General features: G+C 41.3%; 1 protein-coding gene and 4 pseudogenes across 1 annotated transcript; 1 reads left to right on the plus strand and 4 right to left on the minus strand.

The window, feature by feature from the left end:
• Positions 1-3,887: 3,887 nt before the first annotated feature.
• Positions 3,888-4,824, minus strand: LOC102267907 (olfactory receptor 5L2-like; annotated as a pseudogene).
• Positions 4,825-5,921: 1,097 nt separating this feature from the next.
• Positions 5,922-11,403, plus strand: LOC102268744 (olfactory receptor 5D18-like; annotated as a pseudogene).
• A 7,933-nt stretch (positions 11,404-19,336) lies between these two features.
• On the minus strand, positions 19,337-21,575 carry LOC102269027 (olfactory receptor 5L1-like; annotated as a pseudogene).
• A 5,305-nt stretch (positions 21,576-26,880) lies between these two features.
• On the minus strand, positions 26,881-39,328 carry LOC102269304 (olfactory receptor 5D14). Its single transcript, XM_014481395.2, has 2 exons — positions 39,227-39,328; positions 26,881-27,864 (listed from the first exon to the last, which is right to left on the minus strand). Exons 1-2 carry the CDS (start codon positions 39,326-39,328, stop codon positions 26,881-26,883), a joined length of 1,086 nt encoding a protein of 361 aa, XP_014336881.2.
• A 415-nt stretch (positions 39,329-39,743) lies between these two features.
• LOC102269586 (olfactory receptor 5D13-like) lies at positions 39,744-40,685 on the minus strand (annotated as a pseudogene).
• Between the last annotated feature and the right edge of the window lie 31,404 nt (positions 40,686-72,089).

The following is a 72,089-nucleotide window of genomic DNA, read 5'->3' on the forward strand; positions in this document are numbered from 1 at the left end:
TTTGTCTCTCTTTTTGTCTTTATATTTTTTCCTACCTCCTGTCGAAGACAATGGGCTGCTTTTTTGAGTGCCTGATGTCCTCTGATGACATTCAGAAGTTGTTTTGTGGAATTTACTCAGCGTCTAAATGTTCTTTTGATGAATTTGTGGGGGAGAAAGTGGTCTCTCTGTCCTATTCCTCCGCCACCTTCAGGTTGGCTTCAAGGGCATTTCATATGAAAATTTATTTGTTTAACTTACTCCTCACAGATTCTTCATCACTCCAATGCTATTTTTCACTTATCAAAAGTATGTAATTATAGAAGTCAGCATTATCAAATATTAATTGAATGACTACAATATGCCATGCATAACCCTTTTCTTCCAGACTTTCACTTTAATCAAATGGCATTAGAATGAAGATTTCTTCATGATATTGACTTAAAGCAGAAATATTTACAAGCTTAAATATTAAGTTAGGAAAATGATCTAGTCCCTTTTAAACATCTTTTATTACATCACCACGTCCACTCCATTAATTACTTTTAGATATTGAATTATTGAAATAACACTTATTTCTTGAAGAAAACATGAATTATATAATTTAAAAAGGAAAAACACTCTAGAAATAATTGTTATCAACTCAACTACATTGTAAAGCTTGCATTGTAAAACTTTAGAGAAATGTGACTGATATTACCTGACTACCTAAAGTAAAAGAAAAAGGTGACCATCACCATAGTGGTATAATGTGGCTCTCATTTATCCCCTGGTATGATGTGATGAGAGAAGCTTTACTTCTGTGATATTCCTTCCCTCAAACCAATGTGAAAAAATCATTAGAAAAGTCCACATTTGAAAGTATTCTACAGGATACCTCACCAGTATCCCTTAGAATTGTAAGACCCAAGAAAAAGAAAATTGAAGAAGCATCACAGACCGAGGAGATTTGGAAGACATGATGACTTAATGCAATATGGTACCTAGACTGGATTCTAGACAAGAAAGTTGGCATTAGTGGTGAGGGGAGCAAGAAACTGATAAAATGCAATAAAATTTACTTTATCAAAATAATAGTTTACCTATATTTATTTTTTTTATTTTATTGTGGTAAAAACACAACATGAAAAACCCTCTTAGATTTTAAGTGTACCCACACAGCGTTAAGGCTTGTAAGAGAAGACAATGAAGAGATGTTTGTCAAGGGGACAAAGTTTCAGTTATGAAAGATGAATAAATTTTTAAAATGTGCAACAATATAATTGCAATTAACAGTACATTTTATACTTGAAATGTGATAAGAGAGTAGAATTTAACTGTTTTCAACATGAAGAAAAAAATAAAAGAAAAAATATAAGACATTAATTGCTAATTGCTAATTTACTAATTATCTCGACTGTGATTATTTCACTATATATATATATATATAAACATCAATTATACTCCTTAGATCTGTACAATTTGTTTTTGTCAATTATACCTCAATAAATCTAAAAAAAAAAATTAGAAGTATACTTTAAAAAGATAAATATTTATTAAATAACAAAGATAAATTTTGATGTGACTTTTTATTATCCAACATTTTTGGAGTCTATGGGAATGATTATGGAGCATGGGAGAAGACACTTAAGCTTTTAACTTTCATACATAAATGTTTCTAAAGCCGCTGTTAATGTTTCTTCAGCTTTTCCAAGAAAATAGAATTACATGAGGAAGCAATAATTAATTATAATTGCATGCTTTGAGGCCTCTGAAGAATAAGGCAAGTGATTTTCTCCAGGCTCTTGTGCCACAAGGAGTGGAGAGACATGTCTCAACCTCTTCCCCAAACTACTGAGACCTCCAGAGGCTGGAAGGTGGGATGCCTTTTCCACCAGCAGGTCCATCTGTAGGTCTGAGAAGATATGGATATTCTTTACCATGTAGTGTATCTAAAAGATACCTTGCTGCTGCTGCTGCTAAGTCACGTCGGTCGTGTCCAACTCTGTGTGACCCCATAGACAGTACCCAACAGGCTCCTCTGTCCCTGGGATTCTCCATGCAAGAATACTAGAGTGGGTTGCCATTTCCTTCTCCAGTGCATGAAAGTGAAAAATGAAAGTTAAGTCGCCCAGTCATGTCCGACTCTTAGCGACCCCATGGACTGCAGCCTACCATGCTCCTCCATCCATGGGATTCTCCAGGTAAGAGTACTGAAGTGGGTTGCCACTGCCTTCTCCAAAGATACCTTAGGTTCTCTCATTCTTTCATGAGAAAAAGTCTTTTGGGGGAAATTTAGAGTCACTGCCAACATTAAGTATCAGGAACAGGAAGTGCATATTTTCTAGCAAGCTTTGTAGAGGGGGCCTGGCTTAGCTGAGCTCCTTTGTAGTAGTGTCCTGAACAAGTGTTTCCTGGGAGTGGGGAAGCAGAGGGTCTCTTAGAGTTTTCAGGTACATGTCTCTCTAATTCTGTGAGTTTTTGGAAGAATTTTTCAAGGGAACAGAGGTAGGTATTTAAACAAAACTAAATTAAGGATAAAATGAACCTCTGGAGACAAAGAATCAAAAGGTTCAGCTCCAAATCAGATTTTAGAGCATGGGAAAAACAAATGCTTACTCACAAGAGAAAAAAGAAAAAAAAAAGGAAGAAATTACAAGGATAAAGATTTTAGATACCAGTGCATTCCAGATTCAAAAATAATACAGATTGTTTAAACTATACAATAGCATCATTTGGGAGATAAGAAACTAAATGTTTAATTTGGACATAATTCAGACAGAAGAACCTGAAAATCTACAAGGAAATAAGGCAATATTTCTCAACTACAGATGATTATGAACCTCCCCTCCCCCCACATGGACATTTGACAATATCTAGAGGTGTTTTTGATTGTCATAGTGAATGTACTAGAGTGATTGGACAGAGGTCAGAGATGCTGCTATACATGGTAGCATGCACAGGGTAGCTCCCTATAAAAATAAAAATCCAACACAAAATATCAATAGTACCAAGCCTGAGAAACTCTGAAAATTATAATCAATAAATAATTTATAACAATAAGAATTGACTTGGGAAGATTTCCTTCTGATTAATCCTTAAATCCTTGGATATCTGAACACACAGAGCCATCAAGAGTTCTCACTGTTATGTGGGACCTCTTGCCTTTAATGCTGAAACATCTAGAACCAGTTGGTTCTAGGTTTGAGAAGTAGAGATGATCTTACCAGAAATGTTAGTCTAAGGAAGAAGTCTTGTTCATAAGGAAAGATAACTAAAAGAAATTAATTATCTGGTGTGTATGACTCACAGCTCTAAAGCAAGGATAGCTCCAGGTGAGCTGAGATGTGCCACATTGTTAACACCTCACACCATTGCCACCACGTGTTTGTCAAAACCTCTGCACAACAAAATAAATGATCAACAGAGAGAAGAGGCAGCAGAGTGGGAGGAAATATTTGCAATGCATGCATCTGATAAAGCAAGGGTCCTCAAATTCCAGGATTTAATGCCTGACAATCTGAGGTGGGTCTGATAATAAAAGTTTTACAGCAAACTAAATATGTGTGTCTTAACAGCCCATTACCCAAACCCATTTAAAACATTGTAGGTTGATCAAAGCAAAGAAGTAGGTTGCAAATTTTGAAATAAGTTCAATTCTATTCTTATAAGTTGACAAGGTACAAAGATTGTTGTTCAGTCACTAAGTCATGTTCAATACTTGTGATCCCACGGGTTGCAGCTCATCAGGCTTTCCTGTCCTTCCCTATCTCTTGCAGTTTGCTCAGACTTATGTCCATTGAATCAGGGATAAGTGAGTCAAAAAGACTCACTCCAAGGTACCCTCTTCTTGACTGATCTTCCACTTCAAACACTGAGTCCACCATTTCACCCTTCTGCCAGCCTCTGATTTGGGACTTAGAGTCCCACTAGGAAAATATTTTGGAGCTCACCACTTTTCTGAGAGCTTCTTTCACATCTTTGTTCCTCAGACTATAGATCAGGGGGTTCAGTATGGGGATCACTACAGTGTAGAACACTGTGGCCACTCTGTCAATGTCCATGCTGTTTCCAGAGTGGGGCCAGCAATAAATGATAAGGATTGTTCCCTGTAAGACAGCAATGGCAGCGAGGTGGGAGGCACAGGTGTAAAAGGCTTTGCACCTTTCCTCTGCTGAGTGTATCCTCAGGATGGTGATGAGAAAAAACAGGTAAGAGATAAGGATGATCACGCTTGTAATGATCTCACTGAAAGTGGCCACAGTGTATAGCACCAATTGATTCACAGTGACATCAGAGCAAGCAAGAGACAACAGAAGGGGAATATCACAAAAGAAATGGTTGATCACATTTGATCTGTAGAATGGGATCTGAAGATCTAAACACAAGTGAATCACAGAACATACAGTACCATTGAGATAGTAACAAGACACCAACTCCATGCAGAGATTTCAGGACATGGTGACCATGTAGAGCAGTGGGTCACAAATGGCCACAAAGCGGTCATAGGCCATCACTGCCAGCAGAATGACTTCAGTTACCACAGATGTGCAAAACAGGTAGAATTGCACAGTGAGTTCCAGGAAGGAAATAACTTTGTCTTCTTTTAAGATGTTAGCTATCATCTTTGGTGTGCTGATCATGGAGTAACAGAAATCCACAAAGGACAAGTGGCTAAGGAAAAAGTACATGGGGGGTGTGGAGTCTAGAGCTGACCTGAATCAGGGCAATCATGCCCAGGTTTCCCCAAACTGTGACTCCATAGATGGAAAGAAACAGCAGGAAAAGGAAGAGTCTGAGCTCAGGGGCATCTGAGAATCCAAGGAGGATGAAGTCTGTCACAGCAGTGCAGTTTTCCTCATCCATGTCCTCACTTTACCATGGTTGCAGAAAAATATTAATAGTTATTCTTCATTGGATCACTCCCAATTAGCTACTAAAAAGGACATGAGAATAAATAAGATAGTCAACTTTTTTCAGTAAAGAAATAAAACATTGATATTTTGAAGCTTAGGAAAAGTTCAGATATAGTAGCCCACAAATGCATAGAGCAGAGCTCACATTTATATTCACAGATCACATGAAATAATTCACATCCATGAAAACCTATGTGTTTATTTAAACTAGATCTACACAATTTTTAGCTTGGAACCGAATCATTAGAAAGACATCAAATGTTATTTAGTTAGCCATATTTGAAATTTAAATATCTTTTTTTTTATTTGCAGACTTTTTAATCAGTTATTGAAATACTGGGATCTCTGGGGATTTTTTTTTTTTAACACTACACAGGAAATGTCTTTCTTTCTTTTGATGAAATGATGAGAAGTATGCTTATTTAAGATTATTAACACACAAGCATCATGTTTTTATTATCACCCTTTAAATAGAAAAGTGAATTTTATACTCTCTTTTAGCATGCTTTTTCTATACAATTAGCCTAATGATTTTTAAATTATGGTATACAATGTTAGTCATTGTTCAAGGAATTGTTACTTAGGTCTAAACTTTCTGAACTGTGACTGAAGCCTTCTAATACCTATTTTCCAAATGAATTCACTAATATATTCAAGATATAAAATTTGTGAATATTAAATTAACACAAGTTCTTATTGCCACATTGCACTATTATTTATGATAGGAACTTAGAAACAAAATGTCAAAGAGCAGGGTAAAAGTGGTGCTACATGTATGTTATGGGAAATTATGCAGGTTTCAAAAGAGCTTTCAATGACCTGAAAAGTGACTAAGAAAATGGCAAGTTAAAAATAGAAAACCAGATCACAAAGATATAATACAGTATATCTATACATGTCATAGTCATATTTAATTCTCAAACCATCCAAGAAACATAAATATTTTTACCAATATTTTACTCCAATTGCTTTAAAAGTGCATTCAGAAATTTGCCTACTTTTTTTTAATAAAGGAGAGATATATTCAAACCCTTTGATATGTAGAAAATGCCAACAAAGGGTAAGACCATGCTTATTTATTCTCTCTCCTGATCCTAAGTAACAATAAAATGACTTAGTAGCACCTACTACTTATTCCTGGAGGAAAGGGAATCTGGACTAAAAGTCAGCACAGCCAGATTTTTCCTTATTCTTCAAATAACTTGAAAGAGGTAAACGATATGTGAATTAAGGAATCCTGGTTTGAATACAAATAATAATTCTGATGACATGCATTGTTCTCTTAAATGGCCAGTAATAAGTGAGTTGTCTTTTCTGATTTTGAAGTAGTAAACAATTTTGAAAACCTTTTCCTGCTTTTTTAAGTTTTAAAGATAAAAATTTGGCTGCTGATTACTTATAGAGCAGGAGTGATGTTGATCCCTGTTGTACATTTGTCAATGTCTGGAGTTACAGTTGGCTGTCACAACAGGAAGGGGTGCTCCTGACATCTAGAGGGCAGACTACAGATGCTGCTAAACAGTTTGCAGGCACAGGGCGGCATCTCCTTCCCCATTCCCAACCTCCTCACACACCCACAACATAAGCAAAACCCAAAATATAATCTGGCCCCAAATGTTAACAGTATCACATTTGAGAAAACTGTTGTAGCGATACATGGCCTTGGCACAAGATCAAACTACTGGCTCTCCTGTCTGCTTCAGAGGTGGTTCACATGCCTCTGCTCCTCCATCCGCAGTCCTGAGGACCCCTCACCACCACTCTCAGCATCAGGGTGACTCTCAGGAGAATCTCCCTGCTATCTTTCCCAGGTTCTGTGGATGGAGTTAATGTGAGAGAAGAAGAGGGAAGGGGAGAGGAATCAAGCATGTTCCCCAACTGGCTCACACTCTTTCCTCTGTTACACTAATAGCCATTACAAGATATTTCATTCTACAGATCGAATTGCTCCCATTTCCTGTCGAGATCATTTTTCAGTAGGTAAAGGGAAAACACTTTCATAGAGTTCTCCAAAATTGGCATTTGTTAAAACACTCTCCAAATACAGACTTTTAAAAATTAATTCTGATGTAATTTCCCTCTTCTACAATTCCTCCTTCTCTGACACATGGCTAATAATAAATCAGCCTCATTCGAAAATAAACAGAGAAGTTTCCAGACATCAGGAAATATCATTCAGTCCACTCCTACCCAAAACATAGTCCAACCAACCTGTTGATAAGTATTGCTCCCCATGTTTCTGAGGATGCGATGAGGGAAAGTGTCACAGGCTTTATGTTTTCATGCCTGTGTATCCAGGGGGCCCACGTCCCTTGAGATGCCAGAACCAGTCATTTATCTCTGTGGGATCTCAAACAGATATCAGGAAAACAACATCGTCTTGGGACTCAAACAATGAATGGCTTTCATAAGATGTAAAAAGAGGGGGGAAACTCTCCTGAGTTGGTAAATGTTATTGTAAGACAACATGACTCCTTTCAGAGTTTATGATAAATTAGAGTGTTGTATGCCTCATCCAAACATTGCACTATGAACCAGATAATGTTGCCATTATGACATATGTGAATGAGTCTTATAAACTCTGCCAGTCTTACACTCAAAGCTCCTTTCTGGAGGACATAGGGTCTAAAGACACAACAGCATCCTACCAAATACCAGAAAGGGGTGGGAACAATGAATCTCCTTTGTTGAGAATAATAGCAACTGCTCACACTTACTCACCACTTTCTATGTGTTAGGTACTGTTCTGAACATAACTATTAACACATTTCTTTTTAAGTACAGTTATGCAGCTTTGTTAACGTGGCGTTGAGAGACAGGCAGTTGTCACTTGCACAAAGTCATAATGGAATCACTGATAGAATGAGCATATGTGTTGCATTTTGGTTTCTGCAACCATATGGCTCTGTGAGGAAGAGCAGAGCTGATGGACAGTGCTGGATGCAGACCCTACTCACTGCAGAGTCTGTTTATGTGTCTGCCTGCAGGGTCTCTCCCAGGTCTGCTGCTTCTCTGCCCATGTAATCTTTTCCTAAACCAACAGGGTTAGAACGATTCGATGTGGTTTGTGCTCCTGGATATAACAAACATTCACAAACTCCATGACTCTAAATAGTACCAAGTAAATTGATTTCCAAATTCTCAACAGCTTTCATGTGTTTCCCTAAAATTGATTCATCTGACAATTTCCTGAGATTGTGGAGTGTTTCTGCCTCTCCATTCCACCCAGTACTTTCACTATTCCTTTTGTTTCACTTTTCAAAAGTAAAGATTCCTGTTATCCATTCACATATTATTGTGAGAATTACCCTAATTAAAAAACTAATAGCAAACTTCCAAAATCTAAAACATAAGAACACTGTGAAATGCTGTGTTCCATGAAGCCTGAAATTTGTTTGAATTAAGACATTTCAAAAGCAGAGACATTACTTTGCCAACACAGGTCTGTCTAGTCAAGGCTATGGTTTTTCCAGTGGTCATGTATGGATGTGAGAGTTGGACTGTGAAGAAAGCTGAGTGCCGAAGAATTGATGCTTTTGAACTGTGGTGTTGGAGAAGACTCTTGAGAGTCCCTTGGACTGCAAGGAGATCCAGTCCATTCTAAAGGAGATCGGTCCTGAGTGTTCTTTGGAAGGAATGATGCTAAAGCTGAAACTTCAGTACTTTGGCCACCTCATGCAAAGAGTTGACTCATTGGAAAACACTCTGATGCTGGGAGGGATTGGGGGCAGGAGGAGAGGGGGACGACAGAGGGTGAGATGGCTGGATGGCATCACTGACTTGATGGCCATGAGTTTGAGTGAACTCTGGGAGTTGGTGATGGACAGGGAGGCCTGGCGTGCTGCAATTCATGGGGTCGCAAAGAGTCGGACACGACTGAGTGACTGAACTGGACTGAGCTGAAGACATTTCAAGCCCATGGTATGACTTCTTGTTTCCTTCTAGATTATATAACTTTCTTTTCTCAGAAAATACGGGTATTGGACATGTATTTTAGCCAGTACAGTGATGTTTTGGTATTATATATAAAACTCATTACTATTATATATAGTAAATTCATGATGATATCTCATTAGCATCATTTTTTTGTCATTGTTCTTATTATACTCTGAAAGCGTTGCCACAAAATGCATCTCCCTGGAGAGAGTCTCATGGCAGAAAGACTAAAAAGACAACATTATTTGCAGTGATGTTTATATTGTCTATGCAACCCACTCATAGAAAACTGCTTTGCATATCTATCTTAAAGACAAAGCAGAAACTTTTCTTAAAATTGATTTAAATACAAATATTTAACTGAAATTTATTTTATAGGTATTGATAAGTTAAGTACTACAAATAACAAGATCTAAGTTTTTGATAACCTGTATTTATATAACATAAGATCATATTGTTTGAGTGAATCATTTCATCAAAAGATTCAATGACACCAACAATATGTCAAATTTTCTAAATTTTTTAATTGTACATTTTAACTGAGCTGCTTCCAAGCAGAAGGAAAGCAGAAATGTTGAATTTCTATATGATAAGACTTGGGAAGGTGATTGTGGCTGCATCATGAATTAAAATCAGTTGTATTTTAAGACAGCACAACAAACTACTCCAAAACATAGGAGTTAAAAAGAGCTGTTTATTGTTACACAGCTGTTTATAGTTACTTATGTAACTGAATCACAGTTACATAAGTCACTCAGGCAATTCTGATGATCTGATCCAGAGGTGACTGCTCTTCACTAGTATGTTTGTGAAAGTCTCTCAGTCATGCCCAACTCTGCGATCCCATGGACTTCTCCATGTTTGCCATCTTATGGAGTTCTCCAGGCCAGAATACTGGAGAGGGTAGCCTTTCCCTCCTCCAGGGGATCTTCCCAACCCAGGGATCGAACACAGGTCTCCCACACTGCAGTGGATTCTTTACGAGCTTAGGCACAAGGGAAGCCCAAGAATACTGAAGTGGGTAGCCTGTCCCTTCTCCAGCGAATCTTCACGACCCAGGAATCAAACCAGGGTCTCCTGCATTGCAAGAAGATTCTTTACCAACTGATCTATCAGGGAAGCTGGTATGTTTATGTGTGTTATTAGCTTGTTAGGCTTGGTGATCTAAGAGAGCTCATACATCAGTCTGGAGGTTGGCTAGATGCTGTTTCATGGGATAGTGTTGTGACCTATATTGCTTATTTACCAATATGCTAATCTGTGCTTGTTCACATAACTTCTATTCTAAGAGTTTGTGCAAATTCCAAGGGATTTTGACATCGCTACAGGACTTTCTTGTAACTGACACAATATTTCACTTCAAGAACCTTATGTTAGCCAAAATCACTAACAAAAGTAGCCTAATTTTTTTTAATGGAGGAATTGATTTGACCATTTGATCAGAAGAAAAGGAAAATGTGGGCATGCCTAGTTAAGTGGAGAATTGGGATCATGCTTGAAATATATCACACAGGGTAAAAAAAAAAAAAAGTCCTTTTGAAAGACAGAATCTCCAAAAATTTAGCCTTAAGCAAACTGGAAGACAATCTAATTTTGTTTAAAGTGTTACTTTGAAAAATTTGGTGAAAGATCATTTTAAAAAATTGAATGAAAGATCGACATGTCAGTACTATTCCAGCACAATTTCTGACAGAGTTTCTATTCCCATTTACTGTTAATACTCCCAAATATTCTCAGTATTTTCATCTATTAAAAAGTGGGCATTGAGAAATTTGTTTAGACATATTGAGCAGAGAAGAAGGGTGTTTAAGTTATTCAGGCAAAAGTGAGATATTGACTTTTCTTATTCCCCCATCATTGCTCCCAAGACCATGGTGAACCTCATGGTAGAAGACAGAACCATTTCATTTGTAGGTTGTGTAATACAATTCTTTTTCTTCTGTACCATTGTGGTGACTGAGTCCTTGTTATTAGTTGTGATGGCCAATGACCGCTTTCGTGGCCATCTGCAACCCTCTGCTCTACATGGTGGCCCTGTCCCCGAGACTCTGTGTGATGTTAGTGGGTTGGATCTTATGCCTGGGGTGTAGCTTACTCCTTGACATTCACATGTTCTGTTACCAAATTATCATTTTGAGGTTTCAACACAATCAATCACTTCTGTGAGTTCTCCTCCCTGCTTTCCCTCTCTTGCTCTGATACTTATTTCAACAAGTCACGGCTTTTTATTTTCTCCACCTTTAATGAGGTCAGCTCACTCTTCGTCATTCTCCTGTCTTATGTGTTTATTGTTGTTACCATCCTCAAAATGCCTTCAGCCTGTGGTCACCGCAAAGCCTTCTCCACCTGTGCCTCCTGCCTGACCACCATCAGCATCTTCCCCAGCACCATCCTCTTCCTCTACTCTGAGCCCAACTTCGCGACCTCCAGGCACACAGTCAAAGTGGCGTCTGTGTTTTACACAGTGGTTAGCCCCATGTTGAATCCCCTGATCTACAGTCTGAGAAATAAGGATGTCAAGGACACAGTCTCCAAGATCATGAAATCTAAAATATTTCTTATTGAGCATTATTATAATAGTAGAGTTATATAGTGTGCCTGCAGAGATTGGATTTTAAAGATACATTTAGATTAATGAAGAGTGAATGCTGTAAAATTTGTGAATGCTGGGCTTGGAGAAGGATTGGGGGAAGGATAGTTAGAGTGGTTGGGATGGATATGTACATTCTGTTACATTTAAAATGTATAGCCAACAAGGATATAGCACATGGAACTCTTCTCACTGTTATGTGGCAGCCTTGATAGGAGAAGTGTCTGGGTGAAAGGACACATGTGTGTGTGTATATATATATATATATATATATATATATATATATATATATATATCTGAGTCCCTTCACTTTTCACCTGAAAGTATCACAACATTGTTTGTTAAAAGGCTATATCTGAGTATAAAATAAAATGTTAAAAAAATGTTAAATGCTGTAAATTTGAAGAACATGAATTTTGGGTCAAAGACACTAAACTTGACTCTGTTTCTCTTGGTATAAAAAACAAAGATGAAATTAAATTTATTAAGATTACACTAGGTATGCCACATGACACCTATACTGTATTTTCATCTGTGTAATACAATTGTTTTGCCTGAAATTTTAGATGAAAAATTTAAAAATTGAGAGACTGTTATATTTTCCCTAGTAAGAGACAGAGTCAAGACATGAGTTGGACATGACTGAGCGACTGAACTGAACTGATGCAGTTACAGGAGAAGGCAATGGCAACCCACTCCAGTGTTATCCTGCCTGGATTATCCTGCCTGGATAATCCCAGAGATGGGGGAGCCTGGTGGGCTGCAGTCTGTGGGGTCGCACAGAGTTGGACATGACTGAAGTGACTTAGCAGCACTCTATTTCTTTACCAAAGACATAACAAGGCAGAAGACAGAAATCCTTGACTTTACCTGTGACATGAAAATAAGGATCAATCTACACATCTGTGACTGGAATCTTAATCCAGACTCCCAGACATTTTCCACTTGTCTAAAAGAGAATCTATGTTCAATGTCTTAGTACTAAGATGCTCCATTTATTCATAATCATGTTCCAAATTATGACAAACTAGTTAACTTATATGCAGAGTACATCATGAGAAAGGCTGAGATGGAAGAAGCACAAGCTGAAATCAAGATTGCCGGAAAAAAAAGTCAATAACCTCAGATATGCAGATGACACCACCCTTATGGCAGAAAGTGAAGAGGAACTAAAAAGCCTCCTGAAGAAAATGAAAAAGGAGAGTGAAAAAGTTGGATTAAAGCTCAACACTCAGAAAATGAAAATCATGGCATCTGGTCCCATCACTTCATGGGAAATAGATGGGGAAACAGTAGAAAAAGTGTCAGACTTTATTTTTTGGGGCCTCCAAAATAGCTGCAGATGGTGACTGCAGTCATGAAATTAAAAGACGCTAACTCCTTAGAAGGAAAATTATGACCAACCTAGATAGCATATTCAAAAGCAGTGAATTATTTTGCAAACAAAGGTTCGTCTAGTCAAGGCTATGGTTTTTCCTGTGGTCATGTATGGATATGAGAGTTGGACTTTGAAGAAGGCTGAATGCTGAAGAATTGATGCTTTTGAACTGTGGTGTTGGAGAAGACTCTTGAGAGTCCCTTGGACTGCAAGGAGATCCAACCAGTCCATTCTGAAGGAGATCAGCCCTGAGTGTTCTTTGGAAGGAATGATGCTAAAGCTGAAACTCCAGTACTTTGGCCACCTCATGTGAAGAGTTGACTCATTGGAAAACACTCTGATGCTGGGAGGGATTGGGGGCAGGAGGAAAAGGGGATGACAGAGGATGAGATGGCTGGATGGCATCACCAACTCAATGGATGTGAGTTTGAGTGAACTCAGGGAGTTGGTGATGGACAGGGAGGCCTGGTGTGCTGCAATTCATGGGATCATGGAGTCAGACATGAATGAGTGACTGAACTGAACTGAACTGAGTGATCTTAAATCTATGGGAAATTGTCCAATGAAAATGTACATATCAGAGAGCTATACTAGAAGGCATAAGCAGGTGAGATGAGAAAGGAAGTTGAGAAAAATGTAACTAACACTACTAAAGATTCTAACATAGAAATGTCCATAAATAAAGACATTTATTCTGTCCCTATATTACCTGTAAAAGAGAAATATCAAACATTTAAGGTAGTACTGCAGTGTGATGATATTTCATGAGAAAATGCTAACAGAAAATATTTGTATTTCTCTAATTGGCGACCAATGACTTCTCAAGTGATAGTGGTAAAGAATCCACCTGCCAATGTAAGAGACAAAAGAGATGCAGGTTCAATCCCTGGGTTAGGAAGATCCTCTGGTGGAGGAAATGGCAACCCACTCCAGTATCCTTGAGTGGAAAATTATGTGGACAGAGTCGGGTTGGCTATATAGTCCATGGAGTCACAAAGAATAGTACACAACGGCATGCACAATTGGTGACCTACACCTTGTAGACCCTACCATACCAGGACTTTTCTCTATCATTTCTGATAAGGTTGTCTCTAGTCCCATAACTGAAGAAATAGATTTTATATGGCTCAGCAGTGATGCCAGATCACAGGCAAAACTGAGACACTCAAGATCCCTATGTCTTCCTATACTCATAAATTTGAGTATAAATTTTAAAAAAGACAACCTCAAAAGACAATCTATCACAAAGCTAGACATTCTAAATATAGCTGATTTGTCTAAGCCACTTGAAAATTAATATTAAACTAATGTTTTATTTCATGCAATGGATTTTGTAACCCAAATATTATTTTTAAATTGCTGATGAGTTTCTTTGCATTTAAGAAATATGACAGCTAATATCTTTCCTATATCTTTCTTCTCTATTTTGTTTAATTTTTGCTCTCAAGGCTGCTTTACATACCTAATTAAAAATAGTGCCTTTTACTTTTCTTTCACTAGCATTTGTTTAACCTCTGCTTATTTTTTGCTAAATATTTGTCTTTATTTCAATTTGACCACTCCTTCAAAAGTTTGTAGAAACCAGACAATGTACCTTCCACAGATTCTCAGAGCTCTTCTAACCCTCCATTCCAGGCACTTGTTTGTGTTCAGTCACTCCATTGCTTCAGACTCTCGTGAACCCATGGACTGCATGTAGCTCACCAGACTCCTTTGCTCATGGAATTTTTTCCAGGCAAGAATACTGAGTGGGTTACCATTTCATACTCCAGGGGATGTTCCTAACCCAGGGATCAAACCCAAGTCTCTTGCATCTCTTGCATTGGCAGCAGATTCTTTACCACTGTTCCACCAGGAAAGCCATGTTGTTTTAAGGGCTCAGCTGAGCCAGTTCTTACGCAAAGCTCTGTAGGCGGAGTCTACTTCCTTTTCCTTTACATTTCAGATTGGTAACTTTCACAGTGGCTCAGTATTACTCAAGGACTCTCTATGTCTAAATGGTAAATTTTCCCTCACACTTTTTTTCTAACACCCTACTTAGAAAATAATATTAACTTTTGTTTAGAATCTTATTTTTGAATTTACGTTTGGTTGGAAGGGATATATACAGATATACCCCCTTCCCTCCAGTGCCTTCTCCCGGGTCATCACAGAGTACCAGTTTGAGCTCCTGTGTTTCACAGAAGCTTCCCATGATACCTGCTGATGGGTTAAAGTAGGATCTCTCCTGGTTGGGAGTGATGGATATAGTCTTGTATCTAGAGTCACAATCTATGAGGTATAAACCCTAGAGACTGTCTGTTGCCTCATTCTCTTAAAGCCTTGAAATAATTAAAATTAATCACAATTCCCTTATGGAATTCTTTCTTGTGTTCTATAAATCTGGAGCAACGTTAGGGGCATTTCACATGAAATGTAGGTTAAAATCACTTCTCTCAGACCCTTCCTCACACTGATACTTTTTCACAATTATAAAAATTGTGCAATTATAGATGAAATCCTTATTAAATATTAATTGAAGGACTATAATATGCCAGGCATAATGTTGTTCCTCCATAATTTTACTCTAACATATGGGAGAAGTATGAAGGTCCAGCATTTAGATCATCATGATTCATTGAGAGTTAAAGGAGAGATATTTACAAAGTTAAATATTTAGTTTGGACAATGAACTGATCCCTTTAAAATAACTGTTCTGTTCGATTGCACCACCACATCCATTCCATTAATTACTTCTGTTTATTGAATTATTGAAATACCACTTATTCATTGTACAAACCAAGGACTATAAAATTTAAATAAGGAAAATGAACACAGTAGAAATAATTTTTATTAACTCAACTCCATTTCAAACCTATCAGTCAAGTTTAGTAACTATCACCAACATTACCTGAAGTAAAAGATAAAGGTGAGCATCTCCAGTGGTGCAGTGTGGGCATCATTTATCCCCTGACATGATGTGATGAGAAACTTCACCTCTGTGACATTCTTTCCACAGAATCTATTATCTCATCTTACTGTGAGAAAATTATTAGGCAAACCTATATCTTCAAGCATTCTACAGGATACCTCATCCATACTCCTTAAAATTATTGAAGCCAAAAAAAAGGAAAGAGTCAAAATTTGTCACAGATCAGACATTAGGGAGACATGATGACAGTACAGTGTGGTACCTGGATTGGGTCCAAGAAAATAAAGAGGGGAAAAGGGATGGAATAAATAAATAAAGGGAAAAAAACTGATGGAATCCAAGTAAAATTTAGATTTTAGTGATCATATTGTACTATTTATTTTTATTTTATTGTGGTAAGAACATTGCACATAAGACCTACCAATTTAAGATATTTTAAATGTACAATACAGTATTGTTGACTACTAATATGATTTTTGTACAGTATACCTCTAGAACCCATTTAACTTGCTTAATTGATATTTTATGTGCATTGATTTGTAACTTCCTGTTTTCCCCTCCTCTTGCCTCGGACATCTATCATTCTACTTTTTGACTCCATGAACATAAAAGTGGAGTCATACAGTATTTGTCTTTCTGTGACTGCCATATTTCATTAAGCACACTGTCATCCATGTGGTAATTTACTGCATAATTTCTTTTTTTATGCCATTTTTATGTACATGCCACATTTTCTTGATCCACTTTTTGGTCCATAGACATTTAGATTATTTCTAATCTTTGTTATTGTGAATAGCTCTGCAATGAACAAGGGAATGCTAATATCTCTTTGAAATAATCATTTTAATTATTTTGAATTAAATAAATATTTGAATTAAATAAATAAATATTCAGAAGCAGGGTTTCTGGATTTTTTGGAGCATATATTTAATTTTTATACTATGAAAAGCCACCATACTATTTTCACAAGTATATTTAAGTAACAATCAGAAGGCAATTTTTCCATGTCAGTTCTCACTATGATAAAATTCTGTATCAGTGATTTTTTTTTTTTTTTAATGGGGAGCTATCCTGTGCAGCTTCTCTGGCCTCTGTCCACTAGATGATAGTACCTTCACCCCTAGTCCCAGCATTTTGACACCAAAAATACCTCCAGATATTGTCTATTGTCCCCTTGGGAGGTAAGGGGGAGTGAATAAACCACTGGCAATCTTTCACTCGATTCTGGTAGATTTTCATGTCTTTTAAGTTAACTTATATGCAATTAAATATCTATTTCCTCATCTCCCAAATACTATTATATAAGCCACCTGTATTATCGTCAATCCTGGGAAGCATGGTATCTAAAATATTTATCCTTACAATTTCTTCCCATTGTTTTTGTTTGTGGTCTTCTGAGTTAGCACTTGTATTTTCCATGCCTTAAAATCCTATTTAGAGCAACCTTGTTGATTCTATTTTTCCAGAAGTTACCTTTTAATTCTTTTAAATTCAATTTTGGTTAAATACCTGCCTATTCTCCCTTGCACAGTTCTACCCCAAATTGGCAGAAGCAGAGAGACATGCACCAAAGAGTCTCAGGGCCCTCTGTCTTCACTCCCTGGAAACACTTGTTCAAGACACTGCTATGAAGGAGTTCAGTTAAGCCAGGCCCTTCTACATATCTTTCTGGACAGTATGCACTTCTGTTCCTGATATGTAATGTTTTCAGTGACTCAAAATTCCCCCCAAGTGATTTCCCTCATGAAGAAATAACTGAAGCTAAGGTATCTATTAGATACCCTACGTAGGACTGTGGGAAAGGCAGCCCCCCTCTGCCCTCCAGAGGACTTGTTGATTTACTGGGAAGGCTGAGACCCTTATGTCTCCTTCACTCCCTGTGGCACAAGGCCCTAGAGAGAATCCCTTGCCTTCCTCTTCAGAGGTTCAAAACAAGCAATTAAAGCTAATTATTGTTTTCTGATGCAATTTATATTTCTTGAAAACATGAGGAAAAATCAATAGCAGCTTAGAAGTGTTGTATATGAAAGTAAATCAAAAGTTTAACTGTCACCTTCTCACTAAGTCCCATTATCATTCCCAGAGACTCCAAAACTGTTGGATAATGACATCATAGCAAAAGTTATCTAGATTGCATAGCAAACATTTTTCTTTTGTAAATGAATTGTTTTATGCTTTTAATTTCTTTTAGATTTACCAAGGTATAATTTACAAACAGAATTTATATATATGTAAGGTATAAATTTGATGTTTATATATATATATATATACATATATATATATATATATATATATATATATATATATATATTATATGGTTCAGTTCAGTTCAGTCGCTCAGTCGTTTCTGACTCTTTGTGACCCCATGAATCGCAGCATGCCAGGCCTCCCTGTCCATTACCAACTCCCTGAGTTCACTCAAACTCACGTCCATCGAGTCGGTGATGCCATCCAGCCATCTCATCCTCTGTCATCCCCTTCTCCTCCTGCCCCCAATCCCTCCCAGCATCAGAGTGTTTTCCAATGAGTCAACTCATCACATGAGGTGGCCAAAGTACTGGAGTTTCAGCTTTAGCATCATTCCTTCCAAAGAACACTCAGGGCTGATCTCCTTTAGAATGGACTGGTTGGATCCCCTTGCAGTCCACGGGACTCTCAAGAGTCTTCTCCAACACCACAGTTCAAAAGCATCAATTCTTTGGCACTCAGCTTTCTTCACAGTCCAACTCTCACATCCATACATGACCACTGGAAAAACCATAGTCTTGACTAGACGGACTTTGACTACTTTGTTGTCAAAATAATGTCTCTGCTTTTTGAATATGCTATCTAGGTTGGTCATAACTTTCCTTCCAAGGAGTAAGTGTCTTTTAATTTCATGGCTGCAGTCACCATCTGCAGTGATTTGGGAGCCCCCCCCCCCAAAATAGTCTAGATTTGTCTAAAATCACATACAATGACACAGACAAAATATGCAATAAAACTAGTGTTTTTCATATTGCTTGCCTGTTTTCTTCTCAATTCATGTATTTCTCAGCTAAATATTGCCTAATCACCTAAAAAATTCAAAGGAAGCTAACAAAGAAACACTGAATTATAAGCTCTTGATGTTAGAATTATAAATTATAATTTTCTGTATGACAAAAATATCCTGAACAATGTCTAATTCCTCTAATTTGAAAGATAGTTCTGCTTAGAATGTGTGTTCCATACAAAAACTTTAAAGGAATTAAACAAGCTACTGTAGTGGAATAGAATTTAAGAATATGCTCATTTGTGCATAAAATCAAACATGTGCTCTTCACTGCAAAATAAAAGCCGTTCAATTTTGAAATAAACCATAATTTCCATAATGGATAGTGAAATAAAATGTGAGTTCTTTAATAAGCTTATGAAAGTTTTACAGCAAACTAAATGTGTGTTTTAACAGTCCATTGCCTAGAACCATTGAAATAATTTTAGATTGAACAAGAGCAAGGAAGCAGACTGTGAATTTTGATATTCAACTCAAATTGACAGGATACAATGTACAAAGAAAAATGAGTCAAAAAGACTCATTCATAGCTAACCACTTCTGTTCACCCTTTCCAACATTACAGCACATCATCACCCTTTCACCTGCCTCCGATTTGGAAGCCTGAGTCCTGCTAGGAAAATATACTCTGGGAAAATATTTTGGAGCTCACCACTTTTCTGAGAGCTTCTTTCACATCCTTGTTCCTCAGACTGTAGATCAGGGGGTTCAGCATGGGGATCACTACAATGGAGAACACTGTGGCCACTTCATCAGTATCCATGCTGTTGCCAGATTGGGGCTGGCAATAAATGAAAAGGACTGTTCCATGAAAGACAGTGATGGCAGCAAGGTGGGAAGCACAGGTGGAAAAGGCTTTACACCTTCCCTCTGCAGAAAGCATCCTCAGGATGATGATGAGAATAAACAAGTAGGATGTGAGGATGACCACAATGGTGATAACCTCATTGAAATTGGCCACAGTGTATAGCACCAATTGATTCATGGTGACATGAGAGCAAGCAAGAGACAAGAGAGGGGGAAGATCACAAAAGAAGTGGTTGATCACATTTGATCTGTAGGATGGGATCTTGTCGGGGTCCAGCCCAGGTGGATCCAGGGAATTCGAAGGGGAGACAGCTTCAGAGATCAGAATATGATAGAATTAAAGATATAAAGAGTAGTTAAATAAGGATAGCTCAGTGAGAAAATTCAGTGGAGAAAAGAGCCTGAATAACTTGGTTTACGTGGAAAGCTAATAAAATTCCAAGACAAGGAATTTGCATCACCTACATAGGCCACAGGCGTCCTCCCATTCTCCCGAAGGAGAGGATACACTAAGGTGTCCCCGGTCAGATCTTAGAAGCCCAGGCAAAATTAGTAGGCTTGACGAGCCTCCACGTTGCAGATGGAAATTCAGCCAGAAGGTGAGAGAAAGAACGGCATGGGGAGACCAAGTTTTGGTGAACAAGGCCTGCACTTTATTTTCCAAAGTAGTTTTTATACCTTAAGTTGTGCATAGAGGATTATGGGGGAAGGGGTAGAGTCATGCAAGGACAGCAGTCCTTGATCCTAATCGAAGCCAGGCTTTCTTCCTGCAAACATCATATGGAATAGTTTAGGTGATTTACATCATCTTCTGGCCAGGAGGCCTGTTAACATTTTATGACTCTTTCTTCAGAAAACGTATTTTTCTCTAAAGGTGATTATTCTAAAGTCAGGCACCACCCTCCGAAAATATTAGATAAAGTTGCATACCTATAGGGCAAAGGTGTGGTGGGCTATAACAAGAAAAGAATTAACTCAAGGGTCCAAGGTTACAGACATTAAAGTTACGACTTACATTCCTATATACCAATTATATTAATCAAAACACTCTCAGGTACACAGTAGGTAAGGGATATGGAAACTTAGCAGCAAACATTGGCCCAACAAGTGAAAAACCCTTCACCAATACAATTTCTAATCAATCTTTTAACTGCTCAAAGGAATCTGTATTTAGACAGTTTAGAACATCTCATGCCTCTCATGGTGGGAAGAACCTGTTCAGGCAGGCTAGAGGACTTCCAAAGGAGTTTGTAGGTTGAAACACTCTTGTCACGCCCAGGAACTTTATTAACTGGAGCTGTAAGTTAACTCTTTTTCAGAGAGAGGTGGTGGGGGACAGCCCCCCCGCGCCCCCCCCCCCGCCCCCGTAAAGTCAGAGGTGTAGGTGAGAGCACAAAGCAGTAAAGTAGGCAGACTCTGGTTTTGGGGGTAGATGCTTGAGAATTTCCAGTGGACTCCTGAGGCTCGATCCCTCCTTTGCATATGCCGAGCCTCCTTCCTCATGACCTTTGCCGTGGGCGGAGTTCTTCAAGCTGGCTCCCAGCAGGATCTGAAGAGCAAAACACAAGTGAATCACAGAACATACAGTACCATTGAAATAGCAACAAGACACCAACTCCACGCAGAGATTTCAGGACACGGTGACCATGTAGAGCAGTGGGTCTCAGATGGCCACAAAGTGGTCATAAGCCATCACTGCCAGCAGAATGACTTCAGTTACCACAAATGTGCAAAACAGGTATAATTGCACAGCACATTCCAGGAAGGAAGTGGCTCTGTCTTCATTTAAGATGTTAGCTAGCATCTTCGGCATGATGGTAGTGGAATAACAGAAATCCACAAAGGACAAGTGGCTGAGGAAAAAGTACATGGGCATGTGGTGTCCAGAGCTGACCTGAATGAGAACAATCATGCCCAGGTTTCCCAAAACTGTGTCTCCATAGATGGAAAAAAAACAGCAGGAAGATGAAGACTCTGAGCTCAGGGGCATTTGAGAATCCAAGGAGGGTGAAGTCTGTCACAGAAGTGCAGTTTTCCTTGTCCATGTTCCTAATTTACTGGGTATGGAGTCAAATATTAATGGTTATTCTGTATTATATCATCCTTGATTCAGTTTTACCTCTCTTAAAAAAGACATGATAATGTATACTGTCCTATAAAATTAGTGTAGTGATTTTATTAATTACACTATACAATTTACTATGCAAATTCACTGCTTTATATTTATTTGAAGTTCTAAACAAGGAAAGAGAAAGTGTTAATCTCTTAGTCGTGCCTGAATCTTTGCCACCCCATGGACGAGACTTTTCTGTCTATGGGATTCTTCAGGCAAGAATACTGAAGTGGGTTGCCATTACCTTCTCCAGGGGATCTTCCCCACTCAGAGATCTAAGCTGGGTCTCCCCACTGCAGGCAGACTCTTTACCATCTGAGCCACCAGGGACAACAAAGATGTGAATATGAAATTAACAGAAATGCTTGCTGCTGCTTATTTATCAAATCAAAACTTAGAAATACAGTGTAAATCTCAAAGAAATATCAAAGTTATGGTATACATTTATATACAGGACTTCCCTAGTGGCTCAGATGGTAGAGAGTCAGCCTGCAATGTGGGAGGTCCAGATTCCATCCCTGAGTTGTGAAGATCCCCTGGAGAAGGGAATGGCTACCCACTGCAGTATTTTTGCCTAGAGAATTCCGTGAGCAGAGGAGCCTGTGGGGTTACAGTCCATGGAGTTGCTAAGAGTTGTACACAACTGAGTGACTAACATTATATATATATGCTAGAGTTTCATATTTATACTATATATCCATAGTTATACTATATATCCATAGTTTCATATTTATACTATATATCCATATATATGTATGTATGTATAAATTATGCAGCTTTTTGAAGAATTGTTAAGGACTTTATTAATGACCATGAGAAGTGGCAAGTGACAAATGCAAAAATATTATATATGTACATAAATTTCATCATATATCAAAGCATTACAACATCAATGAAGCATAACTATTTTATAACAAATTTTTACAAAGAAAAAGCAATGGAGAATCTTATCGGTTGCATTGGAGAAGGAAGGTGGGATTTTTTAAAGAAAAGATAAGACATGTGTTACATAGAAAATGCCAACAGAGGATAAGAACATATTCATTTCCTCTCCCTCCTGACCTTTGGTAATTTTAAATGCTTTAGAGGCATGTATTGGTTTATCTTGGATCAAAGAGGCTCTGGACTAAAACTCAAAATGTCATTTGTACCAGGGATAAGAAACCTGCTATGGAGAGACACCTCTGTTCCTCTCGTGTCTGCTTCAGAGGTTGGTCTCATGTTTCTGTTCTTCCATGGACAGTTATGGGACTTCACTGGTGGCTCAGCAGTAAAGAATCTGCCTGCAATGCAGGAGACATAGAGACACATGTCCAGTCTCTGGGCCAGGAAAATCCCCTGGAGGAGGAAATGGCAACCTGCTTCAGTAGTCTTGCCTGGGGAATCCCATGGACAAAGGGGCTTGGAGAGCTACAGTCCACGGGGCCTCAAAAGGGTCAGACACAACTGAATGACTAAACAACAACAACAACAACAAAAACAGTCCTGAGGACCCCTCACTGCCACTCTCGGCCTCTGAGTGACTGTCCGGAGAATCTCCCTGAGGTCTTTCCCAGGCTCTCTGGAGGGAGTTAATGTGACAGAGAAGGAATCTCCCTGAGGTCTTTCCCAGGCTCTCTGGAGGGAGTTAATGTGACAGAGAAGGAAGTGCAAAGGTGGGAGAAATCAAGCACTCTACCCACTTTGTTCACACTCGTTTTCCTCTTACACTAATAGCTATTATATTTGGTTTTGCAGATTAAATTGCTGTCATTTCTCTTTGAGACAGTTCCTCCAAAACTTTAAATACTTTCATAAAGTAGTGTCTGCAACATGACATTTCTTAAAACACCCTCTAAGACAGAACTAAATACAGAAACTTAAAAATAAATCAGTATCACTGCTCTCCAACTGCCCCCAAATCAGGGTGTCAACCTACCAACGAACCTGAGGGATACACATTGCTTCTTTTGTTTCTGAAGATGGTATGTGGTGAAATGATACAGATTTTATGTTTTTATTTGTATCTATTTCTGGAGCCTATGTTCCTTAAGCTTCTGAATCATTGACCTCTGAAGGCCCTCAGCAGAATGTCAAGAAAGCAACATCATCTTGGGGCTCAAATAATTAATGAGTTTTATGAGATAAAAGAGGGATAAAACTATCCCAAGTGGGTACATGTTATTATCAATATAATCAAACATGATTAACTCCAGAGGTCATGATGAACTGCAGACCACCATAGGCTGCATTCAAACATTGCTCTGTTCACCAGGACCTACATTGTTATTATGAAATATAATAGGACTTCTAAACTTTGCCTGTCATATACAAAATCTTCTTTCTTGAGGGCTTAGTGTCTGAAATCACACCAGAGTTTTGCCAAATATCAGAGAAGGGTAAGAATATTGAGTCTCCTTTCCTGAGAATAATAGCTGATCACACATACTTTGCATGTTCTGAATACAATTATGAACACTTTTGATTTTTATTAAATTTGTTAGATAAGTACAGTTATGTACCTTTACTAACAAGGTGCCTGAGGCAAAGACAGCTGTCACTTGCACAAAATCATAAGTGCAATCCCTGATAGGATGAGCCTGCATGCGGCATTTGGGTTTCTGCCATCCATTTGACCCTGTGTGGAAGAGCAGAGGTCCTGCATGGTTCTGAATGGCATCTCTCCTGCTCAGTGCAGAGACCATTTAATGGGTTTGCCTGAAAGATCTCTCCCAGGTCTGCTCCTTCTCTAACTGTATGAATGATGTCTCCCTAAACCAACACTGTTCAAAGGACAGGCTGTGGTTTGTGTCTTTGGATATACAATATGTTTCAAGAATTCCTTGAATATAATTAGTTGCAGGTAATTGGTTTCCAAATTCTCGACAATTTATATGGCCTTCTCTAAACGGATCCATCTGATAAGTTCCTGAGTTTGAGGAGTGTTTCTGTATCTTCTTTCTATCTGGCACTCTAACTATTCCTTTTATGTCCTTTTTTTCAGAAGCAAAGATTCTTCTTTTCCATTCACATAACACTCTGTGAACTACCTCAATTAGAAACACAAAATCGGTTTTCCAAAACCTAAAATACAAGAACATTGTGGAATATTACTTTCCAAGAAGCCTAAACTGTGTTTTAAGGGATACTCTTCAAACTTACAGTTTGACTTCTTATTTCTCTCTGACACATAAATGTAAATAAAATATAAAATATATATATATATATATATATATATATATTCACGGAAAATTATTACACTAAATGTGTTTTACCCAATACAGTGATGTCTTGAAATTGAATATTAATTGATTGTCATTTTATTTGAAATTCTTAATACACCCTAAACTTGTTTCCACAAAATGCATCATCTGAAGAAGGCTGTATATTGTCAAGGTGGTATATTGTAACCCTGCTTATTTAACTTATATGCAGATAGCATCATGAGAAACGCTGGGCTGGAGGAAGCACAAGGTAGAATCAAGATTGCAGGGAGAAATATCACTAACCTCAGATATGCAGATTACACCACCCTTACAGCAGAAAATAAAGAAGAACTAAAGAGCCTCTTGATGAAAATGAAAGAGGAGAGTGAAAATGTTGGCTTAAAGCTCAACATTCAGAAAATTAAGATCATGGCATCTGGTCCCATCACTTCATGGCAAATAGATGGGGAAACAGTGGAAATAGTGGCTGACTTTATTTTTCTGGGCTCCAAAATCACTGCAGATGGTGATTGCAGCCATGAAATTAAAAGACACTTACTCCTTGGAAGGAAAGTTATGACCAACCTTAGACAGCATATTATAAAGCAGAGACATTACTTTGCCAAAAAAGGTCCATCTAGTCAAAAATATGGTTTTTTCCACTGGTCATGTATGGATGTGAGAGTTGGACTGTAAAGAAAGCTGAGTGCTGAAAAATTGATGCTTGTGAACTGTGGTGTTGGAGAATACGCTTGAGAGTCCCATTGACTGCAAAGAGATCCAACCAGTTCATCCTAAAAGAGATCTGTCTTGGGTGTACATTGGTAGGACTGATGTTGAAGCTGAAACTCCAGTACTTTGGCCACCTGATGCAAGGACCTGACTCATTTGAAAATACCCTGATGATGGGAAAGATTGAGGGCAGGAGTAGGGGATGGCAGAGGATGAGATGGTTGGGTGGCATCACTGACTCAATGGACATGGGTTTGGGTGGACTCTGGGTGTTGGTGATGGACAGGGAGGCCTGGTGTGCTGCTGTTCATGGGGTTGCAAAGAGTCAGACATGACTGAGTGACTGAACTGAACGAAACTGAAGAAGGGAGTCTCATGACAAAAACACAAAACCAAAATCTATAAAGAGCATCATCGGCAGTGACCGTTTATATAACTGGGAAACACATTCACAGAAAAGCTGCTTTGCATATTTGTTTATCTTAAACTTATATACATGGCAGGTGTTTTAAATAATTGATTTAAATATAAAAAATTATTTCATAGTCATTAGTCATAAATTGAGTAAGATAAATATGCAGTTCTGTTTGATGAACTGTATTTACACCACATAAAACAACATTTTAGAAGAATATTAGAAAGGTGGGATGATATCAACAATATGTTAAATTTTCTAACTTTCAAATTTCATTGTTTTAATCAAATTTATTCTATGTGGATAAGGCAATGTCACCCCACTCCAGTACTCTTGCCTGGAAAATCCCATGGATGGAGGAGCCTGGTAGGTTGCAGTCCATGCAGTCGCTAAGAGTCAGACACAACTGAGCGACTTCACTTTCACTTTTCACTTTCATGCATTGGAGAAGGCAATGGCAACCCACTCCAGTATTCTTGCCTGGAGAACCCCAGGGAAGGGGGAGCCTGATGGGCTGCCATCTACGGGGTTGCACAGAGTAGGACACGACTGAAGTGACTTAGCAGCAGCAGCAGCATGCAGCAGCATTAGCAGGCATGTGTAATTATTATATAACAACCAGAATTTAATACTAAGTACATAATGAGGATACATAATTACTCATTCATTTATTCATTCATGTTTAAACATGTTTATTACAGGCTTACCTAGAGACAAGTACTATTTTAGGTATTGCAGGAAGAAAGAAAGAATGTTCCTTTGTCAAAATTTTATATTTATGGGGAACAGTTTAATAGATTAATATCTTAGTCATCTATAAATACCTCATGTAAATATATGCTACACATCTTGGAATGCTCTTTTCCCATTGTTAATGAAGATTGAAGACTTCTTTGGACATTGGTTCAGTGAAATGAGGCTTTTGTGTCTATTAATTTTTGGAAGGCATCCTTCACATCTTTATTCCTCAGGCTGTAGATCAGAGGGTTCAGCATGGGGTTGACCACTGTATAGAACACAGAGGCCACCTTGACAGTTTGTCGAGAGTTCTTGGAATTGGGCACACAGTAGAGAGAAAGGATTGTCCCATGGAAGATGGTAATGGCAGTCAGGTGAGACGCACATGTGGAGAAAGCTTTGCGACGTCCACTGGCAGAACGGATGTTTAGCACAGTGACAAAAATAAAGACATAGGAAGTGAGGATGATCAGAAGTGTACTCACCTCATTGAAGGTGGCAAAGGTAAAGAGCAGCAGGTGGGGGATGTGTGTATTGGAGCTTGAGACAGCAATGAGAGCAGTGTATTCACAGAAAAAGTGATTGATCACTGTATGTCCAGAAAAGCTTAATTGAAGGGCATAGCAAAGGAGTACCAATGGACCAAACATGCCCCAGAGATATGACCCAGACACCAGCAGGGCACACAGCCTCTGTGACATGACCACTGTGTAAAGCAGAGGGTTACAGATGGCCACAAAGCGGTCATAGGCCATCATTGCCAACAGGAAGGACTCAGTCACCACAGCAGTGCAGGACAGGAAGTACTGCAGCATGCAGCTAGTATAGAAGATGCTCTTATCAGCCATGACCAAGTTCTCGAGCAGCTTGGGAGTAACAATGGAAGAGTAACAAAAATCAACAAAAGAAAGATGACTAAGGAAAAAGTACATGGGGTTGTGAAACTTAGGGTTAATTTTGATGATTACCATCATGCCCAGATTTCCTACCACAGTGATAATGTACATGATCAGAAACACTAGGAAGAGAGGAATCTGAAGCTCTGGGTAATCTGTGAAACCCAAGAGAGCAAACGTTGTCTCCAGACTCATATTTCTTGCAGTCATCACTATAATGCCTTTGAAAAGAAAGGATGGGAGAAGGGAGTTTTTCTTGACAAAGAGGAGATTTACAGAAATAAGTGAAAATCATATGACATTCTATGATGGACAAAGTAAAATGAAAAGAGTTATTAGTTCTAACTTTTTCCATTTGCAACATTCCTTATTTAGATAACTACTGTGGATGGATCTACCAATCCAACTGAGTCTCTGAACTGTTTTTGCATATCCATTGCAGCTGGTATTTTCCTAAGGAATACTTAAAACATTGAAGTGAGTACATTCACTGATCAGTTAGAAGCACAGTATATGCATAACTGATAAAAATATTTTCACATGAATGCATAAGCAAGTGAAACTGTCTAAGAAAAATGTGAGATGTTTGCCTCAAAGAACAACACATATTGTTACTGTATTTTGCATGCATACACAAATCAATTAAAGCCTTGAAGATAATATGTTTGTCTTCTAAGTATCAATAAAAATAATAGAGACATCTAAGAAGAGAGCATAGCAATCCCACTTTAGCACGTTTCGTTCAGCAAAGGATACTCCTTTCCTGGGACAGCTTCACTGCTGAGGAGGATGATGGTTCGTTTGAATTCTAAGTGGAGTGTACACTTTATCAGGATTTATAGCTTATGGCTTAACTTCTATCACAGACCTAGACATTGTATACATGTCTCTTAAGGGTCTCAAGATTTATCAGATAAGAGTTCTCTCAGAATTAACTACTTCTCATTTTTGTAAAAGTTTATATACCAATTTAAACTACACATAAATAATTATGTATAAATGTCCATTTCCCAGTAGCAAGTTTATTCTCTTATTTGTGAAATAGTTGTCAGTGGTCTTGAAGCATAATTGTTAATTTATTTCTTTAATATTATTGGACTCGGAATTGGCCAGCATTTACAGTGGTTTAACATAAAAAGAAAAGTGAAAAGAAGACATCAGTTACCATTTCAAGAAAATAATATTTTTACTGTGTCAAAAATAACTTTAAAAACTTGCCTGCAACAGACAAGCAGGTCTCCATCATCCTGTTTCTCTGTGGGCTGAGTATAACCGGGAGACCAAGGCTCTTATATCTGAGTCTGTAGCTCTGGGGACTCAAACCCTGGAGGACCACTAGCAACATTTTCTTCACAAGCATCCCAACAGATCATTAAGGCAAATGGCAGGTCTTGTACCATTTTTAATGACTAGAAATTTTTTGGAATTACACAAAAAAGTGCACCTTGAAATTGGCTGCTGGGCTTTGTTTCCATGTAACTAAAATGCCCCTGGAATGAATGGCATGAAATTGAAGCTTAGGGAAAAGAGCTATATTGCCGGGGACCAGCCCCGGCTGATCCAGGGAATTCGAAGCGGGAACGGCGTTGGCGAGGATCAGGAAACAACTGCTTAATTAAACGTTTATTAAGGATATAAAGAGTGGTGAAATAAGGATAGCTCAGCGAAGAAATTCAGTGAAGAAAAGAGGCTGAATATAATTCCAAAGCAGGGAATTTACATCACCTACGAAGGCCGCAGGCGTCCTGCCGTTCTCCCGAAGGAGAGGAGACACTAAGGTCTCCCTGGTCAGATCTTAGAAGCCCAGGCAAAATTAGTAGGCTTGACGAGCTTCCCTGCCTCAGAGGAAAAGTTCAGCTAGAAGGTGAAAGAAAGAACGACATGGGGAGACCAAATTCCGGTGAACAAGGCGCGCACTTTATTTTCCAAAGTAGTTTTTATACCTTAAGTTATGCATAGAGGATAATGGGGGAAGGGGTAGAGTCATGCAGTAAGCCAGGCTTTCTTCCTGCAGACTTATCATATGCAAAAGTTTAGGTGATTTGCATCATCTTCTGGCCCAGAGGCCTTTTTCTCTAAAGGTGATTATTCTAAAGTCAGGCGCCAGCCTCCAAAAAGCATTAGATAAAGTTGCATTCCTACAGAGCAAAGGTGTGGTGGGCTATAACAAGAAAAAGAATTAACTCAAGGGTCCCAGGTTACAAACATTAAAGCTACTACTTACACCAATTATATTAATCAATACACTGCCAGGGACACAGCAGGTAAGGGATATGGAGACTTAGCAGCAAATATTGGCCCAACAAGTGAAAATCCCTTCACCAATACAATTTCTAATCAATCTTTTGACTGCTCAAAGGAATCTGTATTTAGACAGTTTAGAACATCTCATGCCTCTCACAGTTTGGAGGCTCTGAGCAATCACATGTGGCTGGAAAAACCTATTCAGGCAGGCTAGAGGACTTCCAAGGGAGTTTGTAGGTTGAAACACTGTCACACCCAGGAATTATTAACTGGAGCTGTAAGCTAACTCTTTTTTCAGAGGGGTAGTGGGGGACAGCCTCCCGTAAAGTCAGAGGTGTAGGTGAAAGCACAAAGCAGAAAGTAGGCAGACTCTGGTTTTGGGGGTAGATTGCTCGAGAATTTCCAGGGAGACTCCTGAGGCTTGATCCCGCCTTTGCGTATGCCAAGCCTCCTTCCTCATGACCTTTGCCAGGGGCGGAGCTCGCTCCCCGCACTATATATATATATATGTATATGTATACACACACACACAAAATGATGTCTAGAATTGGAAGTTTACATACATAGTTTTCTTTGCAATTTGGTTTGTCTGTTTCTTGAGTATATGTTTAATATCTATTCTTTCTTGGATTTAATTACCATTTACCAAAAAATGTAAAAGATTCAGATATAATTTTCCAACTTTTTTTTCACATGTGATATGCCCAGTGTTGTCATTACTTTCCTAGAAAGCATATTGTCAGAGATATATTTCATATTTGAGTTATAATGAACAGGACACAAGTCAATTCACAGTCAGCTATATCAGCAATACATGAACCATGCACTTCCAGATGTTCAAGCTGGTTTTAGAAAAGGCAGAGGAACCAGAGATCAAATTCCCAACATGTGTTAGATCATTGAAAAAACAAGAGAGTTCCAGAAAAACATCTATTTCTTCTTTATTGACTCTGCCAAAGACTTTGACTGTGTGGATCATGATAGACTGTGGAAAATTCTGAAAGAGATGGGAATACTGGACCACCTGACCTGCCTCTTGAAAAATCTGTATGCAGGTCAGGAAGTGACAGTTAGAACTGGACATGGAACAACAGACTGGTTCCAAATAGGAAAAAGTGTACATCAAGGCTGTATATTGTCACCCTGCTTATTTAACTTCTATGCAGAGTACATCATGAGAAATGCTGGGCTGGAGGAAGTGCAAGCTGGAATCAAGATTTCCAGGAGAAATATCAATAACCTCAGATATGCAGATGACACTACCCTTATGGCAGAAAGTAAAGAAGAACTAAAGAGCCTCTTCATGAAAATGAAAGAGGAGAGTGAAAAAGAGGAGAGTGAAAACTAAGATCATGGCATCTGGTCCCATCACTTCATGGCAAATAGATGGGGAAACAGTGGAAAAAGTGGCTGACTTTATTTTTCTGGGCTCCAAAATCACTGTAGATGGTGATTGCAGCCATGAAATTAAAAGATGCTTACTCCTTGGAAGGAAAGTTATGACCAACCTGGACAGCATATTAAAAAGTAGAGACATTACTTTGTCAACAAAGGTCCTTCTAGTCAAGGCTATAGTTTTTCCAGTGATCACGTATGGATGTGAGAGTTGGACTATAAGGAAAGCTGAGTGCCAAAGAATTGATGCTTTTGAACTGTAGTGCTGGAGAAGACTCTTGAGAGTCCCTTGGACTGCAAGGAGATCCAACCAGTCCATCCTAAAGGAGATCAGTCCTGGGTGTCCATTGGCAGGACTCATTTCGAAGCTGAAGCACCAATACTCTTCCCACTTGATTCAGAGACCTGACTCATTTGAAAAGACCCTGATGCTGGGAAAGATTGAGTGCAGGAGGAGAAGGGAACATCAGAGGATAAGATGGTTGAATGGCATCACCAACTCAATGGACATGGGTTTGGGTGGACTCCGGGAGTTGATGATGGACAGGGAGGCCCGGCATAATGTGGCTCATGGGGTCAGAAGGACACGACTGAGCAACTGAACTGAACTTATCCTGTGTGTAATTGGATCACCTATGATGTACAGGGAAGGCTGATGTGCTGCAGTCCATGGGGTCACAGAGTCAGACATTCCTGAGTGACTGAACTGAACTGATGATGGTATCATTAATATTTGATTTCCACGCAATTGAAATCAGACAAGGACATTATCCTGGCCTCTCTGTCTTTGTGGCTGAACTCACTGTTTACCTCTTCCCTCATCTGTTTGTATAAAATATCTAATACATTAAACACAATGCACCTTCCATATAGCTCACACAACAATTTGCCAGTTCTGTGAAACTGTACCCCTTTTATTTGTAAATCAGTTTGTGAAAAGTAGTCTAGGTGATTTTTGAATGATATTCATATAGGTCTTTATCTTATATTTCAAGAAAATTTTGTCAGTTTTGATTGACAAATGAGAGAGGAATTTAGGTTTGCCTCTGTCAATTTTTCTCAAACAGCACAATTTACTCTCCTCTGGTGTAACTCCATCCAGAATAACTAGATTGCTCTCCTCTAATATATTATAAGTATAACCTATAACATTACTCTTATAGGATTAAGAAAAAGCTTCAGAGGCATCCATACCATGACTCCTTTTTCTCATTATTTTCCTAGAGAGAGGTCAGTCTAAGTAATACAGAGCTGCTTTGAAAGTACTAATGTCCTAGATTTCTGATTTTCTTGTGATATTCTTGCCCCATATCTTTGGCTAAGAGATTAATCAACATATTAAGTTGTGGTCATTTTTTTTTTTAAGCCTCTGATCATGCATCTTAAAAGGTTCAATATTTAGAAAGATCACTCTATTAGTTTCCTATTGTTACTGTTAAAAATTTGCCTCATATTTAGTGGCCTATAACAATTTATAATTATTATCTTGCTAGCAAGAAGTCCAAAATGAGTCTTATGGGGCTTGAGACAGGGAACGTACACAGCTCTTTCTGGAGATTCCAGGAACCATTCATCCTTCTCGTTTTCCTGTTTCTGGTGGTTGCTGGCATTCCTTGACTTGCAGCAGCCTCACTCCAGTCTCTGGTGCATTGTCACATTGTCATCTTCTCTGTAACAAATCTCCCCCACCTGCCTCTTGTAAAGACCCTTATATTTAGTACTCCGATGATCTTCCTATCTTAAAGTCCTTATCACAGCTGTAAAGTCCCCTTGTAATAGGTCACAGTCACAGATTCCAGAGTTTAGAGCCTGAGTGACTTTGGGAGCTATTATTCAGTCTCTCGCAGTAATTCTCTAATTTTGTCCTGAGAAGACTTTTTAAGTATGTATGTATTTGTGTGTATGCATATGAATGTATTTGTGTATTTATATGCTTACACTGTCATGCGTGTATTTATCTATCTTCTTCTTCCACCAAGATACACAAAGTATTGAACAATGATACTCGTTATGAGGAAATAACCACCCTGGCCTCTCAGGACTTTGCTGCTGTTATAGTCCTCTACTGTATCTGCACTTATTTGAAAATTTTGTCTCCTGTTTGTATCATCTTCTCCATTTAATAAAGAGATGAAATTTGCTACTTTCTTCTCTTTCCCACTTTTATTGAGGCATACTATTTTCTAGCTTTATTAACCTATAACACTATATAATTTTAATGTGTACAATGGGATGATTTGATATACACATGTATTGGGAAACATTACAATAAAGTTAGTTAGCATATCTGTCATATCACATAGTTACTAATGTGTGTGTGGTGAGAGCATTAAGATCAACTCTTTAGAAACTTTCAAGTATACACTAGAGTATTTTTTAACTACAGTCACCATGCTGTACATTGGATCTTCAGAACTTACTGTGTTCTTTTTTTTCTGAAAAACTATTTATTTTTAATTTATTTATTTTAATTGGAGGCCAGTTACTTTACAATATTGTGATGGTTTTTGCCATACATTGACATGAATCAGCCATGGATGCACACACATTCCCCATCCTGAACCTCACTCCCACTTCCCTCCATCCCTCAGGGTCATTCCAGTGCACCATCCCTGAGCACCCTGTCTCATGCATCAAACCTGGACTGGCGAACTTATTGTCTTATAACTGGAAATTGCACCCTTAGACCAGTATCTCCCTGCTTCCCTCACTCCCTAACCCTTGCTGCTAAGTCACTTCACTCGTGTCTGACTCTGTGCAACCCCATAGACGGCAGCCCACGAGGCTACCCCGTTCCTGGGATTCTCTAGGCAAGAACACTGGAGTGGGTTGCCATTTCTTCCCCAACCCTTGCAAATCACCATTAAAGTCTGCTTCTATGAGGTCATTTTTTCCTGATTCCATATATAAGTGAGACAACATGGCATTTGTCTTCCTTTGTCTTACTTTATTTAGCATATTGCCCTCAAGATTCATCCATGTTGTTGAAAATGGCAGGATTTTCTTCTTTTCTATACCTGAATAATATTATATATTACTATACATACTCTTAAAATTCTTAATCCTTTCATTTGTCAATGGACACTTATGATACTTGTATGGTTTCCATGTCTTGACTATTGTGAATAATGCTGCAATGAATGTAAGGATGCAGATATCTCTTCAAGACAAATTGATTTCATTTCCTTTGGACATGTGCTCAAAAGTGAGATTACCAAATCATATGGTAGTTGTATGTTCATTATTATGCACCATTTTCTATACAGTCACCAACAGTGCACCAAGATTCTATTTTCTCTTTGCTAGTAGCAAATTCTTGCTAGGATTTTCTCTCCTATCTTATTTTTGTTTTTGTCTTTCTGTTTAGTTTTTGGATAATAGCCATTCTTAAAAAGGTGTTGCTGCTGCTGAGTCGCTTCAGTCGTGTCCAACTCTATGTGACTCCTTAGATGGTAGTCCACCAGGTTCCTCAGTCCCTGGGATTCTCCAGGCAAGAACACTGGAGTGGGTTGCCACTTCCTTCTCCAAAAAGTGTTAGGTGATATTTCATTTGGGGTTTAATTTGCATTTCCCTAATTATCAGTGATGTTGAACATGTCTTAGTGTATCTTTTGGCTATGTGTATATTTTCTTTGGAAATAAGCTGCTTCTCTTCTGGAAAAAAATATCATTATAATTATGTTGTAATTTAAGGTGACTCTGCCTTTTGGCTAAGACTTTAATTTTTTCCCGTGAGTTAAACATTTCAGAGTACTAAATAGTAAGGTCAGTTAAAGAGCAGTTTCATCTTTTAATTTTCTAGGGCCTGCTTTTTTCTTTACCAATATATCATTGGATAAGAACCATTTACCATTCACAGCATTTCTAAATCTTCTACATGTGGAATGTCTAAATGGTTTTGGATTTACACCAGAGATTTATGTCACACTGGTTATAAACGAGAAAACTAAATATGAAGACACGTTGCTTTATCTACTCCAAACTCCCTGAACATCAAAAAGTAATTGCTTCCTAAGAAAAGATATTTTAGTACTTTTAATGATCTCCTTTGGGGAAGAAATAAAGAACACTGAGACTTTCAATTGTGACTTTTCTTTCCCACTGAAGCACTGAGAGCTCGATCTAAAAAAAAAAAAAAAAAAATTGCTTATTTATTTTTTTTAGAACACTACATCACAGATCAAAGATCCTTTCATAACCTCCTGGCAGTTCAGTTCTATTCAGTTCAGTCCCTCAGTCGTGTCTGACTCTTTGCGACCCCATGAACTACAGCACGCCAGGCCTCCTTGTCCATCACCAACTCCTGGAGTTTACCCAAACTCATGTCTATTGAGTCGGTGATGCCATCCAACCATCTCATCCTCTGCTGTCCCCTTGTCCTCCTGCCCTCAATTCCTCCCAGCATCAGGGTCTTTTCCAATGAGTCACCTCTTCACATGAGGTGGCCAAAGTACTGGAGTTTCAGCCTCAACATCAGTCCTTCCAATGCACACCCAGGACCTCTCTCCTTTAGGATGGTAGTTTATTGGTGAGTAGCTTCGTCTATAATTTGGTTATTTTCATGCCCATGATGTTGTTTATCTTGTAGTACCTATGTGAATATTTATAATCAAGATATATAGTATTTACTGTACTTTTGAATATAAATGAGATTGAATGATATTTATGCTAACTGGTATACTTTTCTAATGCAATAGTTTTAACTTGTACAGTATTTAATTGTGTGACTATACCATTTTTTTAATGTCCATTAAGGCTATTTCTATTTTTTTTATTGCAATCTATATGCAGCTGAATGTTTTTTAACATCTTTTTGTGCATATACATTTGAGTTTCTCCAGAGCAGTGATTTGCCATGATTTTTCATGTGATGACATACAGAAAAAAAAAAAAAAAAGCCTGTTGTATACACAAGGAAAAACAAGATGATTTGTTCCACATATTTTCTGTTTTATTACTTCTTTACTGTATTTTCCTAATTATTTTGTCATAGATATTGTAATATTGATATTTAGTAGATACTGATTGTAGATATTGATCTTCAGCTTCTTAAATATATTTAATTTTTTTTCTATCATTCTGAGGCTCCTTTATAATGTTTCCATGTGCTTCAATAGAACATACTTTAATTCTAACATGGTACATTTATTTTGATTTTTAATATTTACCTACTCTGAATTCATAATTTGTTCATTACCTTAAGAGAGACCAACTTTTATAAGAATTTTTAATTGAAATATTAGCATAACAAGTAAGTATAATAGCTTAAAGAGAGATTTTCACAGACTTTCTAAAGGGTTTTTACATATTTTAGACACATTTTCTTGTGAATCATACAATTTTTCTGGAACCCAAATATTTTTGAGGTGCTATACTTCAGGACTACAAGTATCAGTATTTCAAGCTTTCCCATAAGCACAAGTATCACTTAGTAGGTGTCCCAAAGCAGTTTAGCTAGAAATATGTGGAATGATCCAGTATCATTCTGGCTTTTAATCCAAGTTATAAACAAATTTCTCCAATTGTGGTGGACCAGAATCAACCTAATCAAGGATATTACTTATCAATTATATCTAGCACCCTACAAGTTTGAATTTCTGGGTCCAAGTAATTCAAATGAACTAATATATCTAAACTATTAACTACATTACTGAATAAACACTTCAGATTTTCTGAAATCTGTATTAGCTTAGAAATGGCAAGATCCCTAAACTGAACGTGGCCAATTTTAATAAACTACATTCAAGGCCTAATTATGAGACACTTTTGATAATGGAAGTGTCATTTCTGTGGTTCTGAAAACTGCAAGAGTCAAATGTTTATAGAATATTCAACTACAACTAAATACTTAAAATTAGACAAAGAAATATATTCCAGGGTACAGTATTCAGCAATAGAAGCATTTATATAAGTATGGCTATTTTTTATCTTTGAGTGTATTATTTATGTTATTTTACCTTTTTAAATTTCATGTGACAACTATATTCATTAAAGAGACATCACCTAGGTGAAGTGTTAATCACTTAGTTCTATCCATCTCTTTGTGACCACATGGACCATAGCCAGGCTACTCTGTCCATGGAATTCTCCAGACAATCATACCGGAGTGGGTTGCCATTTCCTTCTCCAGGGGAATCTTCCCAATCTGGGGATCAAACCTGGGTCTTCTGCATTGCAGGAGGATTCTTTACTATCTGAGCCACCAGGGAAGCTCCCTTACCTAGGTGAGCACAGTGCTAATTATTATTATTATTATTAATTATTATTACTAATTATTATTTAGTCAGAAATTTTCATTTCTTTTCATCTTTTATTCATCTGACAAGTATTCATTGAAGGCCAAACATGTTTCTAGGTAATTTTTTACGCATTAAAGATATAAGATACAATAATAATACCAGAAATTTCTGCTCTCTTGGAGTGTATACAGGGAGAAGGAAATAAGAGACAAATAAATTGTAGCATGTATTAAACATATCATCAATTTCTAGGAAAAATATAAATCAAGTTAAGGGAATAAGGAGTGATTATTTCATTATGTTAGGTTTTCAGAAAAGAACTTTCTTGGAAGGTGATAGTCGAATACGCACATACATGATTTCATTGAAATATATTTATTAATGCTGGATTGAGCACTAAAATATTTTGGAGCCTATTAACTTCTTTACAAGGTGTTTCATGTTTTTGTATTTCAAATATTATGTCAATGAGTTCAGCATGAGGACTAGCATGGTATAAAAGAGACTGTACTTGAACAATTATTTATCAGAATTTGGAACTGAACATACTATAGAGGGGCTTCCCAGGTGGCACTAGTGATAAGGTACCTGCAGGAGACATAAGCCATTCTGGGTTCAATCCCTGTGTCCAGAAGATCCCCTGGAGGAGGGCATGGCAACCCACTCCAATATTCTTGCATCAAGAATCCCATGGGCAGAGGAGCCTGGTGGGCTACAGTCCAGGGTCTCAAAGAGTCAGACACGAATGAAGTGACTTAGCACACAGCATGCATATACTATAGAGAGAAAGGATGATGATGTGTGGAAGGCACAGGTAGACAGGACTCTGTGATGCCCACAGGTAGAAACTATCTTTAAAATAGTGACAGAAGGGAAAGCTAGGAAATGATGACTATGAACTTTCTTAGTTCATTGAATTGGCTAAAGTAAAACAAGATCTAAAAAGGGCAGCAGACTATTCATATCAAATATTTTTTTTTCAATTGTTTCTGTCCATATTTTTTTTTCTAATTTTATTTTATTTTTAAACTTTACATAATTGTATTAGTTTTGCCAAATATCAAAATGAGTCTGCCACAGGTATACATGTGTTCCCCATCCCGAACCCTCCTCCCTCCTCCCTCCCCATACCATCCCTCTGGGCCGTCCCAGTGCACCAGCCCCAAGCATCCAGCATCGTGCATCGAACCTGGACTGGCAACTCGTTTCCTACATGATATTTTACATGTTTCATTGCCATTCTCCCAAATCTTCCCACCCTCTCCCTCTCCCACAGAGTCCATAAGACTGTTCTATACATCAGTGTCTCTTTTGCTGTCTCGATCAAGTGGGCTTTATCCCAGAGATGCAAGGATTCTTCAATATCCGCAGATCATATCAAATATTTTAACTATGATGGACTCACAGTAGGGAGTACAACTGAAAGGATGAGTGTAAGAAATAGTCTACGCTCTGCTGTAGCATCAGCCAGAAGGATGGAACACAGCTTCTGGGGCACAACAGCTGTGTAAAGTGCAGGTTTACAAACATCCAGGAAGCAGTTATGTACCAACAATACTAAAAATGAGTTTTTTTTTTTTTTTTTTATTTTAAGAATTGTGTGTGGTTTAGGAGGAAAGAGAGAGAAGCAGAAGTCACACACCCTCCTTCCCTGTGTGTCTCTGTGTATCTTTTTCTGTCTTTTATAAGGACACTCTCATTGGATTTGGGGTTCACTTTAAGCTCATCTTGACTCTTACCTTAATTACATCTGCAAAGATCTTATTTCCAAATAAGGTGACATTCTGAGTTCTGGGTGACATGGATATTTGGGAGACACTATTCACCCACAGCACTTCCATGTTGGCTCAGAAGTTGAAGAATCTCCCTGAAATGCAGGAAACCCAGGTTCAAACCCTGGGTCAGGAAGATCCCCTGGAGAAGGCAATGGCTACCCACTCCATTATTCTTTCCTGGAGAGTTCCATGGACAGAGGAACCTGGCAGGCTATAGTCCGTGGGGTGGCAAAGAGTCAGACATGACTGAACAACTCACAGTTTCACTTTTCATACACCCACAACACACATCATTTTACACATGATATATAGCTATTTTATTTGACACTGAACTGAACAGAAACTAAGAGATCAAATAGCCAATTTATGACTCTAAATTTATGATCTAGTGAGTTGACTACATAATTTGAGTCATCATCTCTACAAGAAGATTTAATCAACACTATGTAATAGATCAAATTTCTTTTGGACATACAGATCTTCAGCCAAATTGTATTAAGTGATAAATTAATTTCCTGACACTCTCTTTCACATCTTTGTTCCTGAGGCTATAGATCAGATGGTTCAGCATGGAACTCACCACTGTATAAAATATATAACCTGCTTTGACCATAAGCCATGAGTTTTTGGAGCTGGGCACACGATAAAGGAACAGAACAGTCCCATGGAGCATGGTGATGGTGGTCAGATGGGAGGCACAAGTAGAGAAGGCTTTTTGGCAAATCCCAGCAGAGGGCATTTTTATGATAGTGACAAAAATAGAAATATAAGTAGTGAGGATAATTTCCAGGCTGCTCACCTCATTGAATATGGCAATGGCAAAATAACACTTGGCTGATGAAGGGGTCAGAGCAGGAGATGGAGACAATGACAGAGTGCTCACAGAGGAAATTACTTATGATGTTAGACCCACAGAAGGATAATGTCTGGAGAGAACAGGTGAGTGTCAGGGAGGAGACTACACCCCACGTGCAGGGACCAGCCACTAATGATGCACAGAGCTCTGGGGACATGCCCACTGTGTAGAGTAGAGGCTTAAAAATGGCCACAAATTGGTCATAGGCCATCACTGCAAACATGAATGCCTCTGCCACTGCAAACGTACAAGCTGAGAAGAATTGCATGATGCATCCTGTGAAAGAGATGGTTCTATCTTCCACACCAAATTCTCCAAGAGTTTGGGTGTAACTGTGGTGGAATAGCAGAAATCAACAAAGGACAAGTGACTGAGAAAAAATTACATGAGGGTGTGGAGTTTGGGACTGATCCTGATTATGGTGATCATGCCCACATTCCCCAACATGGTGACTGCATAGAGGATGAGGAAAACCAGGAACAAGGGAACCTGGAGGTCGGGATATTCTGAGAAGCCCAAGAGGGTGAACATGGCTCCAGCACTCTTATTTCCTTCAGTAAACCACATAACTGTTGTTGGAGAAAATATGAAATAGTGATAATAAAATGATAACAATGATAATGATGACAATACATGGATATCACATTTATTGTGTGGCAGACATTGTGCTAAAATATTGGTACATTAGTTTTGACCACTAAATAAGACTTGTGAATTTCAAAACAACCAGTCTCATATTTTACAAAACGAAATGGTAGCATATATGAGTTAAGAAACTTGTTTGAATTAACACAGCCTGCTGGTGATGAGTTAGATTTGAGTGACAGTGAGTGACAGGAATTGAATTTTTAGTTTAGAGTCAGAGAAATATTTTCTGTAGTGTCATGGAAAAACATGTTTTTCACAGTTCCATCATTCTGAAGGTCTGTGCTGTTTAATGAGAGTAACATAACAATAAATGAAAACACAGCACTCAAATTTATTTTTAAAAGCAGGAGGAGTAATATTTTTAGAGGCAGTAGTACTTCCATCATTATGTTCAAACTGAAGATCATCATCAAACTGAAGATCAGAGGTCATGAGTCACCACAAGAATTTTCACATTTTGGAAAACATAAATGGACATTGAAGGAAATAAAGCTCTATCTTCAAGTTTTCCAATGATTTCAGTTTGATGCTGAAATTATTGGCTTTGTGTTCAATGCTGTGACCTGGTAAAGTAATTATGCCATATTATAATTTGCAGTGCCCTCACTGTTGTTTTCTTTCCCGTTTGACTGTTTATTGTTTGTCTCACATATTGCCAGTGATGCTCTCAATATAGTCTTTTAAACTCTTTGATCAATATCTCTAACTATTAGGAATATTATAGCATTAAATGCTTATAGAATATCTGAATTACAGGATAACTTAAAATATATTTTGCTCAACTATTCCACATTCTATAATGTTTCTCAAGAAAATCAGAGAATACAGTAATAAATACAAGTGGTTACATTATCACCCTCAAAACTTCTGGTGACAGGAATATTGAGTTTGATTAAAACTACAGGTGATAATCTTGCTTTGAGTCATACAATTATTTGTATACATTATTTTGAGAAAGCAAAAGCATCTTTTACTGGTAAGCAGTTTGTAACAACAGAAGCATATTTATTTAGCAAAGATTTTAAAATAAGCTAACCAATAACAAGCACACATCTGAAATATTCAGATTAATAAAGACTATTAGTTCGACTCTCATAAACACAGATGCAATTTTAGTTTTATCTGACCATGAGAAGGGAGAAATAATTCATTATTTCTTGAATAGCTTAATGGTACTTTTGACACTCAAAAACTGTATTTCCTATATGCAGAAAAGGGAATGGGTGGGAAGTGGAAAAGAGTTAGTGACAGACAGACTGGAACAATGAAAGAAGGAGTTGGAAACATAGATTTAAATGCAGTTCCAAGGTTTGGCATTTACTGTGTGACCTTTAGTGAATCACTCAGATTTTATGAGCCTCAACTTCTTTATCAATAATAGTGACATGATAATATATATTTTATAGGTGTATAAGTATTAAGTTAGGAAATGAGATTAATATAATTAGCACAAAGTTTGACAGTTCTGGAGTTCAAAATATATAGCTTTTCCACTCCTCATTCTTTTTAATTCTTAGCACTCTGAATAATTGGTATTATTTTTAAACACATATTATTTTAAAGAATCTAAGAAACAGGTCAAGGTCCAAAGTTGGCAGCAACAAAAATGAAGGAACAATTTGTGATGTTGAAGAATAGCTCAACTCTCTCCTCTTTTTTTTTTTTTCTGAATTTCCTCTTGGCCCTGTTCATGTTAATTCATCAATCACTATCCTTTAATAAATTGTCTCCGTTTCCCCTTTGTTTTCTCATTATTATCTGATTCTTAATAATCATCCAATTCTATTTATTTATTTTTATTTATTTATTTTTTCCTTTGTGAAACTATTTTGGTCTCTTTTTTTCCTTTATTTTATTTTTTAACTTTATAAGATTGCATTAGTTTTGCCATATATCAAAAAGAATCTGCCACAGGTATACATGTGTTCCCCATCCTGAACCCTCCTCCATCCTCCCACCCCATACCATCCCTCTGGGTCGTCCCAGTGCACCAGCCCCGAGCATCCAGTATCGTGCATCGAACCTGGACTGGTGACTCATTTCATATATGATATTATACAGGTTTCAATGCCATTCTCCCAAATCATCCCATCCTCTTCCTCTCCCACAGAGTCCAAAAGACTGTTCTATACATCAGTGTCTCTTTTGCTGTCTCGTATACAGGGTTATTGTTACCATCTTTCTAAATTCCATATATATGCATTAGTATACTGTATTGGTGTTTTTCTTTCTGGCTTACTTCACTCTGTATAATAGGCTCCAGTTTCATCCACCTCATTAGAATGTATTCAAATGTATTCTTTTTAATGGCTGAGTAGTACTCCATTGTGTATATGTACCACTGCTTTCTTAGCCATTCATCTGCTGATGGGCATCTAGGTTGCTTCCATGTCCTGGCTATTATAAACAGTGTTGCAATGAACATTGGGGTACACATGTCTCTTTCAATTCTGGTTTCCTCAGTGTGTATGCCCAGCAGTGGGATTGCTGGGTCATAAGGCAGTACTATTTCCAGTTTTTTAAGGAATCTCCACACTGTTCTCCATAGTGGCTGTACTAGTTTGCATTCCCACCAACAGTGTAAGAGGGTTCCCTTTTCTCCACACACTCTCCGGCATTTATTTCTTGTAGACTTTGGGATCAAAACCATTCTGACTGGCATGAAATGGTACCTCATAGTGGTTTGATTTGCATTTCTCTGATAATGAGTGATGTTGAGCATCTTTTCACGTGTTTGTTAGTCATCTGTATGTCTTCTTTGGAGAAATGTCTATTTAGTTCTTTGGCCTATTTTTTTATTGGGTCGTTTATTTTTCTGGAATTGAGCTGTAGGAGTTGCTTGTATATTTTTGAGATTAGTTGTTTGTCAGTTGCTTCATTTTCTATTATTTTCTCCCATTCTGAAGGCTGTCTTTTCACCTTGCTTATAGTTTCCTTTGTTGTGCAGAAGCTTTTAAGTTTAATTAGGTCCCATTTGTTTATTTTTTTCTTTTATTTCCAATATTCTGGGAGGTGGGTCACAGAGGATCCTGCTGTGATGTATGTCGGAGAGTGTTTTGCCTATGTTCTCCTCTAGGAATTTTATAGTTTCTGGTCTTACATTTAGATCTTTAATTCATTTTGAGTTTATTTTTGTGTATGGTGTTAGAAAGTGTTCTAGTTTCATTCTTTTACAAATGGTTGACCAGTTTTCCCAGCACCATTTGTTAAAGAGATTGTCTTTAATCCATTTTAATCTCATGGTCACCTAGGCTCAGCCAACTTGCCTGTTGTGCTGCTACCCTGCACTATAAGAAAACCAATTTCTTCTTTTCTTGATTACTGTATCTGTTATGACAGTTTCTGACTCTTAAAAACTTTAATTTCTTCCTATTAACTAATTTATCAAGCCTAAATTTCTCTGCTCAGTTTTACCTAAAGCCTTACCCTAGCTATATTCTTAAATTTTTAACCTTCTTTAATCGCCAGTATTCTCAGAATATAATGTCTGTAATTTCTTCTTTTCTTACATACTGATACAGCACTTGAACAATATACAGAGCATTTCATGAAAATTGCTATCATAAAGACACTTTTCCTTTTCACTTCAACAATATTTCCTACACCCTTGACATATCTGCAGACATTACTGTCAGAAAAATTGAATTTTATATTATGGTGTTCATTATTATTATATACATATGTTTCTTACCTTCTTTTGACTCAATTTTGATGTGTTGAGGAATTCTCAGGCATTATAATATTTTTAAAATTTTCATTGTGACTATTCTGCTAAGCACAGTGTGGATATCCTCAGAGCAAAAATCAGGATGATACCCCAGTGAAGGGGAAGGAGATCAAAGCTCAGCCTTCAGGAAAATGGACTCGGGAGACATCACCACACAAAGACTGACAAAGAGTGTCCACTACTTTAGAGGTTTCAGGATCTCAGAGTTCCCCAAAGGAGAGAAAAGAAACACGATAGAACATCCCACCTGAAACCAACTCACCTGAAGATCCTGTTTCTACTACTACATGTCTCCAGGGGAGTTCCCACTCTGAATTCAAATATCATGTGAAATATGAAGGAGTTGGTCAATGTAGCAGGAGCCCACAAAAATGTAATGGGACTGGAATATAATTCTTTCTTAATATCCAGAAAAACTAAGAGAAAGGAAAAGCCAGAGAGATAGAGAAAGAGAGAGAGATTTGGAAGCTGAATGTGATTCCTACGAACAAAATGTAGGGCTTATTTATGCTTCCATGACCTTGAGGATTTAGACCACAGAGAGTATTTCTTGAGCTATTTCCTTTTATATCCCACATCCAGAAAATAGCTTGAATACTTTTTTATGTGGCAATTTGCAAGAAGGTAATTTCTTCTAAATCACTGGAGATAGAGCCTCAATAGCCTATTTCATGGATTTCTTCAAAAAATTATAGAAAAATACATGAACTGAGTAAGAAAACACAGTGACTACAATAAAACCTCAAATGAAAGATAAATAAGTTACTCTTTCAGAGATATTAATAACTGCTATTATATATATTTATGTGAACCGTGAACTTCCTGATGTTCAAGCTGGTTTTAGAAAAGGCAGAGGAACCAGAGATCAAATTGCCAACATCCGCTGGATCATCGAAAAAGCAAGAGAATTCCAGAAAAACATCTATATCTGCTTTATTGACTATGCCAAAGCCTTTGACTGTGTGGATCACAACAAACTGTGGAAAATTCTGAAAGAGATGGGCATATCAGACCACCTGACCTGCCTCTTGAGAAACCTGTATGCAGGTCAGGAAGCAACAGTTAGAACTGGACATGGAACAACAGACTGGTTCCAAATAGGAAAAGGAGTATGTGAAGGCTGTATATTGTCACCCTGCTTATTTAACTTATATGCAGAGTACATCATGAGAAACGCTGGACTGGAAGAAGCACAAGCTGGAATCAAGACTGCAGGAGAAATATCAATAACCTCAGATATGCAGATGACACCACCCTTATGGCAGAAAGTGAAGAAGAACTAAAGAGCCTCTTGATGAAAGTGAAAGAGGAGAGTGAAAAGTTTGGCTTAAAGCTCAACATTCAGAAAACAAAGATCATGGCATCTGGTCTCATCACTTCATGGCAAATAGATGGGGAACAGTGGAAACAGTGTCAGACTTTATTTTTTTGGACTCTAAAATCACTGCAGATGGTGACTGCAGCCATGAAATCAAAAGACGCTTACTCCTTGCAAGGAAAATTATGACCAACCTAGATAGCATATTCAAAAGCAGAGACATTACTTTGCCAACAATGGTCTGTCTAGTCAAGGCTATGGTTTTTCCTCTGGTCATGTATGGATGTGAGAGCTGGACTATAAAGAAAGCTGTGCATTGAATAATTGATGTTTTTGAAATGTGATGTTGGAGAAGACTCTTGAAGTTCTTTGGGCTGCATGGAGATCCAACCAGTCCATCCTAAAGGAAATCAGTTCTGAATATTCATTGGAAGGACTGGTGCTGAACTCCAATACTTGGCCATCTGATGGGAAGAAATGACACCTTGGAAAAGACCGTGATGCAGGGAAAGATTGAGGGACAGAGGAGAAGGGGACGACAGAGGATGAGATGGTTGAATGGCATCAGAGATGCAATGGGCATGAGTTTGAGTAGGCTCCAGGAGTTGGTGATGGACAGGGAGGCCTGGTGTGCTGCAGTCTATCAGGTCGCAAACAGTTGAACACTACTGAAGAACTGAAGTGAACTGAATAGCAATTAACTTATAGTTTTTTTTTTTTTTTAATATGAATACCGTCTTTGTGTGTCTCCCTATCACACTCTCTTTTTCATTTCTACGTAATTTTCACTGAATTGAATAATATTCTCTTACCATTTTTAAGAGACAAATGTAATCTTGATGGCAAAAACTAACAAGTAAAGCCCAATAAAAGAAAATTACAGACCAGTCTTACTAATGATCATAGAATTTTAAATTATACATAAAACATTGACACATTAAACTGATCAACTTATAAAGAGATAAATATATAATGGTTATAGTAATTTTCTCAGGAAAAAACACATATTTTGATCAGAAATTTTTATTTTTTTATTTTTAGTTTTTGGGTTGTAATTCACAGGAAGTTTATTATATCATATGGTGGCCGTTAGTTCTAACTTTCCTGACATTACAAAATAGTCACAGAAATTTTTAAAAAATATGTTACCATATCAAAATATTAAAGGAATTAAATGAGGAAAATTAGCTTGATAAATTCACCATTCACTCACTAAAAAACAAAATATAACAGACACATACAAAAAATAATACATGAGATAATTTTGCTTAACATTTTAAGCATGAAATGTTAAGTATTGATACTGTTCTCATTAGATGAGGAAGTCAAGGATACCCACTTTTACTGTTTATTTAAAATTGTACTGTTTTCAGCTAGTGTACCAAACACAAGAAAAAAATAAAAGGAAAAACATTGAAAACAACATATCCAGAAAACGTTTAATTAGAAATTGTATGATATGCATGTTGAAAATCCAAAATAATCTACAAATAAATTATAATATTATTTAGAGATATTTTTAGAGTTGCCAAAATGCATTGAATCCTAATGGAAAAACAATATACATTTTACAAATGACATTTAAAATAGTATGAAAAAATTATCACATATCCAGATTAATACACATGTATACCTGTGGCGGATTCATTTTGATATTTGGCAAAACTAATACAATTATGTAAAGTTTAAAAATAAAAATAAAATATATATGTGAGAACTTTATAAAAAGTATGATATATATATATATATAATATTGTAAAACATGAAGTAGATCTAAATAAACATAATAATGTAGCATCTTATGATTTGGAAGACTTGAGAATGCAAACTTATCATTCTCTGCAAATAGATCTACAATTCTACTGTTTTTCTACACTAAATCTAAACAAGAATAATTCTAAAGTCTGATTTAAAAGGTAAAGATAAAGAATATCTTAAACACTCTGCAAGATAAAGAGTAATTTTTTAGGAGTTGCTCAACTTGATGTTAAAGCCTATTAGTTAAGGGTAGTTCTGATTATAAAACACCTAGAAGCATACAGAAAGTCCAGAAACAGCACTATAGATATACTGATATTTACTTTATGAATATTCTGGCACCACAGAGCAGTGTTAAAATGATTGAATTTCTCAATAAGTATTTCTGGGGTAAATATACACCAATAAGTCAAAATATAAAATTAGCTTATAGTCATGCCCCATCAAAATTTACTTTCAGTTTGAAATAAATTTAAAAATCAATATAAAAAGAGAAAATAAAACTCCAAATTGAAAATAGAAGAAGTAGAATATAAAATATAATACTGTATGAAATTTGTGGTAATTTAGCACATAAAATATGAGAATATCTTTATTATTTTGGAAGTAAGAAGTGGATCCTAAATAAGACATTAGAAGCACTTCACTATGTAAATAAACAGTTTGATAAACATTGATTCATTAAACATAAGGAAATGTCTGCACCTAAATACATCACCAACTGAGTAAACAGATCAGCCACAACCTAGGAGAAAATATTCATGATACATACATCAAAGGCATTTTATTTAGAATGCATAATGAATGAAGTATGTATTATACTTCATAAAAAAATATTAGAAACCCAATAGAAAAATAGGTAAAAAAAAAAAAAACCTGAATAGGCCCTTCACAAATAAATAAGACAAATCAAATGACTAATAACTAAACTATAGGAATTCAACCACATTAGTAAAGTGGAATTGAATTCATAACCAAATGAAGTACCCCTACTCATCCACCAACCTGAAAATATTAAAATGTCTGCTATGACAATATTAAATGTTGGCAAGAATGAACAATAATTAGAACCCACATGCAATATCAATTCAGTTCAGTTCAGTCACTCAGTCGTGTCCGACTCTTTGCGACCCCATGGTCGCAGCACGCCAGGCCTCCCTGTCCATCACCAACTCCCAGAGTTCACTCAAGCTCATGTCCATCGAGTCGGTGATGCCATCCAGCCATCTCATCCTCTGTTGTCCCCTTCTCCTCCTGCTCCCAATCCCTCCCAGCATCCAGGTCTTTTCCACTGAGTCAACTCTTCGCATAAGGTGACCAAAGTATTGAAGTTTCAGCTTTAGCATCAGTCCTTCCAATGAACACCCAGGACTGATCTCCTTTAGAATGGATTGGTTGGATCTCCTTGCAGGCCAAGGGCCTCTCTAAGTCTTAATCTCACTTATATGTTTGCCAACATTTTTGCTTTACTGTATTTGCCTATACTGATTCTTGAATTTTTAGCTTCAAAATCGCAATAAATCTGGTTTCTCTTCACTTCTTTGCATGCATCTATCAGCCTAGTGATTTGAGGAAGCAGCGTCAAAAGGTAAACTATTTAGTAATTTAGCAGGCCTTTGTTTCTCTGTGAAGTATTAAAGAGTCCTTATCGCATTACATGAATGAACACTGTGTAGTTATGGACTGGTGAATAATTGACGTTTTAATGGAAGTTTTGAAACTCATCCACCAATTAAAATATGCTGATGGTTCTGTTGGAAATAGGTCATTCGTTGGGACAATTGTGACAGTTTGCCTTTCTGCCACGTGTTTGCCTTTGAATCATCTCATGCTTATTTATAATAGACATAGTATTTATTATTTTTTGAAAAAATGTTTTACTTATTTTTTGGCCATGCTGCACAGCTTATGGGATCTTAGTTCCCCAACCAGGAATCAGACTGGTGTCCTGGCAGTGAAAGTGTCAAGTCTTAACCTCTGGACCACCATGGAATTTCTGCTTAGTGTTTTTTTTGTTTGTTTGTTTGTTTTTTTATGATTGAATCAGAGCCATGGATGTCAGATTTGTGGGAAATCAAATTAATGATAGGAGTAGCAGTGTGCAGGAGACTCTGTGCACCAGGCGCTGTATTGAGTGCTTTCCGAGTCTGTCATCTCATCCCACAGACACCTAGGTGAGGACCAGGATGCTGTTATCCCCTTTCAACAGACATGGACACTGAGGCTTAGTAAGGCCAGGCACCGTGCCCAGGCTCACACACCCAGCAGTGCTGTGCAGACTGGTTTGATCCTGGGCACTTAACCATGGTGCTGTCCAGCCTGCTTTCCTCCAGAGGCTCTTGTGTCCATCACAGCATCCCTGATGGAGGGAGCATCAGGAGGGTGCTCTCTGCCTCTCCCCTCGGGTCACTTGGATGAGCCCCTGTTGTTGGAGTCCAGTGCCCAGAGGGCTGGACTTCCCTGTCCCTCTCGTGAACCAGTCCACTGATCGAGCACTCCTGTGGCCTTCCCGCAGGACTTGGGCGGCCGTGCTCCAGTTCAGGCAGCTCAGTGCCCAGGAGGCCTTCTGCTGGGCACAGCAGAGCAGCTCTGTCATCCTGGGGTTGGTGACCTGGGTGTGCCACCTGCCCACTTTGTGCCTGCTTTGCCCTCCTGTTAAGTGAGGACATGTAGGCACCAGTGGGGCGGGCTCCCATCCTGGGGGAGGGCCGCCCGGCTGAGGATCCTGAGACCTTCCTCAGGAGGAGGTCCAGAGGAAGGGGCCTGGCCATGATCCCTGACTTTGAGGCATAGTCATTGAGTCCATAGTCAACCCAGGTGTGTCACTTCCCTGCTCTGTTCTTTGTTGTTTTCTGATTTTTATAAATGCTTATTTTAACTTGAATTTGAAATTGATCCCTGTTCAGTTCTATGGATAATTTCTAGCCTTCTTTTTTCTGGGGGTTGTTGTTAGAGATCAGGAGAGGGTGCAGAATTTATCCAGCTGCTGTTAAACCGAGTTCAGCTGTATTTTTCACTAAGTTACTTTGTTGTCACCAAGCTCCTGTGGGGCTGCAGTGGATCAGTATTCTTTACAGAATCCCACTAAAAAGGCACAGGTTAGTTGGTTAAAACAACGCACTCATTGTTTATAAAAATACTTGCCATGCGTGTTTCCTAAAACCTCCCCTGGCTTAACCACAAACCTGAATTTATAACAGAGACCTGTCTGGATCCTGAAAGGGGGTTAATATATTCCCCACACAGTTGCCACCACTGTCTTTCCTGTCTTCACATCCAGGACCAGTGGAAAAATTGGGAGTCCAGGAGAGATCATCTTTTTTTTTTTTTTTTTTTTGATTAGTTTATTTTTTAATTGAAGGATAATTGCTTTACAGAATTCTGTTCTTTTCTGTCAAACCTCAACATGAATCAGCCATAGGTAGCCATATATCACCTCCCTTTTTAACTTCCCTCACATCTCCCTCCCTATCCCACCACTCTAGGTTGTTACAAGATCATCTCTAAGTGAAGATCTAGGAGTGCTTTATGTAAACCACAGTGAGCGAATTACACTCAAACAGCGTGTAAACACTTCAGTGTGTAGCCCCCAGTCTGTGTGTTACCGAGAAATATGAGCCAGACACATGGTGTTCGCATGGATGTATTGCATACCTTTTCTGTGTTTCACTTGTTGTCATGGGTTCCAGTATCATCACTACAAATGATCTTGTCTGGTGGCACAAGCTATGTCCTTTTCACCTTCAAACAGAAAGGACTGGATGGATTTGCTGAGAGGTTTCTTACTCTAGCTGTGGTGCTTCTGAGCAGCATCTGGCAATGAGCACAGTCCTTGCATTGGGGCAGTTCATGCCATGCAGGGTTCACGGTGCTGGCGTCACTCTGCTGTCCTGCCTGGTGGGGCCATCTGGTCACTGGATTCCAGGGAGGGTGGAGCCCAGCTGCAGGGTGGCTCCCGTCCAGGGTCTCTGCACTCAGTCACGTGCTCTTGCTGCCCTATGATCCCGCTTCTCTTGAGAAAGACAGTCCTTTAAGATGGCATTAAGCTAGAACAAGTTTTTTTTTTTTTTTTTGTACTTGGTGGATAGCATAGCTAATAGATTTTCAAATAAGTTTCTGGTTATAATGTAAATCCTGTGAGATTGCTTTTTTGACACAGTCTATTGTTAGCCAATTTTACACTTACCTCTCTTACTCAGCTGCCAGCTTTATGGGAAGAGGTACGAGATGACAAGAGCACCATCAAATGTGAAACTTCGACGCCCACCTCGCCACGGTCCCTTTGGCTGGACCGGCTGCACATGGGGGCGCTGCACACAGCCAGCCAGGAGGACATCACGGACGCCCACAAATAAGGGGCCTGCACGCCTCGTCATCAGTTTCAGGAGCCCTGAGCCTCTTTTCTTGGAAGAGTTGCAAGAATGATTGTAAAGGAATCCCACTGGTTTGGGGTGCCTGTGTTTAGTGGTGAACTTCAGGTGCTGGGGGAGAAGAGCTCAGTGACCTCAGTGATTTTAGAAAACCTCCTCTCTTTGGATTGACTCCTGTGGGAGCTTTGTTCCTGCTCTTGCTAGCGGTCTGCCTGGCCCAGGGAGAGTTCCTGACGGTGACGGCCCCATGCCTCTCAGGTTCACTCTTAAGGGTCCCTCCCTTTTCCTCAGGAGTCTCCTCTCAGGAGATTCTGTCCCCTCCTATGACTTACACTGTCCTCATTCAGACCGCCACCTGCTGAGGTCCCATCCTGAGCCAGGCAGCACTTGATGGATGGCACATGTGGTCACCTGACCAGCAGCCCTGCACAGTGACGGTCGCTCTCCTGCCATGGCTGGGGGCAGTCACCCTGCTGGAGGCAGGGGGAACTGCCCAGAGCCTGGGAGCTCGCCTTCTCCTGTAGCATCGTCACCTGCTGAGCAGAGACCCTGATGGAGGGTCGGAGTGCTCTCTGCACCAGCTGCCCTGGAGTCAAGCCCTCCTCGGGGAAGAGCTCGAGGCAGAGAATCTCAGCTTCCTGGGGTGGTTGTCTGTGGCCTGGAGCCTGCATTGCTCATGAGGAGTGTGGTTGGTGAGGGAGACTCCACTGTCTGCTACGAGGTTGAGGCACAGGTGTTGCTAGGTGCCCGTTTCTATCAGTAGGTCTTGTGGAGGGTGTGTGTTTGCATAAGGGCGCTAGTTAAAGGTTGTTTTCTCTCCCTGAAGCTTGACAGGCTCTCAGAATGGCCCTGGGGGTAACCCCAGCAGCAGCACCAGCAGCCAGGACTCGCTGCACAAAGCCCGAAGAAGGGCATCAAGTCCTTCATGGGAACCGACAGAAGGTTCGATGAAGTAAGTTTTCAGCTTAATGATTTTTAAAGTTGCCTTAATGTAAATTATTTTATTACACTTGTATGAGCCATGTAGATGAAAGGTTGTTGTTGAATCACTCAAAGACACTGGGATTCTTGGCCCCCGGAGGAGAATAATTCAATCTGGGGCCAGAGACGAGGCTTGATCACTCAGAGCTTTTGTGTAATAAAGTTTTATTAAACTATAAAGGACATAGTGAAAGTTTCTGACATAGGCATCAGAAGGGGGCAGAAGAGTACCCCCCTGCTAGTCTTCAGCTGGATGTTATATAGTCACTAGCAGTCTGGTAATGAAAGAAAGGAATGTCTTAAAATTCGGAATGGTACCAGGCCCCTCACCCATAAGATGTATTTTGGGATAATCTTGGCACCAAATGGTTTATCCTGGGCCATAAAATTATTAACTTAAATCTTGAAGAAGGGCAGACCACCATACAAATAGTTTCATTTATATAGATTAGGGGAACAATATCTGAGTATAACATACTGGTTTGTCAAGTAGGTTCTGAGTCAAGAGGCGGAACCGACTTGAAGACAGTTTGGGGGTAAATGCATAGTACAGTAGCATAGCTTAAGACAAACATTCCCATAAGAAAAAGGCATTGGTTAACTTCAGGTGAAACCAGGTGTCATTATGGCAACACAACATTTTAAGAGAAACCTCCTTTTAAATTTGTATAGAGAAGAAAAAAAAAATCTATCCCTAGTTTGTTTCCTCCTGCCACTTAAGAGAGATAAAAATGTCTGACACTTGCAGGCTATTTCCTCCATTTGGAGACCCTGGCCTTCCTGCCTGTTACCCTCTCATAGTCAGGGTATCTCTTCTAAATGTGGAGATAAGTTTACTTTACAAGTTAATCTTTGCTCTTAAAATTTTATCAATAAATGAGTCATTAAAAAACTAGTGTCTTCACTAGTAAGATAGAGGGTGGGTTAGGTTTTTTTCTTTTTTTTTGCTATTTAAGTTTTATTCCCCCTCAAAAATATTTCATATTAAAACATTGGTTTCTGCTTAGGAATGGTGTCTGTGAGTTGTGCTTTGGGGAGCAACTGGATGGCCTTACCCTATTCTAGGGTCGTTTGGGGGACTGTTTCATAAGTGTATTGAAAACACACAAAACATTAATTTCCTCTGACACACAACCATGACTCATTTACTCCCACACTATAGTTCTTCTCTTCATTGGACCTTAAGGAGACTTGAGTTTGACAAGAAGAATCAGACACCTGAAGAAGCATCCATTGTCTCTGTCCCAGTGTGAGACAGAACTAGTTACAGTTTGAAAATGTTTCCATGGCAAATGACAATGTGTTGTATTATATAGCAACAGACAATTTCTCCAAGATGAGAAGCGAAACCTGCTAACTGTCAGGAAGAACGTCCACCCGGGTAGCGAGGGTGGTCCAGTTAGGGTCCAGTCAGGGTTCCAGTACGTGTGTTACCCCACCCTGTGCCACGTTCCTTTGTTCCCAGTTTGGGCATATCAGTCACACAGTCATCACAAATGGGGTCAAATACACGTGGACAAAAGTGCAGTAGCAAACTCAGCCATTTTAAAGGGCTGATGGCTTTTTGTCCTTTGTTTTAAATTCTGTCTTGTTTTCTGTCCTGTAATTTCTAAGCATGATGATAAAAGCTGTAGGAGGGCACCTTGTTGGAGGAAAAAATTCAGACCAACGGATGTCCGTGGCTTAGCTGCTGCGTGTGCAGAGATTCTGCCCGCAAACTTCCAGGTCCTGTCCTCTCTGCCTTCACCCTCAATGCAGCCAAAGAAGATGCAACTGGATGGTAGTTGACAGGTTGGGCAGCGTGTGCAGCCCTGGGCTAGAATGGTGATGAGCTGGAATGGCCTGCTTCCCAGGTTACAGGGCTCTTTAGTCCCATTGCATGCCCAAAGGTCAGTGTTCTACAGTGAATCCTAACATCTGTTTATAAACGTTTAACAGTCATGGTTGTTGTTGTTGTTGTTTTAAAGTTCTTATCTGGTTGAATATTAGCATATTCTTCCAACTAATAAAACTGAGACTCGTGTGTGTTCTCAGAGCATTGGATTGACACCCATGCTTGTAGAGATTTGTGTGTGGCCAGCAGTGCTCAAGAGCTCTTTCATAAACAGTAGGGTCGCTCTCAGGCCACACAGTTGCCTCTCAACGACTCTCCACACTGGGAAGATGGCCAAGTCCATATTCAGTGACAGCAGCATCCACCTTCCTGTCCTCCCTCCATCCCCACCATCATCGGTCCCTTGCACACTGTCAGTCGATGGGGCAAAGGAAGATGCTGAGGCTAGAAGAGATCCTCCCCAGAGTTCGGCTGGACTGTATACACTGGCCTGGCAGTTGTCCTTCAAACACAGCTCTGGTTTTCCCTCTGACAGCCTCTCTACCAGAGAACGCTGTTAGTTCAGGCTGGGTGCTCAGGGCCACTGTGTCCCCACTTAATGGCAAGATAGACAGCCAGACAGCCTGGGTTGTGGTCAGGCTCTGTGTCTCAGGAGATGCCTTGTGCACAACCCCCCCCCCCCCCGCCCAGTGTCTCGTCCATGACAGGGGTGTCTCAGTGGCTCCTTTCTCCCTGGTTGGCTGTGCTGGCCACACTGGGGGTTCCCAGAGGGAGTGTGTGCTTACCCCATGGGAGAGGGGCCTGGAGGGTCTCTTTGGTGCCAGTTTTTTCCTGTTATTAGCCCTTCCCATGAGTAGACTTATAAGCTTTGCTCTCACTTGCTCTCACAGAGCAAAGTACATTTAGGTAAAGCCTGTGCTATGCTGGGCACTTTCAGTGAGGGGGCTTATGGGGAAGCTGCATTGTCTCTTCACCAGAACTCAATAATATGCTTAACCAGTGGTGGAGGGGAACCAGTGACTCTCTCCTTTTTTAAACAACATTTTTCTTCCAAGGAGCATGCAGCTCATTTTTACAAATCTTAACTGTAGCTTAGCTTTCAGTCAATTGAAGAGTCTAACTGCTTGCTTTTTTATTTTCCATTCTCCTCATTATAAATCCAACATTTACCTGTAAGATGCACATAGTGACATAGACATTAGAGTTTAGATAAATTAGAAATAATCCTAGAAAGAGATATTGGGAATATAATATACGGGATCTGACCTTTTACAAACCACCTGAGATAGGCAGGGCATAAACAGTATAACTGGGTTGTTTTCATGGCTTTTGTAGTCGCAGTGCAGCAGGTGTCTGGGGCTTCTAGAATCATAAGGGCTTGGACAGGTGGCCTGCTCCATCAGCAGCACCTGCTATCTCCATCCCTCTATGAAACCCTGGCCAGAGACTTATCAGATGTGTTCCTGATGGCCCCAGGGGAAGACAGAAAAGGTTGAAATGGGAGCAGTGGGCTTCTGCTAGGGGGTTATGGAGATTTCTTAGTCAACTTGGAACGAGGGTCCAGGCTGACCCATTGGGCCCTACAGCCCGTGTTGTGATGAGAAAACAACGTCAGTGATGACATTTCTGAGGGAGGCTGAGACTGAGTTTCCGGTTTCTTAGATCAGCCTGGTGCTCTGCCCTCCCTGAAGCAGCCTGGGGAACAACTGGAGAGGCAAGCGGATTTCCATTCCTCAACACAAGACTAGGCCTGACACTCCTGCCCCAACTCTGCAGGGACATTTGGGTTGAAGTCAGAAGTGGAGAGGGACCCTGAGGTTCCCGCCTCAACTCAAGATGAGGTCCTCTTCCATTGCACCAAACCCAGTGGACTCCTAAGAAACCCCTCAAAACGGCACAGTATTCCTGAATTGCCATAAGCATCCTGAGAAGCTCCCTGAGGTCACCGGCACAAGTCAAGGGAATCCAGGGGTTCCTGTCGCAATTCGAGAAAGAACTTGAGATTCTCCCTTCAACTCGTGTTGACGCCCAATTCCATGCCATGACTCAAGAGCAATGCCACGCTCCCGCTCGCAAATCGAAGGGAGATTTGACTGCCATGGGACCACACGAAAGGCTCCCTGAGTTCCCCATCGTAACTCGAGAGAATCCTCACACGTCTCACCACAGCTCGAAAAAAACCACGAGATTCCCCCATTATCACGAAATGAGGCCCTTTCCCGCTGCAGCATGTCATGAGAAATCCTACGTTCCCTCTTGAAATTCGAAAAGGTACTTGACACCTTTGATGCAACTCAAAAAGTTTCCCGACATACTGGTCTCAGGAACACCGAGTTTTCCAGCACAACTTAATCTGAGCCCCTTCTCCGCTCCTGATATCGACATTAGGGTGGATTACCCTGCTTTCTTGAAAGGTATCCCGACCTTACTGTCCACCCTCAGGAGGAGGCCGGTCTCACATTGAAACTCGAGATGAAGCCTCATGGGTCATGCCACATTCCACAAGAAACCGATTTCCCCTTCCACTCAAGAAAAGACCTGATTCTTGGGCACCTCTTCGAATGTAACTGAGGATGAAGTCACAACACGAATGGGCACTGACACCCAAGTTGCATCGTCCGGAATCATCCCCAGGTTCCAAATACAACTCGACAAGTGGCCTAGCAACCGGTGAACAACTGGACAGGCAAGTAGAGTTCCATTCTTCAACACAAAACGAGGCCTGACTCTCCTGTTCCAACTCTGCAGAGATCCTGAGATCGAAGTCAGAAATGGAGAGGAACCCTGAGGTTCCCGCCTTAACTAGAGTTGAGGCCCTATTCACCCCTGCAGCAATGCACGAGGAATCCCGAGGTGCCCCTCGAAACACCAAAGGAGATCTGTCTTCCCTGAGGAGACACGAGCGGTCCCCCAGGTCGACACGCAACTTGAGAGGAACCCTAAGCTTCCTGCCACAACTCCACACAAACTGCAAAATTCTCTCCAGCACTATTGAGGAGGCCCTTTTACGCTGCAGCATTTCTAAAGAAAGCCCAAGTTTCCTTTGGAACTTGAAAGGGTCCTCAACACGCTTTATGAAACTACAGAAGATTCCCGAGATAACTGTCCCACTCGAGAGGAACGCTGAGTTTCCCACCACAAATCAAGAGGAGCCCTGTTTTCACCACCTCAAGTCGAGAAGAGGGTGGATTGCCCTGCTTGACCTAGAAAGGAATGCCAATGTCCCCATTGCACCTTGAGAGGAGGCTGGTATCTACTTGACACTGGAGGGGAATCTGGGGGCCTTGTCACAATTTGAAAGTTATGTATTTCCCCATCCACTCGAGATCAGGCCTGATTTCCTTGCACCGATTCGAATGTCAGCCGAGAATCAACTCAACATGAAGGGAGTTCTGATGCCCCAGTTGCTAATCCGTAAAGAGCCCCAGGTCCCAAATTTAAGTCTGCTGGAGGCCTGAAACCCCTTTGACAACTTGAGAGGAAAGCAGAGTTCCTTTCCTCAACACATGTCCAGACCTGATTCCCTGTTTGAAATGGCATACACAGCCCGAGACACACGTAAGAACAGGAGAGGAAACCTGAGATTCCTGCCTGAACTCGAGATGAGGTGCTCTTCCATTGTACCAAACCCAGTGGAGTCCCGAGAGGCCCCTCCCAACTCCACAGTATTCCTGACTTCCCATAGGTACCCTGAGAAGCTCCCTAGGTCACCCTCACAAGTTGAGGGAACCCAGAGTTTCTTGCCACAACTCGAGAAAGACCTCGAGATTCCCCCTTCAATGTGTCTTGAGGCCCGATTCCACTGTCGTAACTCGAGAAAAATGCTGTGCTCTGCGTCTCAACTCAAATGGAGACTGGACATCCCTGGTGCCACACGAGAGGCTCCCTGAGTTCCCCATCGTAACTCGAGAGAAACACCACAAGTTGTGCCACAGCTCGAGAAAAACAATCTTCCCTCATCATCGTGAGATGAGGCCCTTCTTTTCCTGCAGTGTCTAGACAGCAAACCCAAGTCCTCTCTCAAAACTCCACAGGAGGCTTGACTCCCTTTAGGCCATTCAGTGGGCTCCAAGAGATACCCGTCGCAACTCGAAAGGAGTGCGCAGTTCTTTATTCCACCCGAGACGAGGCCTGACTCACCTGGTGAATCTTGACTGCAACCCGAGATCCCTGTCGCCACTGGAGAGGAACACGGACTTACTGGACAGACGCCTAGATGAGGTCTATTTGCCCTGCAGTGAATCGAGAGCAATCCCCAGCTCCCCATCACAACTCGAATGGAGACTAGACATCCCTGGGGCCACACTTGAGGCTCCGGGAGTTCCCTGTTGTAACTCGAGAATCCCGCTGAAACTCGAGAAAAACCACGAGGATCCCCAGTCATCGCGAGATGAGGCCCTTTCCCACTGCAGCATCTGAAGAGAAATCCCACGTTCCCTCTTGAAATTCGAAATGGTACTTGACACCCTTGATGCAACCCCAAAAGTTCCCCGACATACCGGTCTCACTCAAGAGGAACACCGAGTTTCCCGGCACCAATTAATCTGAGCCCCTTCTCCCCTCCTAATCTCGACATGAGGATTGATTCCCCTGCTTTGTCTGGAAAGGGATCCCGACCTTCCTGTCACACTTCAGGAGGAGGCCGGTCTCACAAAGAAATTCGAGACGTACCATCGTGGGTCATGCCACATTCCAAAAGACACCGATTTCCCTGTCCACTCTTGATAAGAAACCGATACTCGGACACCTCTTCGAATGTAACCCTGAGGATGAAGTCACAATACGAAGGGCCATTGACACCCCAGTTGCATCATCCAGAAACAGCTGCACGTTCCAAATACAACTCGACAAGTGGCCTGTCACCCGGTGAACAGCTAGAGAGGCCAGCGGAGTTCGAAACTCATCACAAGACGAGGCCTGATGCTCTTGTTGCAACTCTGCAGAGACACTGCGATCGAAGTGTAAATGAAGAGGAAACCTGAGTTCCCGCCCCAATTCGAAATGAGACCCTCTTCCATTGCACCAAACCCAGTGGAGTCCCGAGAGGCCCCTCCCAACTCCACAGTATCCCTGACTTCTCATAGGCACCCTGAGAAGCTCCTTGAGGTCACCGGCACAAGTCGAGAGAACCCAGGGTTTCCTGCCGAAACTTGAGAAACACCGCGATATTCCTTCTTGAATGCATCTTGAGGACCGATTCCCCTTCCGAGACTCGACAGCAAAGCCGCGCTACCCCTCGTAATTCAAATGGAAACTGAACTTCCCTGGGGCCACACGAGAAGCTCTCTGAGTTCCCTGTCGTAACTCGTGTGAAATCCCACACTCGCGCCGCAGCTTGAAAAAACCATGAGATTCGCCATCATCGCTAGATGAGGCCCTTCTTTTCCTGAAGGGCCTAGAGAGCAATCCCGAGTCCTCTCTTAAAACTCCACAGGAGGCTTGACTCCTTTTAGGCCACTCAATGGGTTCCAAGAGATACCCGTCGCAGCTCGAGAGGAGAGTGGAGTTCTTTGCTTCCACTCGAGACGAGGCCTGACTTCCCGGGTGAATCTCGAATGCAACCCCGAGATACCTGTCCCTACTGGACAGGAACACGTAGTATCAGGATGCAAGCCTAGATGAGATCTATTTGCCCTGCAGTGACTCGAGAGCAATCCCCAGCTCTCCCTTGCAACTCGAATGAAGATTGGACTTCCCTGGGCCACACGAGAGGCTCCCTGAGTTCCCTGTCATAACTCAAGAAACCCGCCGCAACTGGAGAAAAACCACGAGGTTCTCCCGTCATCGCGAGATTAAGCCCTTTCCCACTGCAGCATCTCAAGAGAAATCCCACCTTCTCTCTTGAAATTCGAAACTGTACTTGACACCCTTGATGCAACCCCAAAAGTTCCCCAACATACCAGTCTCACTCAAGAGGAACACCGAGTTTCCCGGCACCATTTCATCTGAGCCCCTTCTCCTCTCCTGATCTCGACATGATGGTCAACTTCCCTGCTTTGTCTGAAAGGGAACCCTACCTTCCCGTCGCACCTCAGAAGGAGGCTGGTCTCACAAAGAAATTGGAGAGGTAGCCTCATGGGTCGGGCCACATTCCAAAAGACACTGATTTCCCCATACACTCTTGATAAGAACCCGATGCCTGGACATCTCTTCAAATGTAACCCTGTGGACGAAGTCACAGCACGAAGGTGCACTGACACCACAGTTGCACCATCCGGAAAAACCCACAGGTTCCAAATAGAACTCAACAAGTGCCCTGTAACCCCGTAAACAACTCGAGAGGCAAGCGGAGTTCCATTCCTCAACACAAGACGACGCCTGACTCTCCTGTTCCAACTCTGCAGAGACCCTGTGATCGATGTCAGAAATGGAGAGGAACACTGAGGTCCCTGCCTCAACTCAAGACAAGGCCCTCTTCCATTGCACCAAACCCAGGGGAGTCCTGAGAGGCCCCTCCCAACTCCACAGTATCCCTGACTTCTCATAGGCACCCTGAAATGCTCCCTGAGGTCACCGGCACAAGTTGAGGGAACCCAGGGTTTCCTGCCACAACTCGAGAAAGACCTCGAGATTCCTTCTTCAATGCGTCTTGAGGCCCGATTCCCCTACCGTGACTCAAGAGCAATGCCGTGCTCCCCCTCGCAACTCGAATGGAGAGTGGACTTTCCTGTCACCTCACGAGAGGCTCCCTGAGTTCCCCGTTGTAACTCGAGAATCCCGCCACAACTCGAGAAAAACCATCAGGTTAGCCCGTCATCGCGAGATGAAGCCCTTTCCCGCTGAGCGTCTAAAGAGAAATCCCATGTTCCATCTTGAAATTCGAAACGGTACTTGACACCCTTGATGCAACTCAAAAAGTTCCTCGACATACGGGTCTCACTTGAAAGGATCACCAAGTTTCCTGGCACCACTTAATCTGAGCCCCTTCTCCCCTCCTGATCTCAATCTGAGGGTCAATTCCCCTGCTTTGTCTCGAGGGGATCCCAATCTTCACATGCCACCTCATGAGGAGGCCAGTCTCACACGGAAACTTGAAAGGAGGCCTCATGTGTCGTGCCACATTCTGAAAGACACCGATTTCCAAGAAAGGTCCCGATGCCCAGGCACCTCTTCGAATGTAACCCTGAAGATGAAGTTACAAAACGAATGGGCACTGACACCCCAGTTGCATCATCTGGAAACAGCTGCAGGATCCAAATACAACTCGACAAGTGGCCTGTCACCCCCTGAACAACTCGAGAGGCCAGCGGAGTTCCAACCTCATCTCAAGACGAGGCCTGACTCTCCTGTTCCAACTCTGCAGAGACCCTGCAATCGAAGTCAGAAATGCAGAGAAACACTGAGGTTCCCCCCTCACTTCGAGATGAGGCCCTATTCATCCCTCCAGTGATGCACGAGGAATCCCGAGGTGGCCCTCACAATGCCAAAGGAGATCTGACTTCCCTGAGGAAACACGAGTGGTCCCTCAGGTCGAAAGAAAACTGGTGAGGAACCTTAAGCTTCCAGCCACAACTCCACCCAAATGACGAAATTCTTGCCTGCAAGCTTGATGAGGCCCTTTTTTACTGCAGTCTTTCCAAAGAAATCCCACGTTTCCATTGGAAGTCCTCGACACACTTTACGAAACTCAAGAAGTTTTCCAGATACACGTCCCCACTCGAGAGGAACGCTGAAATTCCCTCCACAAGTCAAGAAGAGCCCCGTTATCCCCACCTCAAGTCGAGATGAGGATCCATTTCCCTGCTTCCCCTGGAAAGGAATGCCAACATCCCCGTCACTCCTGGAGAGGAGACTGGTGTCTACTTGACACTGGAGGGGAATCCGGGGGCCTTGTCACAATTCGAAAGTCACTGATTTCCCCATCCACTCAAGATCAGGCCTGATTTCCTTGCACCGATTCCAATGTCAGCCGAGAATCAACTCACAACACAAAGGAGTTCTGATGCCATGGTTTTTAATCCGAAAAGAGCCCCAGGTCCCAAATTCTATTCGGCTGGACGCCTGAAACCCCTATGACAACTTGAGAGGAAAGCAGAGATACATGCCGTCAAACACGTCAACACCTACCTTCTTGTTTGAAACCTCATACACAGCCTGAGACCCAAGGCAAACAGGAGAGAAAACCTGAGGTTCCCACCTCAACTCGAGATGCGGCCCTCTTCCATTGCACCAAACCCAGTGGAGTTCCAGAGGTCATGCCCAAGTCCACTGGATTCCTGACTTCCAATAGGCACAATGAGAAGCTCCCTGAGGTCACCATCACAAGTGGAGGAAACCCAGGGTTTCCTTCCACAACTTGAGAAAGAACTCAAAAATGCCCCTTCTGCGCGTCTTGAGGCCGGATTCCCCTGCAGTGAATTGAGAGCAATGCCACGCTCCCCCTCGCAAGTCGAATGGAGACTGGACTTCCCTGGCACCACACTAGAGGCTCCCTGAGTTCCCCATTGTACCTCATGAGAAACCCCACACTGGGGCTGCAGCTCGAGAAAAACCACGAGATTCCCCCCTCATCGCAAGATGAGGTCCTTCTTTCCCCGCAGGGCCTAAAGAGCAATCTCGAGTCCTCTCTCCAAACTCCACAGGAGGCTTGACGCCCTTTAGGCCACTCATTGGGCTCCAAGAGATACCCGTTCCGACTCGAGAGGAGAGCGGAGTTCTTTGCTTCCCGTCGAGATGAGGCCTGACTCCCTGGGTGAGTCTGGAATGTAACCCCGAGATCCCTTTCGCCCCTGGAGAGGAACATTAGTTTCTGGACACAAGACTATATGAGGTATAATTGCCTGCAGTGACTCGAGAGCAATTCCCAGCTCTCCCTCGACACTCGAATGGAAGACTGCACTTCCCTGGACCAACACAAAATGCATCCTGAGTTCCCCGTCGTAACTCGAGAATCACGCCACAACTCGAGAAAAACCACGAAGTTCCCCCGTCATCCCAAGATGAAACCCTTTCCCACTACAGAGTCTAAAGAGAAGTCCCACGTTCCGACTTGAAGTTCAAACAGTACTTGACATCCTTGATGCAACCCAAAAAGTTCCCCGACATACCGGGCTGACTCGAGAGGAACACCGGGGTTCCTGACAAAACTTGCTCTGAGCCCCTTCTCCCCTCCTGACCTCGACAGGAGGGTCGATTCCCCTGCTTTGTCTGGAAGGGGTTCCCGACCTTCCCATTGCACCTCAGGATGAGGCCGGTCTCACGAAGTACTTCGAGACATAGCCTCATGAGGGGTGCCACATTCCAAAGAACCCGATGCCCGGACACCTCTTCGAATGCACCGCTATGGATGAAGTCACAACCCGAAAGGGCACTGACACCCCAGTGCATCGTTCGGAAAAACCCACACGTTCCAAATACAGCTCGACAAGTGGCCTGTCACCCCGTGAACAACTCAAGAGGCAAGCGGAGTTCCATGCCTCCATACAAGACAAGGCCTGACTCTCCTGCCCCAACTCTGCAGGGACCCTGCAGTTGAAGACATAAGTGGAGAGGAACTCTGAGGTTTCAACCTCAACTCATGATGAGGCCCTCTTCTATTGCACCAAACCCAGTGGCGTCCTGAGAGGGACCTCCCAACACCATAATATCCCTGACTTCTCAAAGGCCCCTGAGAAGCTCCCTGAGATCACAGGCACAAGTCACGGGAAACCAGGGTTTCCTGCCACAATCCGAGATAGACCTCGAGAATCCTTCTTCAACACGTCGTGAGGCCCGATTCCCCTACCATAACTCGAGAGAATTCCCCCGCACCCTCACCACTCAAAAGGAATGCAGACATGACTTCCCTGGCGCCACACGAGAGGCTCCCTGAGTTCCACATCGAACCTCGTGAAAAACCCCACAATTAGGCAATAATCACACAGCTTAGCAGGCAAGAAAAACGCAGCTCAGCAGGCTATATTAAAGGAGCTGAGCAGGCACGAATCACGCAGCTCAGCAGGCAATAGTCATGGAGCTGAGCAGGCACATATCACGCAGCTCAGCAGGCAAAAATCAAGGAGCTGAGCAGGCACGAATCACGCAGCTCAGCTGGCAATAATCAAGGAGCTGAGCAGGCACGAATCACGGAACTCAGGAGGCAAAAATCATGGAGATGAGCAGGCACAAATCACGCAGCTCAGCAGGCAATAATCATGGAGCTGAGCAGGCACGAATCACGGAGCTCAGCAGGCAATAATCATGGAGCTGAGCAGGCACGAATCACGCAGCTCAGCAGGCATGAATCACGCAGCTGAACAGGGACTAATCACACAGCTGAGCAGGCACTAATCATGCAGCACCGCAGGCAATAATCAAAGAGCTAAGCAGTCACATATCACTTGGCTAAGCAGGCACTAATCACGGAGATGAGCAGGCAATAAACACGCAGCTGAGTAGTGACTAATCAAGCAGCTGAGCAGCCGCTAATCCCGTGACTGAGCAGGCTCTAATCACGTGGCTGAGCAGGCCCTGATAACCTGAGTGAGCAGGAATTGATGACGTGGCTATCATGCACTGATCACTTGACTGAGAGGCGCTGATCACCTGACTGAGCAGGCATTGATCAGGTGGCTGATCATGCACTGATCACCTGACTGAGAATGCACTGATCACGTGGCTATCATGCACTGATCACGTGACTGAGAGGCGCTGATCACGTGATGACAGGCGGTGATCACGTGGCTATCATGCACTGATCTCGTGCCTCAGCAGTCAATAATCAAGGAGCTGAGAAGGCAGTAATCACTTGGCTAAGCAGGCACTAATCACGGAGCTGAGCAGGCAATAATCAAGGAGCTGATCAGGCACGAATCACGCAGCTCTGAAGGCAATAATCAAGGAGGTGAACAGGCAGGAATCACGCAGGTTAGCAGGCAATAATCAAGGAGCTGAGCAGGCACTAATCATGCAGCTCAGCAGGCATTAATCCAGGAGTTGAGAAGGCGCTAATCATGAAGCTCAGCAGGCCATAATCAAGGAGCTGAGCTGGCATGAATCACGCAGCTCAGCAGGCAATAATCAAGGAGCTGAGAAGGCACGAATCCCGCAGCTGAGCAGGGACTAATCACACAGCTGAGCAGGCATTAATCACGGAGATGAGCAGGCAATAATAACTCAGCTGAGCAGGCGCTAATCCGGTGACTCAGCAGGCTCTAATCACATGGCTGAGCAGGCCCTGATCCTGTGACTGAGCAGGCACTGATGACGTGGCTGCTCATGCACTGATCACGTGACTGAGTATGCATTGATCACGTGGATATCATGTACTGATCATGTGACTGAGAGGCGCTGAGCACGTGACTGAGCAGGCACTGATCACGTGGCTATCATGCATTGATCACGTGCCTCAGTAGTCAATAATCAAGGAGCTGAGCAGGCACTAATCACTTGGCTAAGCAGGCACTAAACACGGAGCTGAGCAGGCAATAATCAAGGAGCTGAGCAGGCACCAATTACTCAGCTCATCAGGCAATAATAAAGGAGCTGAGCAGGCACGAATCATGCAGCTCAGCAGGCAATAATCAAAGAGCTGAGCAGGCACTAATCACACAGCACCGCAGGCAATAATCAAAGAGCTAAGCAGTCACATATCATTTGGCTAAGCAGGCACTAATCACGGAGATGAGCAGGCAGTAAACACGCAGCTGAGCAGGCACTAATCAAGCAGCTCAGCAGGCAATAATCAAGGAGCTGAGCAGGCACGAATCACGCAGCTCAGCAGGCAATAATCAAGGAGCTGAGCAGGCACGAATCACGCAGCTCAGCTGGCAATAATCAAGGAATTGAGCAGGCATGAATCACGCAGCTCAGCAGGCAATAATCACTGAGCTGTGCAGGCACGAATCACGCAGCACAGCAGGTAATAATCAGGGAGCTGAGCAGGCTGTAATGACATGGCTAAGCACACTCTAATCACGTGACTCAGCAGGCTCTAAACCGGTGACTCACCACACACTAATCACACAGCTCAGCATGCACGAATCATGCAGTTGAGCAGGGACTAATCACACAGTTGGGCAGGCACTAATCACAGAGCACCGCAGGCAATAATCAAAGAGCTAAGCAGTCACATATCACTTGGCTAAGCAGGCACTAATCACGGAGATGAGCAGGCAATAAACACGCAGCTGAGCAGGGACTAATCAAGCAGCTGAGCAGCCGCTAATCCCGTAACTCAGCAGGCTCTAATCACGTGGCTGAGCAGGCCCTGATCACTTGGCTGAGCAGGCACTGATCACGTGGCTCTCATGCACTGATCACGTGACTGAGAGGCGCTGATCAGGTGACTGACAGGCGCTGATCACGTGGCTATCATGCACTGAATTTGTGCCTCAGCAGTCAATAATCAAGGAGCTGAGAAGGCACTAATCACTTGGCTAAGCATGCACTAATCACGGAGCTAAGAAGGCAATAATCACGGAGCTGAGCAGGCACAAATCACGCAGCTCAGCAGGCAATAATCAAGGAACTGAGCAGGCAGGATTCCCAAAGCTCAGCAGGCAATAATCAAGGAGCTGAGCAGGCACTAAACATGTGACTGAGCAGGCAATGAACACGTGGTTGATCATGCACTGATCGCCTGACTGAGTAGGCACTGATCACGTGACTGATCAGGCACTGATCACATGACTGAACAGGTACTGGTCACATGACTGAACAGGTACTGATCACCTGGCTGATAAGGAACTGATCACGTGACTGATCAGGCACTGATCACATGACTGAACAGGTACTGGTTAGGTGACTGAGCAGGAACTGATCACCTGGCTGATAAGGCACTGATCACGTGACTGATCCTGCGCTGATTACTTGACTGAGCATGCAATGAAGACGTGGCTGAGCATGCACTGATTACGAGACCGAACAGGTAGTGATCACGTGGCTGAGACTGCAGTGATTATGTGACTGAACATGTACTGATAAGGTGACTGAGCAGGCAATAACCACGTGGCTGATCATGCACTAATAATGTGACTGAGCAGGCACTGATCACATGACTGATCATGCACTGATCACTTGACTGCGCATGCACTGATCACGTGGCTATCATGCACTGATCATGTGGCTGAATATACACAGATCACGTAACTGATCATGCACTGATCACGTGGCTATCATGCACTGATCAAGTGGCTGATAATGCAGTGATCACGTGGATGATCATACCATGATCACCTGAGTGATCATGCACTTATCACCTGTCTATCCTGCACTGATCACGTGGCTGATCATGGAATGATCACGTGAATGATCACATGACTGATCATGCACTGATCACGTCGCTATCATGCACAGATCACGTGACTGCCCATGTACTGATCACGTGAATGATCATACACTGATCAGGTGACAGATCATGCACTGATGATGTGACTGATCATGCACTGAGCAGGTGACTATCATGCACTGATCACCTGGCTATCATGCACTGATCACGTGGCTGATCATACACTGATCACGTGGCTGATCATGCAATAATCACCTTGCCGAACATGGACTGATCACATGACTGAGCATGCAGTGATCACATGTCTGAATGGCGCTGATCATGTCACTGATCTTGTGCTGATCATGTGGCTATCATGCACTGATGATGTGCCTCAGGAAGCAATAATCAAAGAGCTGAGCAGGCACGAATCATGCAATCAGTAGGCAATAATCATGGACCTCAGCTGTGACGAATCATGCTGCTCAGCTAGCAATAATCAAGCAGCTGAGCAGGCAGGAATCACATGGCTCAGCTGGCAATTGTCAAGCAGATGAGCAGGCAGGAATCATGCAGCTCAGCTGGAAATTGTCAAGCAGCTGAGCAGACAGGAATCACGCAGGTCACCAGGCCCTAATCACGTGACTTAGCACACACTGTTCACGTGTCTGATCATACACTGATCACGTGGCTATCATGCACTGATCACATGGCTATCATTCACTGATCACTTCACTGTGCATGCACTGACCATGAGGATGATCATACACTGATCACGTGACTGATCATGCACTGATTACGTGGCTATTATGCACTGATCACGTGGCTATCATTCACTGATCACTTGATTGTGCATGCACTGAACACGTGGCTGATCATGCACTGATCACGTGACTGTTCATGCACTGATCACGTGGCTATCATGCACTGATCACGTGGCTATCATGCACTGATCACGTGGCTGATCATACACTGATCACGTGACTGATCGTGCACTGATCACGTGGATATCATGCACTGATCATGTGGCTATCATGCACGGATCACATGACTGATCATGCCCTGATCATGTAACTGTAGGCACTGATCACGTGGCTGATCATGCACTGATCATGTGAATGATCATGCACTGATCACGTAGCTATCATGCACAGATAATGAGACTGCGCATGCACTGATCACGTGACTGATTATGCACTGATCACGTGGCCCTCATGCACTGATCACGAGCTTGTCAAGCTGTGATCACGAAGCAATAATGCTCTGATCTCGTGACTGCCCATGCACTGATCACGTGGATATTGTACACTGATCACTTGACAGAGCATGCACTGATCTCGTGATTGCGCATGCACTGATCACGTGGCTGATCATGCAGTGAAAACGTGGCTGATCATGCACTTATCACGTGGCTATCATACACTGATCACGTGACTGCCATGCACTGTTCATGTGGATGATCACACACTGATCATGTGAATGATCATGCACTCATCACGTGACTGATCACGCACTGATCACCTGGCTATCATGCACTGATCAGTTGACTGACCATGCACTGATCACGTGGATGATCATAAACTGATCACGTGACTGATCATGCACTGATCACGTGACTGATCATGAACTGATCACGTGCCTATCATGCACTGATCACATGACTGATCATGCACTGATCACCTGGCTATAATGCACTGATCATGTGACTGCACATGCACTGATCACGTGGCTGATCATTCACCAATTACGTGGCTGTTCATACACTGATCACGTGGCTGATGATGCACTAATCACGTTGCTGATCATGAACTGATTAAGTGGCTGAGCATGCAGTGATGACGTGTCTGAATCCCGCTCATCATGGGACTGATCATGCGATGATCACATGGCTACAATGCATTGATCACGTTGCGATCATTCACTGATCATGTGGCTATCATGCATTGATTCCGTGACTGCGTATGTACTGATCACATGGCTGACCCCGCACTGATCACGTGTTTATCATGCAGTGATCACCTGACTGAGAGGCGCTGATTACGTGAATGTGCAGGCACTGATCATGTGGCTGATCATGAACTGATACCGTGACTGAGCATGGACTGATCACATGACTATCATGTATTGATCAAGTGACTGAATGGTGCTGATCATGTGACTGATCATGTGCTGATCATGTTTGCTATCATACACTGTTCATGTGCCTCTGGAGGCAATAATCAAAAGCTGAGTAGGCACAAATCACACAATCAGCAGGCAATGGAGCTCAGCTGTGACGAATCATGCTGCTCAGCTGGCAATAATCAAGCAGCTGAGCAGGCAGGAATTACGCAGCACAGAATGGCAATTGTCAAGAAGATGACAGGCAGGAATCATGCAGTTCACATGGCAATTGTCAAGCAGATGAGCAGACAGGAATCACGCAGCTCAACAGGACCTGATCACGTGACTGTGCACGCACTGTTCACGTTGCTGATCATACACTGAACACGTGGCTCCCATTCACTGATCACGTGACTGCGCATGCACTGATCACGTGGATGATCATGCACTGATCACGTGGCTGATCATGCACTAATCACGTAACTGATCATGCACTGATCACGTGGCTATCGTGCAGTGACCACGTGGCTCATCATACTCTGATTACGTGACTAATCATACCCTGATCACGTAACTGATCATGCACTGATCACATGACTGAACATGCACTGATCACGTGGCTATCATTCACTGATCACGTGACTGCCCATGCACTGATCACTTGGATGATCATACACTGATCACATGAATGATCATGCACTGATCACGTGGCTATCATGCACTGATGACTTGGCTATCATGCACTGATCTCGTGGCTAATCATACTCTGATTACGTGACTGATCATGCACTGATCACCTGGCTATCATGCACTGATCAGGTGACTGTGCATGCACTGATCACGAGGTTGATCATGCACTGATCACCTGGCTGATCATGCACTAATCACCTGGCTGATCATGAACTGATCACTTGACTGAGCATGTAGTGATCACGTGTTTAAATGGCGCTGATCATGTGACTGATCATGCGCTGACAACGTGGCTATCATGCACTGATGATGTGCCTAAGGAGGCACTAATCAATGAGCTGAGCAGGCACGAATCACGAAATCAGCAGGCAATAATCATGGACCTCAGCTGTGACGAATCATGCTGCCCACCTGGCAATAATCAAGCAGCTGAGCAGGCAGGAACAAACGTCTCAGCTGGCAATTTTCAAGCAGATGAGCAGGCAGAAATCACGCAGCTCAGCTGGTAATAAACAGATGAACAGACAGTTACTATGCAGCTCAGCTGGCAATTATCAAGCAGATGAGCAGGCAGGAATCACGCAGCTCAGCTGGCAATAATCAAGCAGATGTGCAGGCAGGAATCACGCAGCTCAGCTGGCAATTATTAAGCAAATGAACAGGCAGGAATCGTGCAGCTCATCTGGCAATTGTCAAGCAGCTGAAAAGACAGGAATCACGCAGTTCAGCAGACCCAGATCACGTGACTGAACACACACTGTTCACGTGGCTGATCATACACTGATCACGTGACTGATCATGCACTGATCACATGGCTATCATTCACTGATCACGTGACTGTGCCTGCAATGATCACGTGGCTGATCAGGCACTGATAACGTGGCTGATCATGCACCTATCACGTGACTGATCATGCACTGATCACGGGGCTATCATGCACTGATCACGTGGGTGAACATACACTGATCACTTGACTGATCATGAACAGATCACATGGCTATGATGCAGTGATCACGGGCCTGATCATGCACTGATCACGTGATTGATCATGCACTTATCACGTGGCTATCATGCACTGGTCACTTGGCTAATCATGCACTGGTCACTTGGCTGATCATACACTGATTACGTGACTAATCATGCACCGATCACGTGGCTATCCTGAACTGATCAAGTGATTGCGCATGCACTGATCACGTGGCTGATTATGCACTGATCACGTGGCTGATCATGCAGTGACAACGTGGCTGATCATGCACTTATCACGTGGCTATCATGCCCTGATCACGTGACTGCCCATGCACTGATCATGTGGATGATAACACACTGATCATTTGACTGATCATGCACTGATCA

The sequence above is a fragment of the Bos mutus genome, chromosome 28, assembly GCF_027580195.1.
Source record: "Bos mutus isolate GX-2022 chromosome 28, NWIPB_WYAK_1.1, whole genome shotgun sequence".
Taxonomy (NCBI): domain Eukaryota; kingdom Metazoa; phylum Chordata; class Mammalia; order Artiodactyla; family Bovidae; genus Bos; species Bos mutus.

What these genes read in the sequence shown, in the direction of transcription:
- LOC102269304 (XM_014481395.2), bottom strand. Translation starts at nt 39,328, where the DNA reads ATGGAAGTGCTGTGGGTGAATAGTGTCTCCCAAATATCCATGTCACCC. An exon ending in TCTTTGCAGATGTAATTAAG is followed by an intron (nt 27,865 to 39,226) that starts GTAAGAGTCAAG and finishes CTCTTTGTCAAG; the next exon opens with AAAAACTCCCTTCTCCCATC.